The following is a 72,089-nucleotide window of genomic DNA, read 5'->3' on the forward strand; positions in this document are numbered from 1 at the left end:
GGTAATTTTGAATGAGTGCAACAAGCATCATTTCATACATCGTGAAGTAGACAAAATATATGACTTTGTTATCTTGAGACGATTATTCATCATTTTCATCAATAATCATATTATAATTTCACATTCACCGAATATTTCATCACTACTTTGGAATTAATGTAAAATATTATGTAATACAACGTAAGCAACAATTATAGAGGGTGTTTTTGTAAAAGATAAAAGTTTGGGGACTTTCAATTTTTAAAAGATCCCAAATAATGAGATTTGACTCAAATACTAGAAAAAACTAGTATTTGGAAATTTGAGATATTTGCCAAATAACGACAAAGAAATCTATGGTCAAATGGGCCCTAAGTGTTGGGATTTTATTTTTATTTTCATATACTTATTTTTTATCATAGATTTTGTATGATTTTAAAATAATTGTTCATGTCTTACTTCCACATTAATTACTTTATTTTTAAATATATTAGATTAGTAGATTGGGCACTTATCTATGAGAGGAGAAGATACATGTCACGATGATTTGACTTGTGGCTTTTGGATTGTGACAGAGGAATATTATTTTTAACAACTTACTTAGCTTGGGAATCCTATATTATTCTCATAAAATGATACTTAGCTTGTCCCATTCTTAAGTAGGTGCAGGCAGATTAATCCTATATTTCGTTAGAGCAACTTATAAAAATGACTATATTTATAGAATTATTAAAGTTAATAGCTATAAGTGTTAATATCCCTACTCTTTCGAAATAGGGCGAAACGTCACGGCAACTCGAAAATAAATTAATTGTTTCAATTTTAATAAAGTTGTAAAAATAAATGAGTTTTAAAAAGAATCGCCACCTAATTTTAGGAAAACTAGGAAACCAATTATTAATCTACGAAACCAATTCGATTCTATGTAAGGGGTTCAAGTTATTCTGAAGGGAAGGGGTTAGGCACCCTTCGGAATCCACAAATGTGGTTCCCGACTGAATTAATTTTTTTTTCAAATTGAGGAAGAATATATTAAACACATATAATAAACACACAATATACACAATAAAGCAATAATTATCGGCCTAAAGTTTGCCTAACGTCAATATTCACAAAATAATGAATGAAATATAATTCAAACTTTTTCGAATAATTTCAAGGAGAAGCACCTCCGGATACCTGTAAAGACACTTGATAAAAGAGTTAAGGCCAAATAAATATAACTAAAAATGAATAACTCAAATAATAATTTAAGAATAAAAATCCGTCTTATTGACATGGGAGGCCTTGAAAATCGACGGTTATTTCTTCATCGGCCCTTTTCAACATATAAAATATATAAACTAAACATCAACAAAACATAACAAACTTATCCCAAGAGAATATGGAAAACAACAACCAAACTAAAATAACATAATTAGAAATGGAAACAACAATAACGTAATATATAAAAATTAAAAATAACATTAAAATAAAATAATAACAAAACCTTGAAAAGTTAAGATAGCAAATAGTTGACTAACAATTTCAAAATAATAGTAACAATAAATAAATAAACATCGAATCGTAAAAAAATGCTAATATTAAAACTATAATAAACACAAATATTAATTGACTTTTAGAACTACATTAAACTAAAAACAAAACAAGCTACATATAATAAACAGAAAACATAAAAGAGCTGGAAATTAAATAAAACAAGGCTAAAAAAATTTTACCTGGTTCTGGACAGCGAACCGAAACTCCGAGTTTGAAAGAGACGACTCCACCTCCTCAACTCGAAAAACCACAAAAACACTTTAAAATTTTTGAACTATGGGAACTAAGAATTCTCAAAATTTTATGAGTATTCTTTAGTTTTACCCTCCAAATCCTCCTCTAAAATATTGAATGAAGTGGTTTATATAGAAACCCAAAAATCCTCAAAAAGGGTAAACTACCAATGTGGGACTATTGTAAAATTGAAAATTGTTTGAGTGACAATGTGGGAAAGGTAATTTTTTTTTTGTATTTGACTCTAAATGTGTGAATTTTAAAATCATCGGACCAAAATTTGCTATTAAATAAATAAAGCTCCAAAATCACGAATTTTTAAAATGTTAGGCCAAAATTGGGTGTCAACAGCTGTCCCTTTCGTTGTGTATGATTGATGAAAGAAATCGTGGACAACGAAAATTGACAAACCCAATTTTGACCGAACACATGACCTTTGTAGAGAATTGCGGTTGCATGTGGTGGAAGTTAATCCCAGACCTGTCTCCAAAAGGTTCCATGATGTGTTGCGTCCTTGTTGAAGTAGTTTGCACCTGTTTTTTTTTTTTTTTGATTTTTTCCTTCTCTTTTTTTTTTCATTTTTTTTAAAAAGAAATTCATCATTTCAAATGCTCTTGACAAAGACTGAGATAAAACTTGTCAGCTTAAAAATGCAATTTGAATGGGAGACAGTGTCTTCCACCGTGTCGACACTCAATTTCTCTCCTTGGCATTTAACGTCAGTTGACGTTGAGGGATAAATATTTCCTTTGAGATGCACGATTCTTTTTCTGGCAGTGCATGATTTCTTGCAGGGCATGAATATCTTTTTGCGACATGTAAACTTTTGCGAGGAATTGAATCTTCTCGCTATGCATAAGATTTTGCGAGGGATGAAATCTTCTCGCGATGCATGAATTTTCTGCGAGGTATGGAATCTTCTCGCGATGCATGAATTATCTGGGAGGTATGAAATCTTCTCGCAATGCAGGAATATTGACTCGCAATGCATGAATATTAACTCGCAATGCATGAATTAACTCTCGATGCATGAATTGACTCTCGATGCATGAATATGAACTCGCAATGCATGAATTTTCTGCGAGGTATGAAATCTACTCGCGATGCATGAATTTTCTGCGAGGTATGGAATCTTCTCGCGATGCATGAATTATCTGCGAGGTATGAAATCTTCTCGCGATGCAGGAATATTGACTCGCAATGCATGAATATTGACTCGCAATGCATGAATTAACTCTCGATGCATGAATTGACTCTCGATGCATGAATATGAACTCGCAATGCATGAATTTTCTGCGAGGCATGAAATCTTCTCGCGATGCATGCATTTTCTGCGAGGTATGGAATCTTCTCGCGATCCATGAATTATCTGCGAGGTATGAAATCTTCTCGCGATGCAGGAATATTAATTCGCAATGCATAAATTAACTCTCGATGCATGAATATGAACTCGCAATGCATGAATTTTCTGCGAGGCATGAAATCTTCTCGCGATTCATGAATTTTCTGCGAGGTATGGAATCTTCTCGCGATGCATGAATTATCGACTCGCAATGCATGAATATTAACTCGCAATGCATGAAATTAACTCTCGATGCATGAATTGACTCTCGATGCATGAATATGAACTCGCAATGCATGAATTTTCTGCGAGGCATAAAATCTTCTCGCGATGCATGAATTTTCTGCGAGGTATGGAATCTTCTCGCAATGCAGAAATATTGACTCGCAATGCATGAATATTAACTCGCAATGCATGAATATTAACTTGCGATGCATGAATATTAACTCGCAATGCATGAATATTAACAGTGATGCATGAATTGACTCTCGATGCATGAATATTAACTCGCAATACATGAATTAACTCTCGATGCATGAATATGAACTCGCAATGCATGAATTTTCTGCGAGGTATGGAATCTTCTCGCGATGCATGAATATTAACTCTCGATGCATGAATTAACTAGTGATGCATGAATTCCGCAAGGTATGAAATCTTCTTGCGATGCATACATTTCTGCGAGGTATGAGATCTTCTCGCGATGCATGAATATTAACTCTCGATGCATGAATATTAACTCTCGATGCATGATCTTCTGCGGGGCATGTATATCTTCCCGCGACGCATGATTTTTCGTGATGCATGATTTTTAACGAGGCCTGGATGGCTCGATAATGTTCCAATTGTAACGAGGTGGATGGCTCGATAATATTCCAACTGTAACGAGGTGGATGGCTCGATAATGTTCCACTATAACGAGGTGGATGTCTCGATAATGTTCCAACTGTAACGAGGTGGACGGCTCGATAATGTTCCAACTATAACGAGGTGGACGGCTCGATAATGTTCCAACTGTAACGAGGTGGACGGCTCGATAATGTTCCACTGTAACGAGGTGGATGTCTCGATAATGTTCCAACTGTAACGAGGTGGATGGCTCGATAATAGTCCAACTTCAAATGAATTTTTGAGATCCTCTCAAAAATTCTGTCCCAGTTTCCATTATGAAGAGAAATGGAAATCTTACTGGGTATATGACCGAGCCGTTGTGGCGCCTACGTATCCCATTGGAGTAGGAATCAGGTCAAACGTAGTTCCCCTCTTGTGGATGATGAGTGCTGCAAAGAATCTGAAAGATTATCAGTAGAAAATGCACAATATGAACATGATGGAATATGCAAATGGTATTCCTTGCTATATTCAAAGCCTAAAACAAGACATATCACATTTTGGGTATGGACAACCTAATGAAGTAAAATAGGCGTCTCACACATATAAGATTAACTTAATGACACCTTTTATAATGAACAACTCAAAAGACAATTTTTTTTTCAAAAATAAAAGAAATGTGAGGAGATAGTCAAATCTTCACTATGATTGGTACCAACAGTTAGGATTGTAGGTAAATCTCCCATTCTTTCTTTCCTTTTTTTTTTTAAGATTGAATTAAGGTAATTCCTACAGCTTCAAGTGGTATCTCAAATATACTTAAGGATTGACAAGATCCGTTCATCTTGTTTCAAACAAAGATTTTAAATTGTATCAATTCTCATGTTTCAAGTGCCCTCACGACAAAGGTTAGTCCTATTTCACACATATTTGAAACATTTTGTTATAGGACATTTTTCAGAGTGCACTCACACTCACAAGGATGTTCAATGCACACAACAGTGATACCATATGCTTGACCCTTATGTAAATCTCCACTAATGTGAGAATATTCGGAATGAGATCATGTAGGGCTTGTCATTGGCTTGTAACGTAGGCTTAGGGATGGATAGGATATTTATTTGAAGTAAAAGTGACTGAATTCCTCCTTGAGCGTCACACAGATTTTGTGCTGTTAATGATTGGTACGCCTTTGGCGTTAGATCCTCTTCATTGTTCTCCCAGCTTTCAAATTCTTTTGAATTCTCATTTTGAACGCTTTCCCCCTTCTTCTTTTTTTCATTTCTCATTTTTTGAGCTTTTCTCTTCTTCTCTTTTTTCTTCTTTTGAGTCCTTATCCCTTGGAGCTTTTCTTTTATTCCCTTCTTTATTATAATAATCTTTCCCTTTTTTTTGTCGGAGTATTTTCCTTCCCACCCTTCACTGATCTTGTAAAGGAATTTCTTTACCTCTCTTTATTTCTTCCACCTGTTTTTTTTTCTTTTTCTCTAGAGTCTTTGCTTCCTTGACTTTGGGAGACTCAATATCTTTGCTTTTTGAAATTTCAAACATTGATCTCCTTTTATAATTTGCACATTCTTTGTGCACTCAAGAAGGTTGGGCCAAGAGAGGATAGTGCTCGTAAGCACTCAAAAGGGTAGTGGTTAAGATGTAGTTGTCCAAATGAAAGTTTCAGGCTCAAATGGGAAAGCTAGGGATTAATGTAATTTGGTAGGCTTTGAAAGGCACAATCGGGTCAAAAAGGCCTACAATCCTTTCTCAAACCAAACATTACTCATGATTTCGCCTCGAAAAACATTCAGGTCAAGTTCTAGATCAACAGTGTAACACAATTGAACTTTGATCAAAATCTCACCACACAATGCACCTAAAACATAAGGTTAGTTTTATTCTTATCTTGATTGAATGCAAGAGAATTTTCAAGCATCACAAAAGTACAGATAAGAGGTACCACGAGAATCTGTAGTTTACCGCAAAGTCAGTCTTTTCCACATATCGAATACATTTACATGCTCTTAACCATATAGGTCCCGACCGAGTTGAAGACATGACTCTAACAGTATGTACAAATAATTTTTTTTTGAAAAATAATAATACCGAACCCAAGAAGGGTTGCCTACGTATCTCATTAACATGAGAATCAGGTACGCGTAGTTCGATCAGATATGACTTAGAAAATATGCACAAACTATCATTTTTTTTTTGAAAAAGATAATACCGAACCCAAGAAAGGTTGCCTACGTATCTCATTAACATGAGAATCAGGTATAGTAGTTCGTCCAGATATGAGTGGGAAAATATGCACAAACGATTTTCAATTTTTTTTAAATTTTTTTTGAGAAGATTATACCGAACCCAAGAAGGGTTGCCTACGTATCTCACCGAAATGAGAATTAGGTACGCGTAGTTCGACCAGATATGACTTGGAAAAATATGCACAAACTATTTTATAATTTCTTTTTCGTTTTTTTTTGGAGAAGATAATACCGAACCTAAAAAGGGTTGCCTACGTATCTCATTAAAATGAGAATCAGGTACGCGTAGTTCGACTAGATAAGGCATATAAGAATTTGAAGATTTAGACAACTCAAAGAAATTCCTAGATCTAGCGCCACTAAATTTGTAGTCATGAAGTTATTTTTTTTTCACCAATATATTTTATAGCCTCTTAATCGTCAATATTTATACTGTCTGTTGAATGTACCCTGTGAATTTATACAGTAACGATTTGTTGTACTCTTTTTGGATGTTTTCTTGAATCTTTGTCTCCTTCTAATTTTCACGAGATCCAGACATTGTTATGACCATCCCCGACAGATGTCGGGGATGGTATCCCTACAAAAATATGAGAAATATGTGAGAGGAGAACCGACATGCAAAATAATAATAAAAATAAGTGGATGCGACCTCATAGTCAAATACTCCCCTAATTTATTGTTTTGACTTGATATTAATGTCTTGTGAAATACAGGGACTTGAATTTCGTAAATCCTCTTGTCTCTTGCGGCTTCGGACAAATAATGATTTCTGAATTTGAACATAAATTAATTTTTTGCTGTAAAGAAGAACAACTCAAAATGTAAAAAGTGTTAGTTCATATACATAATGAATAATGTCAAATATCACACAAATAATGAATAAAACACATAAATACTGTTCTAATTAAAGACAAACTAAATATATCACATAGTATACAAACAATTATTGCGCGTCCTATACAAATATGTGATCCTTTTATGCCTAGGGTAGGCCTATCGATTTGAAGAATGTATACGTCATTTCAAAATATTTCATTGCCCCAAAACTCAAAATTATACAAACTTTATAAATAAAACTTAATGGGATACATAATAGGGGAAATGTATACAAAATAATTAGTCTCACACATGGGTACGACCCTAAACTATGCCTCCGCGAAATATCCTTCTGCTTTCTTGATTTGTTGTCATATCCGGGTGCTAAGATCTTCGAATAGGCTTGCAGCTGATGAAGCTCTTTCTTTAACCTAAACAAACTATAATCTAATATTAATCCTATGAGACAATAATTTTCTCAAACAACATATACATCCTTCAAATTTAAACACATAAGTACGAACGTCCATTTAGACCGTGGGCCGTTTTGGACTCAAGGTGGTCTTCTAATGGACCCAACACGCCTTGGGTATTGAGTCATCTTAGTTCAAATGCGCTATTTTTGGGATTTTGCTCGGCTCTACACTAGTTTACTAGGAGTGATTTGTATTTATAATGGAAAAGGTAATCCAAGCGGACTACTTGAGCTGGGACAGTTAACGATCGTTGACTATCAAGTAGCCAACTATACTCGTCAGGGTGTCCCGAAAAAATCTTTGGTTAATGAACAATTGCGAACCCGCATAATCGTCCTTTAGTGGAAATGAAATAAATTTCGTTTGACGGAAAATATTATGCCTATGAATGCAATGATAATATACCTACTACAAGATAAATAGTGAATAAATACAATATACAAATAATCAGCGTAATATAAAAATACAAGATGTAACATAATAATAAAGCAAAAATTTCCTCAATTTGAAAAAATAAATAAATTCGTATTGGTTAAAACCTCTAAAACTCCCCAGTGAAGTCATCATTCTGTTTACATCCCTACTCTTTCGAAATAGGGCGAAACGTCACGGCAACTCGAAAATAAATTAATTGTTTCAATTTTAATAAAGTTGTAAAAATAAACGAGTTTTAAAAAGAGTCGCCACCTAATTTTAGGGAAACTAGGAAACCAATTATTTATCTACGAAACCAATTCGATTCTAGGTAAGGGGTTCAAGTTATTTCGAAGGGAAGGTGTTAGGCACCCTTCGGAATCCACAAATATGGTTCCCGACTGAATTAATTTTTTTTTCAAATTGAGGAAGAATATAATAAACACATATAATAAACACACAATATACACAATAAAGCAATAATTATCGGCCTAAAGTTTGCCTAACGTCAATATTCACAAAATAATGAATGAAATATAATTCAAACTTTTTCGAATAATTTCAAGGAGAAGCACCTCCGGATACCTATAAAGACACTTGATAAAAGAGTTAAGGGCAAATAAATATAACTAAAAATGAATAACTCAAATAATAATTTAAGAATAAAAATCCGTCTTATTGACATGGGAGGCCTTGAAAATCGACGGTTATTTCTTTATCGGCCCTTTTCAACATATAAAATATATAAACTAAACATCAACAAAACATAACAAACTTATCCCAAGAGAATATGGAAAACAACAACCAAACTAAAATAACATAATTAGAAATGGAAACAACAATAACGTAATATATAAAAATTAAAAATAACATTAAAATAAAATAATAACAAAACCTTGAAAAGTTAAGATAGCAAATAGTTGACTAACAATTTCAAAATAATAGTAACAATAAATAAATAAACATCGAATCGTAAAAAAATGCTAATATTAAAACTATAATAAACACAAATATTAATTGACTTTTAGAACTACATTAAACTAAAAACAAAACAAGCTACATATAATAAACAGAAAACATAAAAGAGCTAAAAATTAAATAAAACAAGGCTAAAAATTTTTTACCTGGTTCTGGACAACGAATCGAAACTCCGAGTTTGAAAGAGACGACTCCACCTCCTCACCTCGAAAAACCACAAAAACACTTTAAAATTTTTTGAACTATGGGAACTAAAAATTCTCAAAATTTTATGAGTTTTCTTTAGTTTTCCCCTCCAAATCCTCCTCTAAAATATTGAATGAAGTGGGTTTATATAGAAACCCAAAAATCCTCAAAAAGGGTAAACTACCAATGTGGGACTATTGTAAAATTGAAAATTGTTTGAGTGACAATGTGGGAAAGGTAATATTTTTTTTGTATTTGACTCTAAATGTGTGAATTTTAAAATCATCGGACCAAAATTTACTATTAAATAAATAAAGCTCCAAAATCACGAATTTTTAAAATGTTAGGCCAAAATTGGGTGTCAACAATAAGTATGATATTTATAAAAAATGACTATAATTTAACTTTTTTTCTAGCTATATTATTTTTATGTTTTTTATTTTTCTATTTATATATTAATACAGTTTTAATTACAATGAACTAAATAATGAAACTGTATTAGTTGTACTAATTCAAATTAGTATCTTTATTTATAAAATTTAAAGTATTAATATATCAAGGATACAAATATTCATAAAAATTTATTGTATTAATATATTAAACAAGATAAAGTATAACAATTTAGCATGTGAACACGATAATTTATACATTGTTATTATGCAAAAAATGAATACACTAATATAGTATACACATGAATACATTGTTGTAAAACAAAAGATGAATATATTTGACAATAAAGAAACAAAAAAATGAAAAATAATAAAATGTGTAGGTAGCAAAAGTGTGCAAGTATTCGGTTGTACGAAAAAAAGAAAAAAAATCAACAAACCTCAATCTCTTTTTGGTCAAATTTTTGTTATAATACTTGAGAACTGGTGTTGATCATGTATTTATTTATAAAAAATAGTATTAATGTATTAAATTATACTTGTATTACCTAATTAACTTTTCAAATTCGATAGATTACTTATGTATCCAAGTATACTTGTATTTAGAAATCACCATTTCAACTTGTGTAGAACACAAGTGTGTATATATATATATATATATATATATATATATATATATATATATAAAACTATTATACTATATACAAATCTGACAATCACACAAACCTCAATCTCTTTTTGTCCGTGCTCTTCTTGAATTACTTTTTATTTTTTATAACTATAGTTATTGTAATGTAGAAACAAGTCAATCGAAAGCCTATAAAAATAGATGCAACATATATGTATACAAATATGATCTTCATAAAAACGAGGAGAAAATCAATTAAGTGATATTTGATGAAATTCAAATTACAAAACTTGCTTCTAAAATCATCAAAAAACACTTAAATTGAAAGAAAATTGGGATAAAGGAAGATTGATGAAAAGTAAAGTATTAGTGAGGATAAACATGGAGAACCAATCACATAAAACATGTCTAGACATAATAAAATAGGTATGTAATAATAACTTTCCTATTTAATATTAATAACTTTTGTAATTATTTATATATAAAATCAACTTTGCTATTTATTGTGTAATTATAATCCATATAACACAAAAAAAAATGAAATGTAGCTATTTATTTTAAATATATATTAATGTTTGTTATATTTTGTAGGTTTTCCTAATTATATTTGATTAGTTTTTTTTTTTAAAAAAAAATGCATACTAGATAGAAATGGATAATTGTTTTGTTTTTTTATTTAAAAAAAAAGGTTGAAAAACACAAAAGAGAAGTATTGATAATGTTTTTAAGATATGAATTGTTATCTTTTATCTTCAAATTATTGACAACCTTAAAAACACTCACTTACTTAACTGATTGAATATGAATACGCGTTCAATCTTGTAACAAGAGTGAAATACACTCCTGAATTCTTGTCAACTTTAAGGGTGTTTTCAACACTTTTTTTGATTTTTTATTAAGAGTTTCATGCTCCAAGTGTTTGAGGCCACTTGCTATATTATATTGTTGATTAAGGATGTATCTAAATTCAGTTAATTACGTAAAAAAAATATGTTTAAAGGTACGAAACTAATGATTTCCATTAAATTCAAATATATTTTTAATATTTCTCACGGTAACACAATGATGACTTTAATACACATTTTAACAAGGAAAAGTATACGCTGACCTAATTTGTTAACCTTAGTCTACTTACCATTGTTAGGCAAAAATTGAAGTAAAATGTCCTACACATTAATTATATTAGACAATTAAAGTCAACAAAAATTAAAGATATTGCTAGTAGCTAACTCTCAACTTGATCAAAGGTACGAAACAAAACAAAATAAAACATATTTTGTATGCCAGGAATCACCTTAATTGTTTTTTTTAAAATTTTTGGTTTAATCATCTGGTTTCGAAGCCTCCTACCTAAACTTCTCAGATACGTGCCACTTAGAATACATTACAAGAAAAAATGTTACCCCACCAAATATTTATTTACAGCATATAATTTCTAAAATAAAAGGATGTGATGCCATTCTTCAGAAGTTAAACTAGACTTGTACGCTTGACATGAAAAGTAGAGGCAAGCGGAGTTAAAGGCCGAGTCTCAACCAGCAAAGGGGGACAGCCATGCCAACAATCTGGTTGGCGGCATTTTCAAATGAAAAACATAAAAGATTATTTGGATCATTGTTTCAATGTATCTCAGCCTTTCTGCAAGTTCTAATTTAGAAGGCTGAAATTGACCATTAGAAAACAAAACAATGGCCAATAAAAAGAATTCTCCATTGAAGTTGATTTTAATGAGCATAAAACCAGGCATTTTCTGCAGACTGTCAGCCTGTTCAACTGACCGTATCATCTATGTCATTTCAGTTTGAGAGAAGGTTCATTCATGTTATTATTTGTTAACGGAAACGAAACAGATGATTCCAATTTCAACATATGACATAGATGAGACTTTTCTCAAAGTTCAATGACATCTTTGATCTTTTTTTCATTAAATATTGATTCAATTAATGACGTGATCGGATTATAATTGACCATTTATGTAAAAGTGGTTTTGTAAAGCTGAAATTGTTCTTAGTTAATAAATAACGACATGGATGAACTTTTTCTCAAATGGAAATAATGATATATATGAGACAATTTTTTAACAGATGAAATAAATAAATATTTTCTCAAAGTTAGATGATATATTTGAGCCCTTTTCCTTTTGAAAGAAAAATTATTATTGTACAGTATATTACATTTTTGAAATACCATTTTGGTAATTATAAAGATAGAGCAAGCGTACGATACACATATTATTTGCTAAGTGTGTTTTACAAATTAGGTATAACATCAATACTTAGTAAAAGGTACAAAAGTTTGGCTTTCAAAAGTCAAAATGAATTAGTTTTTTTAAGGGGGTTGAGCGGGGGGGGGGGGGGGTATTATTACTTATTACCTAATTGAAAAGTTAAAATGAGCATTGCTTCACTTGTTTTTATTCTACAATTCTCAGTTCTCTCTACTCAAACATGTCTAAACAAGAAAAATCAAATGTCCTTAGCATTTGCATGAAAATGCTAATTTGTTGTTTACTCTTATACGTGTGCACCGTTATCTTTCTCAATAACTATAATCTTTTATCTACTTCTCAAACAAGAACATAATCCAAAATTGTTGCACAAACCAACATTTGTCACCTTGTTTTTGGACTTTTAGGTAATGAAAGAGCATGGCATCATAGAAAACATTATGTTGAAGTATGGTGGAGACCAAATGTTACAAGAGGACATATTTTCTTGTTCCTCCTAGAGGTGATCTTCTCCCATGGTCCTTAAATTTACCTCCTTATCGAATATCCAATGATATTCGAAAACTTGTTAAGGAAACAAATCATGTTGATCCAAGAGTAACAAGAATGGTTCATGGGATTATGGAGGTGGTTAGACAGGCACATGACGGGGTAAGATGGGTAATTTTGGGGGACGATGATACGATATTTTTTGTTGATAATATTGTTGATATTCTTGCACAATATGATCATAAGAAGTATTATTATTTTTGAGGACATTCGGAATTTATATTGTCAAATTATTGGTATTCATTTAATCAAGGTTTTGGTGGAGCTGGAATTATGTTGAGTTATCCTTTGGCTAGAGAATTTGCTCACAATGTGATGTCTTCCTTAAAGAGATATGCTCATTTGAAGTCGTCTCATCGAACAACAATGGTTTGTATGGCTGACCTTGGAGTAAATCTTACACTTCTTCAGGGTATTCATCAGGTATGTTCATAATATATACGTGTTGTGATCTTTAACTTGGTCACAACAGATGTATACGTCGTCTAATATTGGGTCTGCATAAGCAGACACTAAAGTTTGTATAGAGTTGAATAAGTAGACACATACGTCATACTTAACAATTCACATTCTATATAACAGCATGCATGCATTAAATCACATAAGATGAACGTATCTAGTTAACTTGACGTCCTATGCATTATATATGATTTTGTGTGTGGGGGGGGGGGGGGATTTTGACTTATCTACCCTGATAATTGATTTATTTAACAAAAACAAATTATATGCATAAATCATTTATTGGGTGAGAAAAGTCTTATCAACTATTGTACAAATTATTTGAGTGTAGTTTGCTCTTTTCCCTAATTAATAAATTAATTTTATACCTTAGTAGATTGATCTCCGTGGTGACATATCAGGATTTCTATCGTATCATCCAAAATCTCTATTAACGTATATTCACCATTTTGACATGTTTGACCCAATATTTCCCTTTATGGATCGTGCACAATCAATATTCCACCTTCAAAATGCTGCAAAATATGATCAATCACGCATGTCACAACAAACCATATGCCACCATAGGTCTAAAAGTTGGACATTTTCAGTTTCTTGGGGATACTCAGTTCATATTTATGAGAAAATTATGCCTAGAAGTTGGATACAAAGTCCAATTGAAACATTTAAACCATGGCAAAATAGTCCTAATCCACCAGGTTATATGTTTGATGTTAGAAGTACTTCGCGGGATCCTTGTGAAGCTTCTCATGTTTTTTTCTTTAATTCCGTTGAAAGAACACCAAAAAATGAAATTGTTACAACATATACAAGAGCATAGCCTCGAGGGATTGGGACTTGTTTGTATGCTGGAAATCATTCTGCAGAGTATGTTTCTGAAATTCATGTTTACTCACCAACAATAAAACGTATCCAGGTAACATTTTCTACATCCATAATCTCTCATAAGTTTCTCTATGAGTTTAACTTATGTATACTGACAGTAGAAAACACAATAATTTTCTATTAGGTCTCCTAAAAGATAATTATAGGCAAATTCTATATAAGTTATGAATGCACTTATTGCAACTCGACTAATACACACGTGTAGTAAAGACAATTAAAATGAAGGCATAATACATAAACATGACTCTTAACTTGACTTCAACGGATAACTATGTTATCCAACTTTGAGTGTGCACATGTAGACAGTTACAGTGACATAAAATTGAATAAGTAGAAACGTGCGTACTACATGACATTATAATACACGTAGGACGCCATGTAGGATACAAATATGTTATGTAGGGTGTCATGTAGGATGAATGTGTTTATTTGTTCAATTTGTTGAATCCATCTCATTTTTTATTCAACTTTTGCTATTCAATTGGTATAAGCAATTGTTAAAAAGTAATAATAATTGGAGTTGAAAATGAAAGATTTGGTGGTTGGCAAATTGGTAAGATTTGCAACCATTCTTGACTTTGCTATATTTACATATGTCATTAGTGACATAAGCATTATTTTATCCTTCTATAAATAGAGTATTCTTGCTCATTTGTAGAACAAATCAAGTTAGAGAGAAAAACCATTTTGAGAGCAAAGTGAGGTATTCCGTAGACTATACAAGAAAATAGTTTGTGAAGAAAAATAGAGTGTGAGCGATATTTTAGTAAGACGAAAATCAAAAGAGTGTTGTTCCTTTTGAGTGTGTAGTAGTCACTTTGAGTATTGTATTCGTGACTACACAGTGTAAAATTCCTTACTAAAGTAATATCAGTTGCTCCTCTTGGCTCGTGGTTTTTTCCCTTATTCAGAAGGGTTTCCACGTAAAATTCTTGGTGTCGTTATTTTTTCATTTTATTTCCATTACTTTTACCAAATATACTTTTATGCTTGTCCGCGTTTTCCCAACACAATTTTACACAAATTTAAGCGTCTACTTGTACATACCCAAAGTTAAAGGTCATAATTGTCAATTGAAGTCAAGTTAAGAATCATGTTTATGTATTATGCCGAAAAAACCAAAGCACATTTTCCATCTTCTAAATCAACCAAATATTGAAATTCTACCACTCAACTTTTGTATTTTTATTTGGGACTTTTTGATCTTTTTTATGTCCTTTTCATATCGATAAATGTGAATGTTGCGACATAATTCATGAATAAGGATCAACTAAAGCTGATATCAAATATAGAAAGAGAGTGTAAGATAAATGAGTTAATAGCTTGATTGATTCATTAAGTTGTTGTCTAAGAATTTGTAAAATGATCCAACCCAAATGCATGGAGAAAGAAGAGGCTCTAATGGCTGTTTTAAATGATTCAATTAAGACAATAGTTGATGTAGTAGAGATATAAATTTTTAAAAATATGACAAGCGTCATTCATCTAAATATGCACTTAACGAACCTGATACAAATTTAGAAGGATATGTTGTCCTAAAATAATTAAGCGCGCTAATAAATCTATGCTCTTGAAAAATGAGCCTAGAATCGTAGTAAGTAAATAATTCCACTAAATCCATTTTGTTTAATTAAGCACAAAATTATGAGTAGTTAATAATCTCAAATCCGATGCAAAATGTAATAAGAAAATTTATTTTTGATAATAATAAAATGGTAATGCTAAATAGTCAGAAAATTCAATCATAATTTGATCAGAAATTTAAGAAGTCTATAATATCTTTTTTATTTAAAAATAAACTGATCTTTTTTCTATTTTTAACTAAAAAATATTAAAATTAAATATAAGATATTAAAAAAATAAAATAACATATTTATTTTACCATTAAGGTTAAATTCTGACCAAAAAAAATTCCATAATAAAAATTATCTATATATATAGTGATATAAAATCTTGTTAGTTATAGGGTTTAAAAAAATCAATAATTAATCAAACCATTGTGGCTAGTTAGTGGCCAATCACAACATTTACTTCTTTTTTTAAAAAAAAAATTCAAACTCCAACCACCAAGGATACAATCCACTAGTTACTTGTTTGGCATCTAAAGAGGGATTAAGAAAAATGTTGGAATCAATGAGGTAATGATTGTTGCAATCATTGATTAATTAGTGAAGACTTGGAAATGTGATTTTAAAATTAACTTAACCAACTAACTACTTTCTATTATGTCTTTATTTATTTGTTCTTTTTTTTAGTTAACATAATTATAAAAAAAATAATAGTTGCTATAATGAATTTATTATTTTATTCATATTAATTGGTAGAATTTTAAAAACAATTTGTTACTCATTAAAAATGTTTTACCTTTTCTAAAAATATTAACTCTCTGAATAAATTAAGAATATAATAGATAAAAAGAGAATATACTATATTTTCTTAATTTATCATATATAAGTAAAAAAGAAACATGCAAAAAGTCAAAATAGAAAAAAAAAAGTAAAAATGCACTGAGGGAGTAATTATAACTAATCATGTATCAGCTGGACTAATTAAATTATTACACTAGTACAATTCAGCTAACTAACTAATCAAAATAGCCTGTACTACTCCTCAAGCTGGAGGGTCAAGATCATTACACACTTCAAGCTTGTCAAGAGATGTGTATGTTGAATGCTAGTAAGTCCTTTGGTTAGCAATTTGGAGAGTACTTTTTACCCCGTTCACTATTTAATAATGTATTTTAAAAATATATGTGTCTACGTGGACATCATAAATATTGTGTCATTATAAATAGTAGTTTGTTTATGTTGACACAAATATATCTTCAAAATACACTATTCAACAGTGTAGGGATAAAAGGTCATCTATAAAATTTGATATCGTAACAATAATTTCAGTCAAAATTAGAGTATTTTTCAGATTTTTTCCCTAATTTATTGGAAGGATTAGTCATGTTGAAGCTATTCTCTATATATAGAAACATTATTTTATGAATTGGAGTTGCTAGATAACTTAGAGATGCAACTCCTAAAAATTCCTTGAGGTAAACTTAAAGAGATAGTAGACTTTGTCCAATTTAAAGATTATAGCACTTGAGTTGAGACTCCATGAAGCAACCTTTACATAGAATTATTAGAATATATTTATAAGAAAAAGTATAAGCTAACTTCATTTGTCACTCTTAAATTGTTTTAAAGTTGGACAAATTTTGAAATTAAATGTTCCACTAAATAATTATTTTCAAATATTTAAATTAATGATATTAAATTGGAATAGATATTACTAGTTGTAGCAAACTCTTGGCATTTAAGGCATGGATTAAAAAAAATATAATACTAGTCCTTTTCGCATCAACAATATTGTTAAAATGGTACATTATAACGCAAAATATCAACTCTATCATGTCACATAAATGATAAGTATATTAAGTATTTGTAAGTAGAACTAATTAATTAATCATAATAAAATAGTAGTAATTTGTTATAACATGTTAATTATTATAATTGATAATGTGCAAAAAATCATCATTACACTATCAATAATTAAGTTAAACCATGTCACGAATGGTTAGAAAAAATTGGGATTAAACATACAAAAGTTTGGCTTTAGAAAGTCAAACCACGTTTAAGTAAAATTAACAACAATATTTTAATTAGTCAAAGAATTTGTAGAAAGCAAAAGTGTCAAATTTTATTAGGACAGACAAATCATTGTTAACTTCCATATTCATTTGTTTTCTCCACTCAATATTTTGTTAAATAATATGCCTAAATTTGACAACTCCAATGTCCTTAGCATTTGCAAAACAGTCCTAATTTGTGACAACCATAATTCTAAATGCATAATTATTGGTTCATTACTTTTTGGTGACACTAATTTATTTGTATCTAAAGCATTCTAAGAGTTAAAGAGGTCTATTGTTTAGATCACAACTCATGTGAATTTAGGAGTTATTTTTATTTAAATTAATTATTTTAACTCCTTCAAATTAATAGAGTTAGAATTCTTAAATCATAAATTTTAAGTACGTGTTCTACCTGCAACAATGACTACAAAATTAATCACTCATTTATTGATACTCTATATATTAACCTACATATTGACCAATTTTTTGTTATTTGTATCGATTTAAAAAATATTCACAAATTTGATCAAAACAGAAATCGTCTCATTCTATATTAAAATTACCTTTAAGAATACGGAATATAATTACTAATTAAATGGGATTGAAATTATTAACACTACCTCCACTCACTTTTATTTGGAAAATAATGATTTATATAAATATTTTTCTGTCCGTCTATTATTACTTGTTCACTAAAAATAAATGTTCAATAAATATTTGTTTAATTTAGAAAAGCAAGAGATAATTTACACTTTTGTATTTAAGGAATAATGCACAAGTACCTCCTCAACCTATGCCTGAAATCTCAGAGACACACTTATACTATACTAAGGTCCTGTTACCCCTCTGAACTTATTTTATTAATAATTTTCTACCCTTTTGGGCCTACGTGGCACTATCTTATGGGTCCAACGTTGGTTGACCTATTTTTTAAGATAGTGCCACGTAGGTCGAAAAGGTGTAAAAAATTACTTATAAAATAAGTTCAGTGAGGTAATAGGACCTTAGTATAGAATAAGTGTGTCTCTGAGATTTCAGACATAGGTTGAGGAGATCCTTGTACATTTTCCGTTTATTTTATCCTTGTTACTAAATATCATTTAATATCTAATATATTTCTCAAAACATTAAATTTAATATATTCAAATGGTAATATTTTAATGCTACATGATTTTTGGTATTAGGTCTTGAAATTTTGTACGATATAAGTAATTACTGCGAGCAATGTAAGGTATGGAGAGGAAAAACTATTGTCTTTTCTAAATTTCTTGATATGGTAAAAGGGATAAATAAAAATAAAAATATATATTTAAAATAGTAGACAAGTAAAAATAAAGGGAGAAAATAATTGCTTTGAGTAAATTGGCACACTTTCAATCAAAACAATTAATTTATTTGAAGGATTAGTCATTTTGAAGCTATTCTCTATATATAAAAACATTATTTTATGAATTACATTTGCTAGATAACTTAGAGATGCAATTCCTAAAAATTCCTTGTGGTAAACTTAAAGAGATAGTAGACTTTATTTAATTTAAAGATTATAGCACATGAGTTGAGACTCCATGAAGCAACCTTTACATAGAAAATCTTGATAAGAAAAAGTATAAGCTGACTTCATTTGTCACTCTTAAATTATTTTAAAGTTAGACAAATTTTTAAAGTTTAATGTTCCACGAAATAATTATTTTCAAATATTTAAATTAATAAAATTAAATAGAAAGAGATATTAATCACTACTTTGCATTGTAGCAAACTCTTGACATTTAAGACATGGATCAAAAACATATTATTCATCTGTCTAATAATATTTATTCACTATTAACTTTATACTCTTTTTAAGAAACTATAAATATGAGGGTAATTTTACTATATCACCCTTTGAATATAATAAATATAATGTCTTGAAAATTTTTAATAGGGAAATAACTATAATTAATGATAATGGTAAATTAGATATTAAGTGTAAAATTATCCATTGATTTCATAAGGTGGACAACTATTATTGGACATCCCAAAATAGTATAACGGACAACTATTATTGAACAGAGAAAGTATAATACTAGTCCTTTTTGCCTCAACTAATTTGTTAAAATGATACATCACAACGCAAAATACTAATACTATCTGGTCACATAAAAGATAATTATATTTAGTATTTATAAGTGGAACTACTTAATTAATTATCATAATAAAATAACAGTAACTTGTTATAACAAGTTACTTATTATATTTGATGATGTGCAAAAAATGATCATTACACTGTCAATAATTAAGTTAAACCATGTCACAAATGCTAAGAAAATTGGGGTTAAACATATAAAAGTTTGGCTTTAGAAAGTCAAACCATGTTTAAATAAAATTAACAACAATATTTTAATTAGTCAAGGAATTTGTAGAAAGCAAAAGTGTCAAATTTTGTTAGGACATACAAATCATTGTTAACTTCCAAATGAAAAAGAGTTTTCTATTGTGTGTGTTGGGGGGGGGGGGTATGGGTGGGGGAGGGATGGACTCATCCCTTAAGACCTTGTAAAGGGAAAACAACTCATAGTATAAGAATCAAATGATCATTGATTCATTTGTTTCAATTCTATAGTTCTCTCTACTCAATATTGTGTCAAACAATATGTCTAAATTTGACAACTCCAATGTCCTTAGCATTTGCAAAACAGTCCTAATTTGTGGTCTAGTGTTATATGTGACAACCATCATTGTGTTCAATGACTCTAGTTGTCCATCATCTGATCTTTTGTCTTCATTAAAATTCACAACTTTACCTTCTTATGATTCTCAAACAAATGTTGCACAATCCAAAAGTTCCACTAACATTAGTCACCTTCTATTTGGTCTTTTAGGGTCAGAAAAAGCATGGCATCATAGAAAATCATATATTGAATCATGGTGGAGACCAAATATTACAAATGGATATCTTTTACTAGATGTCCCTCCTAAAGGTGATCTTCTTCCATGGTCTTCAAATTCACCTCCTTACAAAATATCAGATGATGTTCCAAAACTTGTTAATGAGACCAAACATGTCGATGCAACGGTTCTAAGGTTGGTTCATGGGATAATGGAGGTGTTTAGAGAGGAATATGAAGGTGTAAGATGGCTAGTTATGGGAGATGATGATTCAATATTTTTCTTGGATAATATGGTTGATATTCTTGCACAATATGATCATACTAAATATTATTATTTTGGTGGACATTCTGAATTTATATTATCAAATTATTGGTACTCATTTAATCAAGGTTTTGGTGGTGCTGGATTTATATTGAGTTATCCTTTGGCTAAAGCATTGGCAAGAGATATGATGTCTTGTTTAAAGAGATATGCTCATTTGAATGCTGCTGATAGAACAACTATGACTTGCATTGCTGATATTGGTGTCAATCTATCTCCTCTTTTAGGTGTTCATCAGGTAAAATCATTTGTCAAATGTGAAAATAAATATTTAAAAAATACGCTTTTTAATTAGTTTTTGTAAATTTGATATGCAGATTGATTTACGTGGTGATCTATCAGGATTTCTATCATCACATCCAAAGTCTCTATTAATGTCACTTCATCATTTTGACATGGTTGATCCAATTTTTCCCTCTATGGATCGTGCACAATCAGGATATCATCTCCTAAATGCTGCAAATTATGATCAATCAAGAATGTTACAACAAACAATTTGTCACAAAAGGTCTACTAGTTGGACATTTTCAATTTCATGGGGATACTCAGCACATATTTATGAGAAAATTATGCCTAGAAGTTGGTTACAAAATCCAATTGAAACATTCAAGACATGGGCTAGAAGTCCTAAGCCACCACATTACATGTTTGATACTAGAACACCTTCGTGGGATCCTTGTGAAGCTCCTCATGTTTTTTTCTTTAAGTCCGTTGAAAAAACGCCAAAAAATGAAATTCTTACAACATATACAAGAGCATGGCCTCGAGGGATTGGAAATTGTTCATTTACTGGAAATTATTCTGCTGAATATGTATCAGAAATTCATGTTTATTCACCATCAACAAAACGTATTGAGGTAATTTTTTTTTTTTTTACATTTTCTAACTAATTTCTATAGAAAGATTAATTAAGAGTTACTCAACACGCATATAGTAAAATAATGAAGGAATAAGTAAACATTTTTTTATTATATGTTCTAAAATTGACCAACTCTGATCCCATATGGCATCATCTAAGTTTTATATATATTTTTTTGTAAACAATAATATGATGAGTTTTTTTTATTAAGTCAATGGCTTGTAAATTAATCTTTTGAATAATTCCTAAGTGAATAGCTATAAGTTGAAGAAAACTTTTAACTTGCAATTAATTTAGATTAAACATTAATTATTATTTTTTGTGATTTTTTTTTTTTTTTTGTTGAAGTTGTTGATTTTTCTCATATAAAAAATTAGCTAAGATGTATTTCCTTTCGTATGTGCTTCTACTTTTTCTTTATTTTTTTGTTTTGTAAAATTCAAAAATTAATTACATTAAAAAGGTGGAATTAGGTATACCCTACATATATATATTTAATTCATAAAATAAGGAGTTTGTATATCATGTTAAGAACTAATTAAGTTTTCTTTTTGTTGGTTTTAGTGCTTCTTTCGTGCATAAACAACATGTAGCATTAATTGAAAGTCAACCAATCACAATGTAACGTGCTATTAATGAAAATGAAATATGAAATAACAATTTTATTTTAATTTTTTTCTTTTCAGATCGATAGATGTGAATGTTGTGACGTAATTCATGAGGAGGGATCGAATAAAGCTGATATCAAGTATAGAGAATGTAAGGAAGATGAGATAATAGCCTGATAAATTCATCAAGTTGTTAAATACGCATTTATGCCGATATTTTTTTTTTGTTAATTAACTATAGTGATAATTGTTGTGTACTTAATTCAAAATTGCATAAAAAAATGTGTAACACACATAAATTTGTAGCATACTCCATGATTTATGAGGAATTTCAAGAGAATTCTATTTTGATTTACATTGAAAGGAACACGTCACACAGTATTTAATAATTAAAGTACTTGTCAAACTTGGAATATATACGAAAAAAACTAAGCCTTTATTTTCCATAAACAAATAAAGTATTGATAAAAGAATGTATCAAAGTAAAATATATGTCATCCCGTTTTTCTATGGAGACAATAACCATGTAGCTGGTGTTGTGGTACAGTCATCAAAATTCAAAACTAGGGCATTAAATAGAGGGATCGGACTGAACTTATGACGTGCTAAAATGAAATGAGTTAATAAATGAAGAATTATTGGTTACAAATATTTAAAAATTTAAATTGAAATAAATTAAAAGTCAGGTCATAATTCAATAAGCTTAATTCTTTCTAAGTTTTTTAAATATTTTTTTTATAATTTGTTTGAGTATCTAATGAAAATATCAATTGATATAAAGTTTCGTATGTGTCAATTCAAACAGTATATTCATCCAGTTTAATTAAAAAAGGAATTTTCTATAGATAAATATAATTTTGACGATAATTATAAATATCAACCATAATTTGCCTATATACTCATAGCAAAGTGTTTCAGAGAGATAAAATATCAAGTTAGAGATATATATATTAAAAGAGAGAATCGAAGATACTTACATCTAAAAGGAAACATAAATACGTAGATCACATATATACAATCTCATATATATATATATATATATATATATATATATATATATATATATATATATATATATATATATATATATATATATATATATATATCTCAAATTTCACTCACTGTTGTTCTCTCTTTTCCAAACTTGCACACATATATACGCATTGGCTTTGAAACTGAAACATAGATACATATACAATGTATCACTTCTAAAATAAATAAAAACTAGGGCATTAAATAGAGGGATCGGATTGAAATTATGACGTGTTAAGATGAAATGAGTTAATAAATGAAGAATTATTGATTACATATTGAATTGAAATAAGCTAAAAGTCAGGTCATAACTCAACACGCTCAACTCTTTCTAAGTTTTTTAAATATTTTTTTTATTTTTTTATAATTTGTTTGGGTGTCTAATAAAAAAATCAATTGATATAAAGTTTCGCATGTGTCAATTTGAACTGCATATTCGTCCAGTTTAATTAAAAAATGAATTTTCTATAAATAAACATAGTTTTAACGATAATTATGAGTAGCAACCATAATTTACCTAAATACAATTCAAAGCAACATATTTCAGAGAGATAGAATATCGGGTTAGAGAGATTATATTAAAAGAGAGAACCGAAGATACAACTTATATCTCAAAGGAAATATAGATACGTAGATCATATATATACAATCTCATATATATATATATATATATATATATATATATATCTATCTCAAATCCCACTCGCTTTTGTCCTCTCGTTTCCAAATTTGCACACATATACACGCATTGGCTTTGAAACTGAAACATAGATACACATACAATGTATCACTTCTAAAATAAATACACAAACACTACAATCTTTGAATATTGTATAACCCGTAAAATAAATATAATTTTTTTGTAATAATAATTATATTAGTTATTATTTTCCAGTACGCCTATACAATTAATTGTACATGTATCATGTATCAATCAAGAAAAAGAGAAAATCCAAAATGAAAAAGAATTTACTACAACCTAGTAAATATAAATATTGAACCCAATTAGCCTCAAGCGAACACGTGTATGATAACCTTTTTAGTACACAACGTATAACAATTTTTCATATCGAAGATTCGATTCAATTTTTATAGCTCATAAAAAAAAGTTTCTTAGAAAGATTAAAGAAGATTCCATAAAACAAGAGAATTGTTGTCTTTTCATCCGGGTAACGCTAAATAGTTAATAAAAATTGGTCAGAAATTTAAAAAGTCTATAACATATTTTTGTATAGGCTTGTCACCTTAGCCTTTTTGGCAAACATATTTGATTACATAATTCATTTCTGTTACATAGGAAATATAAATCGTATCAGATAAATAGGCAAGTGTTATGCAACAGACTCGACTAAAAAGACATTGAAAAAAGAATGTAAAGCTCACTAAGCAAGTGCTATACAACATACTCGACTCAAAAGATATTGAGAAGGGATCAATCTCGAATTATTCATACGAATGACTATCCTCGCGAATGATCCATCCCCAAGCACCCCTTCATTTTCTGTGGCTATATATATGAACAAAAAAATTCTTCTATTCCAATATATACCAACAATTTTGTTTTTGTATGCCACGTTTATTTTACAACCAACTATATATATTTTCTTTGAATTTAATTTTTTTTTCTTCACTTGAAATTGTACAGTTTTTTTATTTCAAGCTTTGCTTCTATTTTTCATTGATTAAAAAATGAAGATCCCAAGTGGTTGTTCATAAAAGAAAATGAATACATTCTTTTGAACATATTCATTAATTTGAGTTATTTAAGATATGAAAATTTGGTTGAAAAATGAGAAAATTAATAATCAACCTTAACGTGGTATCACTACAATAAACATAACTTTTAGCTGTATTGAAATTGACATTAATAAAGAGTGCTAAAGTCTTTACCGGCATTAGTTAACTGTCATTAAAACCAATGTCGCTAAAGGCTTTAGGGACATATACAAAGAGTGAGAATTGCCATTAAATATATATATTTACCGACAATTAAGAATTAAATACCGCTAATGATCATTTTTACTGACTCGATCAAGCTATTATCTCATCTTCCTTGCACTCCCTATACTTGATCTCGGCTTTATTGGATCCATCCTTGTGAACAATGTCACAACATTCACATCTATCAATCTGGAGGGAAAAAAAAGATAAAAAATTTTTTAAAAAATAAAACAATAATTATAGAGGTGATTTTTGTAACTCGAGAATTTTATATTTTCCTTTTAAATCGGGGAATATGATTTATTTTTTTAATCCTTACCCTAAAAAAAACAAGTCATCTTTTATGTCATGGAACCTATACTTTGTATATAAAAACATACTATGTATAAACATTTTGTATACACTCGTATACAGTATACAAGATTGATATACTATATATAATGTTATATGATGTAAATGTTTTCGATTCCCCACCCCACCCACAACCAAATAAAATCTCACCCAAACAGGATAGGTTTCAACCTAAGAGCATTCACAAATGATAAAGAAATTAAAAATTAATGTAATTTTGTTAATAAGATCTCATTAGGTGTAAATATAACCAAGGATTTGAAAATACAGCTAATGAATTAAATAACCTGTTAAGAGTAGAATCATATTTATTTTTATGAAACGAGTTTTTTCCTACTCATGAATTACATAATTATCTTTCTTGTCACAAAATTATCAAGCAATGCTTAGAATCATGATCTATACTACTTTAGATTATTAAGAGTTTATTTGCCTAGTTTTTAGGGATAATACACAAGTACCCCTCAAGCTATGCCTGAAATCGCAGAGACACACTTATACTATACTAAGGTCCTATTACCCCCTGAACTTATTTTATAAGTAATTTTCTACCCCTTTTTAGCCTACGTGACACTAGTTTGAAAAAAAAAGTCAACCTTCGTTGGGCCCACAAGATAGTGCCACGTAGGTCGAAAAGGGGTAAAAAATTATTAATAAAATAAGTTCAGGGGGTAATAGGACCTTAGTATAGTATAAGTGTGTTTCTGAGATTTCGGACATAGGTTGAGGGGGTACTTGGGCATTATCCCTAGTTTTTAAGATAAATTTTACTATATCAACTTAATATTTTGAAATTAAAATTTAGATATTTAAAAAATATGCGAAAATTATTATAAATTGTAATTCTTCCCATGTTAGTAAACAAACAACAACTTTAAAAATATTGATCAAATTCCACATAATTTAAATATCAAGAAACAAAAAGTGTCATATAAATTAAAAAGACAAAAGAGAGTTAGTAGTTTGGACGGCCAAAAATATTAGCTAACATATTATAAGATAGATAAACTTATTACGTTTGGAGCCAATCTTTTGTCTTAATTATGAAAGTCATAATTTATCATATAATAAGTTTTCTTTTTTTAAAAAGAACTAGTTAAATGATGTTGATGCAATTCCAAATCTTTAATTACTCAAAATTAAAGTCCTTATCAAACTAATTAAATTAATAAGCTATTTTTTATTTGGCATAACCTATTTTTAAAAACAAACACAAACTAATAGTACTATATATATGTTGAGGATATATAGGAAAAGGAAAATTATAAAAAATGAAAAACATTATTATATTATTACCTGAATACGTTTTGTTGATGGTGAATAAACATGAATTTCTGATACATACTCAGCAGAATAATTTCCAGTAAATGAACAATTTCCAATCCCTCGAGGCCATGCTCTTGAATATGTTGTAACAATTTCATTTTTTGGTGTTTTTTCAACGGACTTAAAGAAAAAAATATGAGGAGCTTCACAAGGATCCCGCGAAGTACTTCTAACATCAAACATATAACGTGGTGGATTAGGACTATTTTGCCATGGTTTAAATGTTTCAATTGGTCTTTGTATCCAACTTCTAGGCATAATTTTCTCATAAATATGAACTGAGTATCCCCATGAAACTGAAAATGTCCAACTTTTAGACCTATGGTGGCATATAGTTTGCTGTAACATGCGTGATTGATCATATTTTGCTGCATTTTGAAGGTGGAATATTGATTGTGCACGATCCATAAAGGGAAATATTGGGTCAACCATGTCAAAATGGTGAAGAGACATTAGTAAAGATTTTGGATGAGATGATAGAAACCCTGATAAATCACCACGTAGATCAATCTGCAAGTTAATAGACAAGTATTAATAAAGAAAAAGTAAAAATACCTTTTTAGTCATTTAGCTATTACAATGTCATTTTTTTATGGCCGAACTCATAAAAAATCTCTGAACTTGTTGGGGTTTTCTCTTCAGGTATCTCAACTACATCATTTTCCTATTGAATCATTGAATCATCCATAATTTGTTCCTTTTAAACATTGTTGGCTGATTTTGAACAGTTTTTCTATTGTAAATGTTTTCAATTGTATTCGTATTGTAATGATTTTGATTTGAAGGAATGAAGATAAAACGTGTTAGTCTCATTTGTTTTTCAAATTTGTTCAAAAGACTTGAAGTAAAAACACAATTATTCTCGAACATTTTCACTAATTGGACTAATGAATTCTGATACAACGTATCATCAATCCCCCTCATAAAATCCGGCTCCACATAAGTCCGGTGTTTGAAAGGATCAAATTATGGGTGATTCAATAGGAAAATAACATAATTGAGGTACCTGATGGGAAAAATCCAACAAATTTAGGGATCTGTTTATATATTTGGTCTTTGCCACCAGGTAGCATATTATATTGTTAGTATCCGTGATAAATCTCATTATTTACCCTAAGAGGGGTCAACTCATGCTTTTCTATCTTAATGTATGATATTCCACTTGTATATATTATATGGTTAACTTAATTACCTGATGAATGCCTTGAAGAGGAGATAGATTGACACCAATATCAGCAATACAAGTCATTGTTGTTCTATCAGCAGCATTCAAGTAAGCATATCTCTTTAAGCAAGACATCATATCTCTTGCCAATGCTTTAGCCAAAGGATAACTCAATATAAATCCAGCACCACCAAAACCTTGATTAAATGAGTACCAATAATTTGATAATATAAATTCAGAATGTCCTCCAAAATAATAATATTTCGTATGATCATAATGTGCAAGAATATCAACCATATTATCAACGAAAAATATTGAATCATCGTCTCCCATAACTAGCCATCGTACACCTTCATGTCCCTCTCTAAACACCTCCATTATCCCATGAACCAACCTTAGAACCGTTGCATCGACATGTTTGGTCTCATTAACAAGTTTTGGAACATCATCTGATATTCTGTAAGGAGGTGAATTTGAAGACCATGGAAGAAGATCACCTTTAGGAGGAACATCTAGTAAAAGATATCCATTTGTAATATTTGGTCTCCACCATGATTCTATATATGATTTTCTATGATGCCATGCTTTTTCTGACCCTAAAAGACCAAATAAAAGGTGACTAATGTTAGTGGAACTTTTGGATTGTGCAACATTTGGTTGAGGACTAAAAGGTGTCCATTTCAATCTAAAAGAAGAGAAGAGTTCAGAAGATGGACAATTAGAGTCACCAAAAAAGATAATAAAGCCTAAGTATAGAACTAAACCAAGAATTAAAATTGTTTTGGAAATGCTAATCAGTTTAGATTTGTCACACGTAGACATGTTTGAGAGAATACTAGGTGGAGAAGAAGGAGGGGAAATAGTGAATATATATAATCATGTGGTTCTATAGCATGAGTTATGCGTTATATATATTGGCAAGTTTTCAATAAAAAGCAACTCTAACTTAGTTCATAATTTGACCAGGGTTGTGATTGAGATGGTTGAGATCCCTCGACTCTTTATCAGATGTCTCAAGTTCAATTCTTGGTAATGGAAATATCATAGTGGTAGTGTCATAAATATGGGCATGGTTGTGGTTGCTCTAAAAATATCGGATTCAGTGATATTCGAACATGGGCTCAAGTCTCAATAACACTAAAATAACTTTAAGCACCTACCTAAGAGTCAATGGACTATCCAGATTTTATCTATCTATCTATCTATCTATCTATATATATATATATATATATATATATATATATATATATATATATATATTTCTAGACGAGATTAATGGGTGTTGAACATGCGGAGGACTCTATGGGTCTACCATGCTTACCATATATATTCGAATTTAAAATTTAATCGGACTGTAAAGTGAATATGTGAAGAGGTAATTTACACAATCATTTTCTTTTGGAACCTAATATATAGTTTGTCTTAATGTATTTGTCTTATTGGCTTTCGATGAACTCTATGAGCTAAACATATAAAACAAACTTTAGTATCTCTAGTACCAACTCTATAAAATTTAGGAAAGATACCTTTTTGTTTAAAAATTTAACATTATATCTAACGACTTGTATTTTATTTTTTAATTTTTGGAACCTACGCATTGGGTGAATTTTACGAGCTCGGTTGAAAAGCTGTTGACAAGAAAATCAATATGTATTGTTTATTATGAGATATCACTTATTGCATCAATTCAATTATCTTTATAAATCATTATCAACTTTGAAAATATTATTCATTTTGTTTTTTTAACATGATAAAATAATATTGATAAGTAAAATATTTACTTTAATCCGAAAAAAAGAAAATAAGATTAACAAATGGGATAAGGCATATGTATCTCCTAGACTGTGATCAAAATCTCATAGACACGTCTTAACTAAACTTAGAACCTATTAACCCGTCATTTTTTGTAATTTTATACACCTTTTGACTTACATGGCATAGTCTCTGACTCCAGCAGTTGAGACGCGCGGAAGACATTTAGATGTCACTAAACCAAAAAGGTGTTCAAAATTACCAAAAAAAAAAATTGGTCCGAAAGGGGTGGGAGGAGTAATAGGACCTTAATTTAGTTAATATGTGTTTCTAAAATTTCGATAATTAAATCTTCGTCACATTATTTTCTAATTAAGGTTGCTTCATATAAGCAAGTCAACGTTTTTTCTTTAAGTTGGAAATTTCTTGGAAGTGAATTTTGTTAACTCCTTTAATAAGACTGTCTATCGTGCAACACAAGATAACAATTAATACAGAATCAAATTTATGATCAGATCGTGCACTTGCAGGGCCATTTAGGATGGTGTTTTCAATAGGATTTTCTCTATATCTATGCTTGAATTGAGATCTCTGATTAAGAATAAAATAATTATACCACTGCACACACAACTTACATTGATGCTCGAGTATTACTTAATAATGTACTAACTTTTAATTTCGTATGTATGAAACATTAATTTAGCTAGTAATTGTGATAAAGGTACAGACACTAAGGATCTATTTAGTCATCGATATTGCAAACTGAATTTTATTTGACTATATAATTTGTCTATTTTGTCTGAAATTTTAAAAATCAAATATCCTACAAACTTGCTTAGGGCCAAAAAGTTATGGCAAAATCTTTTTAAACTTTATAACTTTATCCAAAAAATTTTTATTTTATAAAACAATTCATCTATTTAGGAGCCCCCACTAATACCTACTATCCTTTTTGGTCATCTAAAAAAATTGTTTATAAAATATGAAAAGATTATATTAAAAATAATTAATTACTAACGTTATTATTTTTTTTTTATTAATTTTCACTGATGGATCATCATAATTAATTGCAACATAAGCATTGAGGTGAGTGTTGTAGTAGCTAATAATTATGTTATTAGTAGATTTTATTAAAATATCGTGTCATAATTTTAGAATATGTATTATCAAGTTCATTACAAAAATAATAATTTTGTGCCAAATTTATGAATATTTTTTTAATATATTTTTTAAAACTTATTGGTATAAGTCACGTTTTATGTTTTTCAACAAAGAAAAAAGAAAAAAGGAGTTTAGGATATGTTTCCAAAAACTATGACCAAAACATATTTTAAAACGTTAATCCAGACTTCACTCAAATGTGATTTCTAAAATAGTTGAAAATCTATAACCAAACATGAAAATTCTCTTTTTCAAGCTCTATTTTCTAAGATTTGAAAATTCAACTTTTGTTAGCTCACATAGGCATCAGAAAATGCATATGTAGCGTAAGTGACAACCAAAAAAAGATGTTAAGCTAGCTTATTAAAGGAGCAAAAATTAATTAAGCTAACTAAACATGGCCTTAAAAGTTGAAATTCCTTCAAATAATCTGTGATTAATTTCTTTTTAGATTTTCTCTCACATTTTTTGTCAAGTTTGGCTAGGAATAGTTGGACCTAATTTTGGGTGTCACCATGCATGGATACATAGAGGTGACAAATTAGCCCACAAAATATAACTAGTACAACCCCTTCAAATTATAAGCAAGACATTAGCTCAAATAATTTTTGGACAAATTAATTATTGGGCAATTTTTAAAATGACTATAGTTTGGGCTTTAATCAAAGATCTATAGCTTGAGTGATTACGAATTATAACTACATGTTAGAAAGAGGCAAAGACGAGCAAAACTAGGAGATGGAGGAGAGAGGACAGTAAAATTTGGGTAAGAGAGGAGAGAGGTAAGCGAGATTGAATACATGTTGTATTCATTTTATTAGGTTGTATCACAAATATAATTGAAACAACTGATTTGTATCAAAGATAAATATAATTGTATAAAAAATTATTGTATTTAGCTTCATATAGGAGGAGAGGAAAAAGGCAAGCGAGATCGAGAGAGGGAGAAGAGAGGATGAATACATGTTGTGTTCGTTATACCACAAATGCATTTATTACAGAATACAAATACAGTTGATACAAAATATAAATATTACATATTGAATATAATTGTATCAATTTTATTAACGTACACCATTTGTATCGACAAATACAATTGGCAGAATACAAATTATTACTCCCTCTATCCACAATTGTTTGGCAGGTATGCTAAAAAATAGATATCCAAGATTAATTGTCAGTTTAAACAATCAAGAAATAATTAGTCATTTTTTTCCAATTCTACTGTTAATAATTACTCAATTTCTTCAATTGAAAAGTTATGTAGACTTTTGATATTCTTGCTACATAGTAGGGTTATACTAGTCAAATTAAATCTTGTATTAAATTTTCTTTAAGGGAAGTGCATGAACTCACCCTAACAAACAATTACGGATAGAGAGAGTATAATACAACTAATACTGGTTATGTATATAATTGATATATCTTATACATAATACAAAAACAATTGTCTTGTTATGTAGAATGGCTTTTTAGCTGCAATTGCTTGGGCTGAAGAGAGAAAGGGGGGGCAATGGGAAGAGAAAGGTAATGGAGAGAGGAGAGAAAAATTGCTATAAAACCCTACTTGTAGTTATTATTTTAAACTGAAGTGATTTATTATAAATACATATGTAACTTTTCAATCAATGTATTTTAATGACACCTTTGAACAGAAATGCCAACAAAGATTGTAACATATTATCAAAAGCAAACCACGCGCAACAGTAACTTTAATTGTTAGGTCAAAAGTTCAAAATGGACACATTCTTGCAAAATCACCCCTACGCCAGACTCGATGATTAGAATTGAAAAACAAATCCATCAAAAGCAACAATGAAGCACAAAGTCATGCTGAGCTTGAACTTCAGAAAAGGGTGTGTTTGGTACGGAGGAAAATATTCTCCTACTTACCAAACACACCCCAAGTCTCTTCATTTTAACAAATCATGAATGCATATCACCAATTCCAAGCGCGAAAAAAAGATGCATTCGATTTACAAATATCTTTGTAATCCCACAGTTGGTACTTACAGAAGTACCAAAAATGACAGAAAATATAAAGCAAAAGTATCCCAACCCGATAAAGAACAACATAAAATCTTCAAATTATCAAACAAACATATAAATACTTGAGAGGTCTAAGAAAGATGCTAGATCTATAACCTCTACTTATGCAAAATTATTTCCCGCTAACCTATCTCCATGTAACGTTTAAATGGTCTAGCAATCAGAAATCGACTTTCTGAAATTCAAAACCAAGTAAATGCACCTATGCCTCATGAGCCTTTTGGCTAGGAGCTTCGTCATGAGCCTTTTGAATTCCGATTAAACGAGCATAATCAACCCACCTGTAAAAAACCAATTTTCCAGTTTTTGTTGTGTGATTAATCAGTTGAAGAAATTGGGCAAATTGAAGGACAGATGTTTCAGAAAGAAGTGAAGGATCTTACAATAGTGAACCCAAGAATGTGTTGCCTGTTCGCACAGCAAAGCACATTGCACTCAACATCAACTTGTGTTTGTGTAGCATGGGCTCCAAGATCCGTTGTTCAATTACACCAGCAACAACTTGATATCTGAGAAAGAAGAAATGTGCTCATAAATTTAGTTGCAGAAAGGACGGGTACAGATTTTAATGTCTAAGCATCTATACTGGTATTTACACACAGATAACTTTGCAACATAGATCTCTCCGACTACATAAGACATGAATACCACTCATATTAAGATAGTTCTCAGATTATGCAGCCATATTTAGACCCTTAAGTCCCCAAAAGAAAAAGTAAACCCTTCCGGGATAACAGGCTAGGAGTTAGTTGAAAGCCAAATGGCTGCACTAGAACACCAATCTGTATTCATTGAAACTATGAGCAATACTCTTCGCACACAAGATAACACCAGAAAAGTCATACTCCACTTCTAGATGGAAAAGAAATATATTTCTCTAGATACGAAGTTAAAAAAGTAAACGGGTACTTTGTATGATAATTTACAATATTGTGACCAGTGACAAATTCTTTTCAGAAAGATGCTTATCTTGGAAGAATCTCTTTTGGACTAATATGCTTATCTTGGAGGAATATCTTTTGGAAATATAATATTTAACAATGTGGAGCGAGGCATAACTGGGGTAAAGCTACTAGTGTGCTTCTAGGACATGAAAAACTATAATATGAGGGCAAATCATAAAAGATGAAGATCTCAAAATAGTGGAAACACATGTATATACTCATCTAATCACACTCACCGAAGGTTGCTGGAAACTGCCATATAAACACCATAAGCTACACTGGTTGATACAACAGGCAAATTCTCCACTTCTTCAGCAGCAGAACTATTAACAGCCTTCTTAGCATTTAGTACTGCATTTGTCACCAATGTGCCAACCTGGTTATAAAGAAATTAATTCATTTAGGTACACCCATTAGGACCTTTTCTTTCCTTGTGAAAGAATTTTCCCAAGAAAGAAGACATTATTCAACAAAAGGCAAGCAAAGAAAAAAGTAGTGATATTTGTTGTACAGAGTGAAGTTGAAAAAATTTACAAATATAGAAGCCACGACTCTCTTTTGCATATTAATGAAAGAGGACATGCCAAAAACAATAATCACGGGACAGTAGGTGATTCAAGCCCTCAAAAAAAACTCATTTCCCTTCCAGAGACTTCCAAAATAACCTAGGGTTAATGTGATTATATTAGGACAAAAGGACAAAAGTTCTAACCCAGGCTGCAGTGAGATCCGTTTGTGCACAACAACAAACCTCAGCATAAGGAATGGAGCACAGATTGCATGTCATATTAATGAGTTCATACACTCTTCAAAATTTCCATCCATTCCATGACTATACCCAAACCCCGACAAATAGTGTCGCCTCTTACACTTGCATAAATTAGCAAATTTTCCGCTTTCATTAAATTTTAACTATTTCTTAGAGCAATTTTTCCTTGAGCAAACCAGCTCAAAATAAAACTCCATTATGTTTCAAGTATTTTTCAATTATTAAGCTGAGTTTAATGGTGCAATGGGCTGTATAAAACATGGTCTTTCTTAATTTAGATGACTTAAAGCTTCATATGATGGATCAATTGGACTTTGGTGAAATCTTATAATAGCAATTCACTAGCCATAAAGGAAAACCCAGTGTCTTTGAGGTCCAATAAGAAATAAGTACATTGTAGACGTAGAGCAGGTACAAAATGTAGGTTTTTTCAGGGCATGAAGAGATGGCCAACCAAAAGTTGGGACGTTGGACAACAATTAAGCAGTTAATTTTGAGAGAACAAAACATGCCAAAAGGTGTTGGTGTGTGGTACATGCTGCGGTTAGATGATATGAACCTTTTGTGTGCTACATGAATCATGAAGTGTCAGAAACAACCTCTCAAGGGAGATTTTGCTGTTAGCAGTGCTACTTATGTGGTGAGAAGACTGCAAGTGCTAGCCACCTCTCTCTACAGTGTCCTATAGAAGCTTTTCCTCAACTTTGAAAATCTTCTCAGAGTTATGCTTAACAGCTTAAGACTACATAACAGATGTTGAAATGACAGGAAAAGAAGGATTCAAGGAAAGACAAAAGGGTGGAACACAGTCACCGCAAATGCATATGATGGACAATATGGAAGCAAAGTACCATGAGATAATTTCAAGACAGTTTATTTCATTCAAAAGATTAAAAGCTCAATTGTATACTTTTGTTTTACTTTGGTGTAGAAGGAACTAGTAGAAGAATCAGAACAAATTTTAGACCTCATAGAATCCCTAGAAGACTAGAGATGTGATGTACTTTGCTCGATGTGTAAAGCTACAGCACATCCTTAGTGCTGGAGCATTAAAATCACTAACCATTTAAAAAATGATAAACCTCGACAGACTCTTTCAATTTTTAACAAGGAAACCTCAACAAAAACTTAACTAACAAGGAAAACACAAAGAAGTATTAGTAACAGAGACATCTAGAATGAAATATGAAGAGGTGAATATTACCAGGGAAGAGGCAGTTCCAACAGCAAAAAGTTTAGACCCATTGCGCTGCAAATTTTATCAAACGAAAACCAGGCATTCAGTCAATAATTCATTTTTGAAGTTTTTTAGCTCCCCAGAATGAGGCATGAAAACAGAAGAATTACATACCGCTATTGCACCTATTCTTTGCAACAATGAGTATGATGTCCCAGGCAGGGCCATCTGCATATAGTATAGGTAGTCAGATTTAATTGTTTAGCCTTACTTAATGTACAACCAAGCGTTTATGACCCAAACAAAATTTGGCATGATAACATTAGTGACCTGAAAGGCATTATCTGGGCAGTTGTAAAAGAACTTGGCAATTCGTCCAGCATTAACAGCAGCCATTCGCGGTCGGAGAGAAACAGTTGGAGCAGGAAGATAGACGAGCATGAAATCTGCTATTACGGCCATCACCTAAGCAGAACAAACACAAAATATCAATGATAAACTGTGTGACCGAATGCAATGTTTGGTCCACACTTGATTACCTTAGTTATGGACAAGCTTAACCAACACAATAAAAGAAGTGATCCCACGGTTTATGCTATTTGCTGATGATATTTTGTTAATTGAAGAAACTAGCAAGGGGGTTTAAAGCTTGAACTATGGAGAAGCACTTCAGAGAGTAAGGATTTTTAGATAAGTAGAAGAGAGACAATGCACGCGTTGCAGGTTTAATCAGCTTGAAAAGAGAGAAGTTGAGGTGAAACTAGAAGGAATTGTGGTGCAAAATGCAAAAAAAATATGCTGTCTAGGCTCGGTTTTTCAAGAGAATGGAATGGAATCAAACGGTTGTACTGGAGAAGTACTACCAGAGTTTTATGTGATAGAAGGACAGCTACAAACTAAAAGGCAAGTTCTGTAGAATAGACTGGTAATGCTATATGGTAATGAATGTTGGGCCGCTCTAAAGTCCATGTTTGGACATGTTTTATGTCAACCAACCGCTGTGTATCGCTCGTAGGTGTGAAACTAAGATAAAGGAAGATGTTAGAAGGGAAAGATAGACCTAACACTATATGGAAGGAAATTGTCTCGAAAGACCTACAAATCCTTGGTATCAATGCAAACTTAGCGAAAGATAGGACACAAATACAATGCAAGAGAGAGATCCATATAGGTGATATCTACTAGTTGAGGATAGGTTTTAGACTTGTTAGAGAACATTCAATTCTATTATTATTACTACTATGTATGTGTGTTTAACTAATTTTTCACTTTTATTTTATTTATTTAGTATGATGATAATATGAAATATATAGCTGACACAAACTTGCTTGGAAACAAGGAGTAGTTGCTCTACCAAAAAGTAAAAGTTGCACAGAAGGGAATGGATATCATGATTCATGAAACTCAACCACATTGAGGAAGCTAACCATCTTTAGAAGTACATGTATGGACAAGATGATACACATTTCTGGATAAGCATGTAATCTTAAAACCAAACCATCTCATTTACCAAGGATTAAAAATACCTTTGAGAGAATTACTGATGATTATCCATGAAAATATCGTTCACTAGGGATAAACAGCACCGCGGTGGGAACCACCAATGACTTTCCATTTAAAATCTGAGTTTCTCATTGACCAAGGATAAACGACATCTAGTAGAGAATTATCAACAAAGACAGACACATAGATAAAACAATAGTATGTTATGAGAAGAGCAATGTACCACGTCGGCGACAACAATTTCTAGCTCATTAAAAAAGTTTTCCCTGCGACGCTCATACTCAGCAGCAGTCTGGAAAAAAGCAGATAAAATAAAAGATAAATATCCATACTATTTTAACAGTATCAAAGAAACAGAGCAGGTGAAAAATGAGTCACCAATTAAAAGCACAGAGATATAATGTCAAATTTCATATATAGATAGATATAGGAGACCCATGAAAAAGATCTGCAACAACGAGTAACACGATGCTATTATTTTCTTTTGTTTGTAAAGTACAGGCAGAACAGCCTATAATGCAGGACCTTTAAGATATTTGGGGAAGAGTCCCTAGTTAATTGGGTGGTTGAAACATTTGCAATCACTTCCTCTATATAACATGATTTAAAATTATAACATTGTTGACTATATATTTTTATTTTTTTACGACCACGGTGTCCAGGCCTGCTTTCACGCAGCTCGACTAATTCCACGGGATAGCTGCCACCTCCACCAACAACAGGTACTAGATAGCTCTATCCACCAAAACTAGGACAGATGAGAAGAATCACCTAGTGTTTTTATCTCAACTCTTCATTAACCGCTACGCTACAACCTTGGTGATTGTTGACTCAAGTTCTTATCAATCCATACATCCACAGATATAAAGATGGATATGTATGGATCCATTGTGATGTTACAAAGCATAGTAATAGTGATCAAAAAGTAGACTTATCCTAAAAGGAAAGTAATATGTTGGGAATAAAGGTTGATAAATTATACAGAGTGGAATGGACATGAATCCAATGAAGAAATGTAGTAGTTGGAGTTTGACAAGCGACCAAGAAAGAAAGAGGATTCAGCCAATGAGGATTGCCTTCTAACAGTACAAAAAACATAATCGGAAGAAATGACTTTGGAATTTTGCACTTCCTAAAGCAAAGATGAAACAATTACATGCTTGCACAAGAAAAAGAGTCATTTATGAACTGAAAATTATTCACCATGAGCAACAAGTTTTTCATAGTTACTCTGAATGCCTCTCTGACTAGTCATCACAGGAAATTTAATCAGTTAGGTCTATGTCAATATAATTCTTGTGCAAATTTCAATGCATTCTTTTTTCCTGAAAAGTGGTTGATCTCACATCGGGAAATCCAACTTTGGCCAAATACGAATCAACGAAACAACCTCAGAAATACTCCACTGAAATATCCCACCCCAACCCCACCTACCCTCAAAACTGCAACTGGATGAGGGATCACTGCAACCTGAAAGCACTGCTGTCCAACTTGCAAACCCAAATATAACCGCTTTACAGCAGAAAGAAAGGATAGATTTAATCTACTACTCTCATAAAATGTCTTCTTACCTGATCAACAAACAGACAGGTATTTGGAACAAGGCTGTTGTGACAAAGCAATTGTGGGCTATAGCAATGACGGACTGCCTCTAGATCAGATGGATCCATAACTTCTGTATCAAGCACCAAACAATGGAATCTGCTCCTATCTCAGCTCCAGCAGAGTGGAGGCTTTAGCATTAAAAGCTGTATCACTATCGCATGATCTCACCTCAGTATCAAAGAGTTCCCTGGAAGAGTATGATTCTGCAGCCTAATTTGCACCCAAGGTTTTAGTTCAATCTTTGGCTTGCTGCTCAATGGGAGATTGTCTATAGTGTATAGGCTGCTGAAGTTTGGAATTCAAGTGCCTCACACTTGTGTCTTTTGTGGTCTTTCCGATGAATTGTTTGAGCATTTGTTTTTCACTGTTATTATGTGAAGGAACTATGGTCCAGATTGTTAGCCTGGCTAGGTCATCACAGACCTATTTGTGACTGGTCATCTGAGTTCAATGGATAAACAAAGCAGCTAAAAGAATCTAGGCAATGGCTATTGTTACCTGTGTGTTTGGCATGCTGGTTTAATTGGTTTGGTGAGACAGGAATGTGATCAGATTCCAGGGGGAGGAATATCTTCAGCAGACTGATTATGCAAGGAAATTGTACTGCATATAAACACCAGAGGCAGAAGCATCTCCAGCTTCCAAAGACCTTTACTTACTTCATATTCATACCCTTAGGTCTTGTAATTAGAGAAGTTGTTGTATTGTCTTTTTATTCACTATGTAAGATTGTTTCTCGTGTTTTGTAGCTGTAGCATGTATAGAATTTTTGTAATCGATAGGAGTGTAGATAGCTATCATCTACTTGTTTGTATTGAACACTATTGGATGAATAGAGTGCATTGTTCACCAAAAAAAGACAGATATTCAACCAAGCATAACATATATAAAATAAAAGCTAGAAACCCCAATATTTTATTATAACTAAAGAGAAACATTATATATTCTTATTGGCAGAGTGACCACAGAATACTTTAAGGATTTCAAAGGATTCTTAGAAATGATCAACAATTGTTTAAAGAAGCCAGATTAAAAAGATAAATAGACTTCCCCTTGTTCAATTATTTTTTAGAGGTTGCACGATAATAGAACAAAGCACTCTTAACACTGAATCATCTTGATCTCCTACACGATTAGCTAATTCTATATTGTCACTCACCCAAAAAATTCTTGAGTCCTCAATATGAGTAGAATTTCACCTGCACTCATCCCAATCATGGTTTAACTCAAGTCTTAATACTAAAACACCAGCAAAAATCCAAGTCATTTTAACACAAAACAATGGAAGGAAAAAAAGGCTAATTAAAAAAGGAGAAAAACAGAAGTCTTCAAAGTACAAATTTCTTTCTTATAACCCAAGTGTGCTTCCAGAAGAATGAATCCTAAAACTGAAATAGTACAAATTAACACAGAATTTGAGCTCGATGTCGATGAATCGCCCATGCTATTCATTTATTATGAGCTGGCATTCATATTGTCTGAACAGACGATTCCATAACCTACTAGTATAAGCTCATCTACTGATAATTCTTAGCGACGGTTTGTTGATCTACCCCAACACCTCACAGCAAAGAGAGATTAGCCACATGCCAATCCTCCCAAAACTTCGACTTTTACTGCCTATATCTCTACCCTCTTACAGCACTCTTAATTTTCCAAAAAAATGTCTAGTTCTTCCATATTAGATATTCGAGGTCATTGGAATTCTCCATATCCAAAATAATATGCCTCCCTCCCACTCATCCAGGAAGACAATACAAATGCGTCAAAAAGGACTATCAAATTATTTCATCCATCCCATAGTTAAATCAATTTTGACCAACCAAAGTTTAAATGACTTGAATTAATTCAACTTCTAATAAAAGATGGATACTTATTAACTAGAGTAAAAACTACATTTTTCTCCATTTCCAAATGATAACATCAGTACATCTAGAAAGAAAAAAAATTAACCATCTATCACTTACTTTGAATTTTGAAAAGAAAACAAGACTAATATAAAGAAAGTGCTATAGTTGTTAGATCCGGACACTTGAGGAGTAACCTACCACCCAGAAATGTATGCCTACCACTAAAGAACCAACTTTCAAATGTGTTAGAAGTACAGGATGATGACAAATATCTTGGGGAAAATGAAACAAAGAAAGCATTGAACTTTAATGTGGAAAGTGATAGTTTCCATCAATTTTATGTGCTAAAAATGCCAATTTAGAGAAGCTACAATTCTAGTCCCCACCTTTGTGAAAATACCGACGCCGCACTCCATCCCAACCTTGGCAAGGAAGAGATCATCTGCCAATAGCCGCTCCTTAAACCCTCCAAAACGAAGCAACCATGCCATTAATGGTGATTTCTCCAGCTCAAAATATCTCAATACTATGGATCCAGGTATTCTCCCATCCTCAATAGCCGCCTTCAAATCCTTCGGCAAACTATCCAACGACCTACCTGCAAAGAATTTAGATCAGTAATCATACTGAATATATTGTTGTAGATCATAAATGCATAATACTACAGAAGATTTTAAGTCAATATGAAGTAGAAATCATCATATATTGCTTTCTCTACCTGCCTCCGTCAACGCCATCAAAGCCTCCTTCTTATTCCTTTTCTGATCACCACTCTCCTCATTCCCCCCATCACCACCACCACCACCTCCACCGTTACCACCTCCATTTCCACCGTTAAAATTATCATCACTATCTCCACCGCCACCTCCAACAGCAGCGAAGGATAACATAAGAAATGTGCGGCGACCTGAGGTGAAATTATGGCTGGAATTCATGGAAAGTGAAAGGGAAGCAACACGCGCCGCGTTAGTGTTGACGGCGTTATTAGAAATAGAAACGGAGGTACGTAAGGACGGAGATGGTTGTAAAGCGAGTGCACCGCCATATCGTGTCGTCACCGGATGGAAGTTGACGGCAGCGGCAGCGGCGGCGAATTGCATATTTGCTTGCCCTTCTTCTCACTGTTAGTTTAACAGTTATATATATATATGTTTTGTTGGAACAGAGGAAAAAGCTGTTTGAATGAAGTTGCAGAAACAAAAGGGGAGATGTGTGTAATGTGTAGGTTTTGCTGATCGATAAATTCAAATGTAAGCCTACGCGCACACTAAATATACGTGCAATACACGTTTATCAAATTTCTTATTTTGATTATTGAAATTTTAACTTATTCAATTTTACGTTAAATAAGATAATATTTTTTATATTCGAGACTTAAATTAACCAACGTTGATTAAAAGAATCTATGTCTACCGTTATGATTTGATTGTGATTTGGTATAATTTTTGCCAAAAATATTCAAATTTCCTTTTCAAAAGTAAGAATGATTCTTTCTTTTTAGCATATCACCAATTATGCTATATAATTCAATTTGGCTCTTCGTGACTAATAGAAAAGGTGGGGAGTTTTTTTGTTTTCCATTGGATCGGGTGAGTATGGTGAAAAGTTATTGTGTGAAATTTTTAAATGTCACGTATATCTTTAAAAGGGAAATTTTATTTTTTGCTTATTAAATATTAATTTTTAAGTTAAAAAACATATATAACGAGCTATTTATTAAAAATAAATGATATGTCTTAATTTGAGAGCACGATTTCAATGTCTATCTATTATTATTATTGATTTGTTCCAAATATCATATAACATTATCACGTATGTATGCTAGTATTTTTTAGTTGAATAATTTATATACTAGCTAGGTGCAACTCACATTGTGCCCCTTCTCTTTTCCTCAATAAAAGAGAATGAAAAAGAGAACAGAGTATATGATATTTAAATTAATAAATCTCAAAATAGATTATGATAATAAAACACAATAAATAAAGATTAGTAGAATCAAGCAATGTAATGGTTTGTCATACCTAACTATAATAAAAAGTAAATCAAAAGGTTACTCTTTATTATTATCATTCATTAGTCTTCCTCAAGATGACCGATATTCAATTATCACACTTATAATTAAATTTATATTCATATATTATCATATAATATAAAATTGTTAAGAAATATTAAAAAAAATACTTTAAATAATCTATGCCGAATTTTTAAATAGGGACTAACTTTTCTTTTCTTTTTTTTTTTTGGTAGAAAGGATATATTATATATATAGTTAGAACAATACACGATCACTATTATAGCTAATGATTACAGATAAGTTCCCAAAACTAGCTAACTTATTACATAATGACCTAAATATTTGCTTAGTAGCTAGAACTCCTTCTTGATCTGCTTTGAGAAACTCTATTGTAGCTTCAGGTGGAGTATGTAGAATATGTGATTGAGGGATCGTTGTTAGCTGAGAACCTATCTTGCACAAAAAGTCTGCTACTTTGTTTCCCTGCCTGAAGTTATGGCGGACCACTGGATTCCCAAACCTCCTCAACATTAATCTGCAAGACATGTCAATTGAAGAATATAATGAGTTTGGTTCTTTTAAGTAATCGAGGAGATTGGTGGAGTCTGTTTCGACTTCCAAGGGGTGGAGATTCAGTATATCTACTATCTTTAAGCCTTCAAGGAGGGCTTCAAGCTCAGTCATAATATGAGTGTGACTGCTAGCTTTTTTATAGAATTCAGCCTTCCAATTTCCATAAAAATCTTGGACGACTCCAACAATACCGCTACCCTTATGTTTCATCATGACGGAGCCATCAATAATTAACTCAAAATATCCAAAAGGGGGAACAAAACACTGAATCGGGGTTGGAAGGAGATGAAGTGTAATGAAAATATTCTAAAGTTTTGTTATTGACTAGGGAATGTGAAAGAAATTTAGATTTACCATTATGGATGTTGTGGTTTCTGTTAGTCCAAATGTGTCAAATGGCGTGAGGGAGAAGATCAGTTCATTCGTAAGGTATGTCATTACAAGGGTAAGACAGGAGATTGAGTTTATGTAGCCAGTGTTTTCGGGTGTCCCAACCAATATTATTGATATTTATACCCATATCCAACCTAAATTTCTTGGCTATATAGCATTCGATGAAAATGTGACTAATGGTTTCATTTCCAAGGTGACAAACTTGACATACCGAGTCTGGTACAATGTTGATGTAGTGAAGGTATATTCTGGTTGGCAATCGTCCATGCGTACAGAGCCACAAGAAGAATTTTATTTTTTCAAGAGTTCTCAAGTTCCAAATCCAATAGAAAGGAAAGGAAAGGATTTAGAAGAGTGAGTAGCAAGAAATTGTCTTACCGAATGGGTAGAAAAGATACCGCTGGTGACATGAATCCAATATGGGATGTTGGGGTGTCCAATTTCGTTAGTGAGACTAATTTTTGAGGCCTTAGCAAGGAAGTCAGGAGGTATTTCAAATGAGAGTTTCGACCAATCCCAAGAAGTGTCCGTCCAAAAGTTAAAAAGTTTGAGATGATCTTCTCCTTTCATTAAAGGACCATGTAACAGGTTTCTAAGAGGAGGAGTATCGAAAATCCAGCGATGATGCCAGAGATTGATGGATAGTCAAGACTAAGGGAACCAACCTGTACTGGAAGAACAAAAGTTGTTTCCCTAAAGAATGTTCTTCCAAATGAAAGATTGGGAATTGGCGTAGGTTTTATGTTTATTTTTTAGGTAAGAGTTTTTGCCCAAAGGGAATTTCTGTTAGAGAGAAGTCTTCATGCAAGGCTTGTGATAAGGATTTTTTTCTTAGTTTCAGCTTTTTGCAGTCCGAGACCACCATTTTCTTTTGCAGATATGATTTTATCCCATGCAACATAGTGAAGCTTTCGTTTATGGATAGAGGACCCCCAAATAAAATCGCTCTGTATTTTATCTATAGTGTGACAGATCTTTTTTGAAAGTAGAAAATATTGCATGGTATAGGTTGGGATGGTGTTGAGGGTAGTTTTAGCTAGTGTAACATAACCAGTTGTCGTCATGAAATTAGTTTTCCAACTGGAGAGCTTTTTCTTCATGTTATCAATAATGAATTGGAAATCCTTGGGTTTAGGCTTTTCGGAAAGAATAGGTAAGCCAAGGTATTTCCCAAGAGTTATACTTAACAGATTTTTGACAAGATCTTGCACATTATCTTCGCAGTAATGGGAGTAAATGGCCTTAGACTTGGTGTGATTTATTTTTTGGCTAGAAAGAACATAAAAGTCATTCATGCATATGGAAATAGTTTGTAAGGATTTGGAAGTTCCTTTTGTAATCAAAGTTAGGTCATCTGCAAAAAAAAATAAATGGGAGAAAAAGGGTTCTTGAGTTGATAGTTGGATCGGATCCCACAGGAGAAGATCCACCTGGTAGTGGATATAGGTGGAAAGGAGTTCCATACACATTATGAAGATGTATGGGGACATAGGATCCCCTTGACTTATTCCATTAAGGGAGAGAAGTAAGGGGTTTGGTTACCGTTAACTAAGTCAGCGATATTCAAGGTGGTAATACAGCTCATAATGAGTTTGCAGATTTTTGGAGGAAACTTGAAGTAAAGTAAAGCTCGATCGACAAAGGATCATTCAAGTCGGTCAAAGGCCTTCTCAAGGTCAATTTTGAGCATGACCATACCCTTTTTGCTTTTAGTATTATGAAGCTCATTTAGGAGTTCTTGGACTAATATAGCATTGTCTTTGGCCCTCCGACCCTTAAGAAAACTAGTTTGACAAGGCCCAATAAGGTTTTGAAGGTATGGTTTGATATGGTATGCAATAATTTTGGTAATAACCTAATAGATGGTGTTGCAAAGTCCAATAGGGTGATAGTCTTTTAGATGGTTTGCATTGTTAAATTTTGGAATGAGGCAAAGGAAAGTATTATTCAAGGAAGGAGGAATGGTTTGATTATCGAAGATAGCATGACAATACTCAAGAATTGATACACCCACTGTGTTTCATTGGGATTGAAAGAAATGTGGGTGTAGATCATCAGGTCCTGGAGCTTTAAAGGGTTTGAGGGAAAAAAGAGCTTGAGTGACTTCAAAATCACTAAGGGTCAGTCAAAATCGGAGAGATCAAGTTTATGGAATCTAGGAGTAGCTGTATGAATGCTAATCCAATTAGAGAAGGAGTGAGCAGTAGTAAAGCAGGAAGTGTAGTAGGCAAGAGCATGATCAATAATTTTTTTTAGGATCAGTAATCCAGTTATCACTATCATCCTTAAAGTAAGCAATACGATTTCGTCGTCTGTGATTCACTACGGAGAGATGAAAAACTTAGTATTTGCATCCCCATCTTTAAGTCAACTAATACGGGATCTAAGTTTCCAATAGTCTTCTTCTAACTTAAGAATATCATTGAAATCCTTCCTAAGATTACACTCAATATGTCGCAAAAAGGGACTGTGAGGGAAATTAGAGAAGTTTTGAATGCCTTCAAGATAGGCGAGGATTTTTTTTTTTAAAAAAATATCCCCAAAGTTTTTTTTTTTGCTCCAATCAGAAGTGTTAGCAGTAAAACAAGGAAGAGCTTCTTGGTAGGGTTTATTTTTCCAACAATTTTCTACTAAAGTATTGAGTGAGGATGGTCTAACCAAAACTTCTCAAATTTAAAAAGGACTACTGTTCTTTAACCTGTAAGAGATTTTAAGACTGATAGAGCAAAGGGTTATGATCCGAGTGAGTCTTGGGGAGATGAGTCATTTGAGCATTAGGCCACAGGTCAAGCTAACTATTATTATTAAAATATCTATCCATCCACTCAAGAATCAAAGATTTATATTTTTCATGTGGTTAGACCAAGTGTAGCGGGCGCCTTTGAAACCTATGTCTATGAGATTACAGTGATTAATACAAGATCAAAAGTGGGAGCTTTTGTGAGCATTAAAAGATCTACCACCTCATTTGTCATGTTGTCTGAGAATTTCATTAAAATCTCCCGTTACAAGTCAAGGACAATTATAACTGTTAGCAATGAACTTAAGGTTGTTCCCACGATTAATATGTTGGGAGTGGTAAGTGCTCGCATGAATAGTAGAGAACCAATAAGTATATTGTTAAGGAATTACCTGTATCATGGCATGGAGTTCGTGAGGGGTTTGACGTTTCCTAGTGACAGTGATAATGTTGGAATGCCAGAGAAGCACAATTCCACCAGAGCTGCCATGTGCTGGGTTTTCCCAGTAGCCATCAAAACCATATTCACTGACCATACTGTGATGGTTACACAATTTGGTCTCTAAAAGAGCCACCATGCAAGGGTTATGACTTCGAACGAGCTCTTTGAAGTTTCTCTTAAAATTATCATTATTAACTCCACTGGTGTTCCAAACAATAATGCTAGTCGGTTGAGTCATGGGAAAGCAGAAAAATGGTGGAACATCAACATTTCCCGACATGTGGTTTGGAAAGATTCTCAAGGTCGGGCTCAATACTACTGCATACTTAGCTAGTGCACTGTTTATTGCTGGCCTGAGATCAAAAGAGAACTTCGTTAGATTGAGTGGACAATTGTGTATGTACTTTTTGTCCTCTTCTTTTGGAAAAATCATAAGGGCTGCACTTTTGAAGCTTGATATTTCGGTGAACGAACTTATCCTTCCAAGTGGAGGGGCTCTTGCCTCTTCTGGATCTAGAGGAATTTGAGTGGATTGGCTCCCTGGGACTGGTATGGGGAAAGTTGGTTGTGGAGTCTGGACTGGCATCCAAGGAAAGATCAGTGGGTTGTTGTGAATGAGCTCTTGCGGAGTGAAGAAAGGGGTTTGACCTAGGTTGCTCAAGTTTGGATATGGACTGAGATGGTGAGGGAGGTTCCACAAAGTCTGCATTGTTTGGATGAAGGCAGGAATTACTGCTGGTGCTAGAGGGTCGAGTACATTTGCTGCCCATCGTTGATTCACAAAAAAATCCATAGCTACTTTCATACCCTCCGATATGAGTTGCGCCAGGAAATTCTGGTTTTGGAGGATTACCAGAGTTTCCATCCCGTTGATATCCATGGAAAAGATGATTGCTTGTCCCTGTAGGCTCATCTCTACCCAAGATTGGGGTTGATGCGAGGGGTGGATTGATTGAGTCGCAAAAACCAATGGAGATTGAGGAGGATGAGGGTAGTTGTTCATGTCGTTTCGAGGTGGGACTGAGGATTGAGTTATCGGAGATAAGCGAATTATCTGGCGGTTGGGAGGAAGGTGTTTGAACATCTTTGAAAAATGAAAGGCTATGAATAATGTGATGGTTAGGAGATTGAGAATGGGGTTGTGATAATTGAAGATCTTTATAGGCAGACATACAATGTTGATATTTTGATAGCTAGGTTTAATATCATTTCAGTAGCAGTGGATTTAAGCTGTTTTGAGGAAAAGGTGGGCCAGTGTGGAAAGAGGTATTACAATGTTATGATGTTGTGTAACCACGTGGCTTAGTGCGGACGAATTTTTGAGTAATTGAAGCGAGGAAGGACAGAAGTTGAAGTTAATGTATTTAGTGGGACCATAAAGCTTGTCATAGTCTTTAGTGGTTAAAAAGTTAGTATCATTCAGAGCATTGAAACTATTAACGCGATAAGAGAGTTGTTCCTGAAAAATTTTGAGTAACTTACTGGAATTATCCGCATAAATATTGACATTTATATATACCTGATGAATTTGTAGTTTGATGATCTGGTTTCGCCTTAAGAAAAATCTTTCCTCGTTCGCTCCGCCTCCAATGGTTAAATTTAACTGTTTGCCACTCATTTGATTTCTGATTTAGAGTATTGAACTCTTGTACAGTGTCCTTCAGGGAATCTTTATGCAAGTTAACATTGTGGTAAATATAGAATTTTTGTGTATGACCAAGTCTACCACAGTTCGTGTATAAAATACCCTCGCCCTCGTAGGTGATAACTTATTTATGCTGTCCAATGTGTATAAAACTCTGAACTGGTTCCTCCATTGGAATTTGGATGCATAGCCGCGCATATCTACCACGCAGGGTGGAGCTGGTGCAGGCATCGACCTTGAGTAACTTACCGATGGAATTTCCAATTCGTTTTAGTAGAAGTCCATCATAAAATTCTGTGGGTAAATGAGGGAGTCTTAGCCACACTGCAGAGTAATTTGGGATAGCTTTATCTGGAACGAAATTAGGCTCCCAACGCTAAATAGACAGGAAGTGGCCATTGATGAACCAAGGGTCGCCTTGAAAGGCTTGGTTCATATTTTCCTCCTTCGTAAATTTGACTAAGGGACTAGCTTCTCTTAAATGGTCTAGAAATTAGAATAGAGGTGGAAGGTAATATACGTAGATTTAAACATATTTAGAAAAAAATATAAATATAGATATTAAAAATTGAGTTTGAAATATTACATTAAATTTAAATTTTTTAATTACTAAATCAATCTCTAATTTTATATTAAAAAGTTTAAAATCAATATATACACATAAAAATATTCTATATATATATTGTATTTCTTTTTATCAAGAAATTAGGTAGAAAGGGAAAAGTAACAATTATCTCCTTTAGTAGTGTATATATATCTCATCATTTAATAAATAATATTGTGCGTGTTCACCTTTTTCTGTTAACGAATTTATATTAGCTGAACTTAATTTTTTTCATTCTAAAATTGGTTACGTAATTTTGAAAATATCACGTGACTTCAAAAAATTATTTTCAACCATTTTATTCATCCCTCCTGACCTGATCCAAATGGCGGGAAATTGATTCTCTCTTTTACTCGGTCATAAAATGCGTTCGGGTTAGTTCTAAATTTTTTAAAAACTGATTTTTTTTCTTAGTAAGCCGAATATGAGTGAATTAATTTTTTAAATTATTTAATCAGATATAAAATTATTATTTTTTGAATTCAATTCGTTAAAAAATATGACGGTAAATATGCATTATATATAAGATAATGTGGATATATATAAACCATTTGTTATACAATAATTTGATAATATAACACTAAGTGTTAACAAAAAATATATGTTACGAATAATGTACTCACACATTTAATTAAAGTTTGACGATATATTTATTAGAGTTTGGTCATATAAATAAAAAATAATGTATACACACATTTGATTAAAGTTATAGATATTTACAAACAATAGTTATGGTGGAGTAGTAAGTATTTTTTTATTTAGTGGCGTATGCAAGATATTTTGTAAGTGGGTGTCGATATTTAATAATAAATAAATAAGAAATAATTGATATAAAAACGTCATATTAATATAGAAATTATTTAAAACATACCGATAAAATACAAATTAAGTAAACTACTACAACTCTCCTCAAATTTTCATATTTTGAAATGTATTCATAACAACCTCGATAGAGATAGTAACTAAATATATCTTTCTCTATATAAGGCATCAAAACATCATTCAAAAAATTATTATCCATTCAATTTCGTAAATCGATCTTGATTTTAAAAGCTTTTAAGATACTTTATTCATTGAATAGATCTGAATTACAAGTTTAAATAAATTGAATAACTCTAAACAATTTCACAAAATTAAATCTATGAAAGATCGATGATAGAGTACTCAAAAAATCCCAACTAAAACTATGAAAATGAAAGATAAAAAGAAAAATAACTTACAATTAAGAGAAAACTACAATAACATCAAGCTTGGAACAACAGTTTCACGTACTGTGCAGACCAATGGGCCAAGGAGCTGTTCAAATAGTATCATTTTTAATATTTGTTCCTTCATCCTTAATCTACAAGTCGTGGACTCAAATTTATTTGAATATGAAATTATTTTTATTAAGACACGTTAAAAAATTATTTAAATTAACTTTAAAAAATAGATTAATCAAAAAAATAAAATTGAATAAAATAATTATTAAGTTAAAAAAACAGGACAAGTCCTACTTTTGATTTTTAACTTTCTTAAGTCATTTTAATTTTAATTTAACTTGGTCAGATACTCTCAAAAATTAAACATATCTTAAATCAGATCTGATGAACTTCTAAATCAATCTAAATAGATTCTAATTTCAAAGAAAAAGACTTTTTTTTGCTTAAAGAAAAAAAAGGACTTTTAAGGCTCTAAAATAAGTTATTCCGTAACTAATTATATCAAGATTATTATTTTATTCTTAATATAAATAAAAAGATAGTACAATCATGAAATAACTAATTTTGAAATAAATTACTCTATAATTATTCACCCAAACAATATTTTTAATTTTTTTTAAAAAAATTAATTATCTCGTATCCTTGTAAAAAGAATAAAACTTTGTGTTGTCCGCCGCGTGAATCACACAGTGACAGACGCGCGTTGGTATGTTGGGTCTTTGTCTTGGGAGGATCGCAACATTAGTCATTTAGTGGGAAAGTAGAATATGGTTGGTGTATTACTAGACAAAATACTATTACACTTTATCTTATTCGCTTCCCTTTCCTTTTCGCTTTACAATTTCTTTTATTTTTAGTTTTTTATTCGACGTTCAGAGTTCAATTTAAGTCGCTTGTCATAAAGTTTTTTTATTGGTGACGCATTAACGCTCCTACCAAAAATTTCTTTATATATAAAATTTTATCACTTTTTCCTTTTTCATAGACCATAATAAAAGGCGAAATTAAAATTTAAATTTTATAAATTCTAAAATTTGAAACAATTACATCAAGTATTAATATATTATTTTGAGCAAAAACTCTGAATATTCTCTAATCTTATGCCCTTGCTTTTGAAAAAATTGAGAGGTGGAGTAGTTAGTGCAAACCTAGTGTCATGCTAGAAAATACTTTTTTTTGGTAGTTATTGATAGTTTGGTAGGAAATATTATAAAAACAATATTATTAATTTTGAAATTATTTAATTTATTGTTTGATAGTGTTTTCAATTTATGTATCTATTTTAGTAGGGCAACTTTCACATATAGCAAATAAAAAATTCATATTTGTATGCTATAGCAAAGTTTGCATAATTGCGTTCCGTATCAAACATAGAAATGGTATAATTCGCTATGCATATACAGTTGAAGAAAATTGTATAAAACGAAGTATATAAAACAAGAAAGAGAAAGACACTTGGGCGGAGAACTGTATAAAAACGAAGTGTATAAAACGAATTGTATTATTAGAAGTGTATAGAATGATTATATACAATTTGAATTTGTATAAAATGAAAAAGAAAGAAAGACAAAAGAGACTTTACAAGGAATATACAATTGAATCGAATTGTATAAAACGAGAAAGAGAGAAATTAGATACAATTTGAAAATTGTATAAAACGAGAAAGAGAGAAAGGCAAAAGAAACTGGGCAAGGGAGTATTTTTAGTATATAATTATAAGTGTATAGGACGAAAATATATGTACTTGCATGTGTATATACAATTTTCTCACGCTTTATACAAACAGAAACGCAATTTATACATTTCGCTTCTGTTTGTATAAGTGAGAAAGGCGAGGGTGGCGAGCGAGATTTGGGAGAGTGGCGAGCGAATCTGGAAGAGGGGAGAGAGGGGAACAAAAATATATGTATTTATACAATTTTCTCTGTTTTATTCAATTAGAAACAATTTTTATACACTTGTATTTGTATAAAAAGTGAGGAAGCGAGCAAGAGATTGGAGGAGAGTGGCGAGCAAGATATTTGGGAGAGAGGTGCCTGACAATTTTTTGCAAACGTTTGCTATGGAGCACAATTAAATTAAACCCTATCTACTCCATTTATTTTAGGTTATTAGTTTGTTATTATATATAATTTTCTCATTTTAGTATTATTCTTATTTATATGATATATAATATAGAAAAAACTTAACAATACATGATTCTATTTCTATTTTAGTTCATTATGATGGGTATGTATTGTTCCTATCCTAGTACACTTTAATTTATTTATTTAAGACAACAAATCAAATAATTGATTAAAATAATCATATTGATATAACTAATCCAACATTACTAAAATATCATATTTAGTATCATTTTTTATTTTGTTACGCATCGTATCAAATAACCAATAATAATTGGGGGCCTAGTATAAAATTTTAATTAGAGACTTCAAATCTAAATTAAAATTTGGATGAGGTATATTGGGGAGGATATTACCGATGGTAGATGGTAGAAAATAGTATATGATAGTATCCCAAATTATTGTTTCTATTGTAAACACCAAGGTCATAAGGAGTGTGATTGCATTATTAAACAAAGAGATGAAGATAGTGAAAAAAAAAGACATGGATGAAAATAAGAATAAAAAAGACTATACTAACAATGGGCAAAGAGATTTGCAAGAATTTGATAACATGGAAGCAGGTATTAGGGAAAAGAATTGGCAGCAACAAGGTTATCAAGGTGATAAGGTACAACAAAATCAGCAACAAGAATGACAGGTACAGAGGAGAAGAAATAATCAACAACAGACTGGACAGAATACCAACAGAGTTATAGTTCAACAGCAGCAGGAACAAACAGGTAGAACAACTATTTCTACAAAAAAACACTTACATTGATTTAGATGTGCAGGAAGTGATAACAGAAGGAGAGGAAAGGGAGGAACACACTGTTCATATACAGGATCAAAGAACTCAAAGTAATGTTACTGAAAATAAAAAGCAAGACAAAGTCAGATCTAAGAGTCAAGGAATACAAAGAGATGAAATAGAGATTGACAAAGACAAAAGAAGTCACCAACAAATTATTGCACATATACCAGGTATTGACTCAATGCTCCCAATTCTCACTCCCTTAAATACTGATATTAATCCTGTAGGTGTAGCTGATGGAGGTATGAAAGGGGGAAAGGAGATATCTACTCATAGACAACAAGGGGTAACCACAGGGAGGGGGGATTTGACTGAATATAGGAATCTGGATGAATTTGATTCTGACATAAATCAATCTTTAATTCCTATTAATCCTGATACTGGTCAACAAACTGATAGATTTAATAATAAATCAGGTAGTAGGATGAGTAAAAAAAAAGAGATAATATTAAAAAGAAACAACAACAGTTGTGTGCTGCTGTGAAAAATAAAGAAACTACTGGACATGATGATTATGAGGCTATTAATTCTGAGGATGAATGGGATATTGATAACCAATCCTTGTATGATTCTGAGGAAGAAGGACCTCAAATTAATCAACCTCAGGATAAAGATTTAATTCCGAAGAACCAGAATGTCTGGTCCCAAGAAATTCATGACATGGCTGATAAGCATGGTTTGTCTCCTAGAGGTAGGAAACAAGACAAACAAGCTTCTCAACATCAGCCCAGTACCTCTGAAACCTCTAGTAGGCCCATGACTAGATCTAAATCTAAAGGTTTTTAATGCTTAGAGCTATTTGTTGGAATGCTAGGAGTATTAATACCCAAAGTTCCTTGGAAAGACTTCAAACTTTTAGAAAAATGCATCAACTGGATTTTTTATTGTTATTCTTAAACCTTTTGCTGATAATAACCAGTTAAAATCTGTGAGGATGCATTTGCAAATGGATCATGCTGTCAGTAACCTTAATGGTAAAATTTGGTTATTTTGGTTTAAGAATATAACTGTCAAAATTTTAGAAATTCATGATCAACACATTACTGGGGAAATTGAGTCTGCAAACCTTAATAAAAAATTTCTTTTGACTTGCATCTATGCTAAATGTAAAGTTTACCTTAGGAGACCTTTGTGAGATAGAATACTTCATTTTTCTAATATGAATATTCCTTGGTGTACTATTGGTGATTTTAATGTCATAACTTCTATTGAAGAAAAATCTGGAGGTATTCCTTATAACATTAATAAAAGTTTTGAATTAATTAATGTGATAGAAGCTTGTGGTTTGATGGATCTAGGCTATACTGGGATTCCATTCACTTGGTGTAATCAAAGGGATGCTAATGCTAGAGTTTGGAAGAGATTAGATAGAACTATGGTTAATGATAATTGGCTTGAGCATATGCCTTAAAATACTATTGAACATCTTTCTTCTATTGGTTCTGATCATTGTCCTCTTTTGTTAGAAATGATTAAGAAAGATAATCAGCATATTAAGTACTTTAAGTTTTTAAATTGTTGGGTAGATAACCCAAGCTTTATGCATACTGTTAAAAATTGTTGGGGTATTAAGGTCAATGGTACTCCTTTTTGGCAATTACATCAAAAATTGAAGAGGTTAACTAAAACTCTTAGTGCCTGGTCTAAAAATGAATATGGTGATATTTTTGCTAAAGTTAAAGATTTTGAGGAAAGTATTAAGAAAGCTGAAGAGGATCTTCTGATACATAATAATGATAGGCGTAGAAAGGATTTACATAATTTGAATGCTCAATATATTAGATATTTGAAATTGGAAGACTCTATTCTAAAGTAAAAAACCCAACTACAGTGGTTTAAGGATGAGGTTCTAATACAAAATATTTTCATGCTTCAATGAGAGGAAGGAGAAGAAGACTTTTAATTCATAAAATTTGTACTAGTAATGATAATTGGATTGAAGGTGATGATCAAATTGCCAAGGCTGCTTGTGATTACTATCAAGATATTTTTACTGGTAAAAATAGTTTTATTGATGAAAGGAATCTTCATTATATTCCTTCTTTAGTTACCCCTGAGCAAAATCGAATGTTGCATGCTTTGCCTAATATGGAAAAACTTAAGTATGTTGTGTTTGCTATGAATCCTAATTCTGCCCCTGGCCCTAATGATATTGGAGGTAAATTTTATCAAGCTTGCTGGAATATTATTAAAGAGGATTTATTAGCTGTTGTTCATTATTTTTTCTGTGGTCATGAGATGCCTAAATTCATGTCACATGCTTGTTTAGTTTTGATCCCTAAAACAGATCAACCTAACATATTTAATGATGTTAGACCTATCAGTTTAAGTAATTTCACTAATAAAATCATTTCTAAATTATTAAGTATGAGATTGACAAATATCCTTCCCTCTTTAATTTCAAAAAATCAATCTGATTTTGTAAAAGAAATATATATTACTGAAAATATTATGCTTGCTCAGGAAATTATTCATGACATTAAGAAGCCTCATATAGGTAATAATGTTGTTATCAAATTGGATATTACAAAGGCTTATGATAGGGTGTCTTGGTCTTATACTTGTTTAGTTTTGAGAAGATTTGATTTTGGGGAGATTTTCATAGACTTAATATGGAGAATCACGAGTAACAATTTGTATTCTATTATTATAAATGGTCATAGACATGGTTTTTTCATTCTACTAGAGGGCTTAAACAAGGGGATCCTTTATCTCCAACTTTGTTTATTTTAGGAGCTGAAGTCTTGACTAGAATGCTTAATAACTTATTTAATAATCCTGGTTATAAAGGTTTTTACATGAAGCCTAAAGGACCTCAAATTAATCATTTAAGTTTTGCTGATGATGTGATTATTTTTACTTCAACTAATAAAGATTCTTTTCAAATTGTTATGAATATTCTTACTAATTATGATCAAACCTCTCAACAGCTTATTAATAAATATAAGAGCTATTTTATGGTTCCTGAAAAAACTCCCCAAGATATCATTTCTAATATGCATGAGATTACTGATTTTTAAAAAAGGACAGTCCTATTATGTATCTAGGTTGTCCTTTATATGTTGGGAGACAAAAAATTATATATTACTCCCATTTAGTTCAACAGATTGCTACGAAGATTACAGGTTGGAAGACTAAAATTCTCAATTTTGGGGGAAAGATAACTTTGATCAAGCATGTGTTACATTCTATTCCTATTCATGTTATGACTGCTATATCTCCTCCCAATACTATTATCAAATATATTAATTCCCTAATTTCATACTTCTTCTGGGGAAAAGATCATGATAATAAGAAATATAATTGGGCATCTATGGAAACTTTGAGTATACCTCAGGCAGAAGGGGGAATAGGGATTAGAAGACTTACTGATTTATGTACTGCTTTGCAATACAAACCGTGGTGGCTTTTTAGATCCAAAAACTCCATTTGGAAGCAATTTCTTCAAGCTAAATATTGTCAAAGAACTATTCCAGTTGGAAGAAAGTTTGAGAATGGCCAATCATTGATGTGGAGATATCTGATGAAGAATAAACATAAAGTGGAAGAGCATATTAAGTGGCAAATAACTTCAGGAAGTTGTTCAATTTGGTGGGATGATTGGTTAGGTATTGGAGCTTTAGCTAAGTGTAATACTACTATCAATAGTTTTAATAATGACACAGTGAATGAGTTTCTGATCAATGGCCAATGGAATGAGAGTAAGTTGAGACAGGAAGTGCATCCTTTATTAATTCCTATGATCCTGAACACTAGATTTCAATATCAAAATGATCATAAGGACATAATAATCTGGAAACCTACTAATTCTGGTAATTTCATATGTGCGTCAGCCTGTGATATTTTCAGACATAGAGGGAATGATGATGTGATTAATAAGTTCATTTGGCACAAAAATGTGCTTTTCAAAATGTCCTTTTTATCATGGAGAGCCTTAAGACTAAAACTTCCTACTAATGAGATTCTGGCAAACTTTGGAGTAGAACCTGTTAAATGTTTTTGCTGCAGAAATCAAGGATGGGATGATGTAGATCATATATTCATTCAAGGACCATTTGCAAATCATATATGGAAGTATTTTGCCAATTCTTTGGGCATAAATATTCAGCAAGCTTCTTTGAAAAATAGGATTATTCAATTGTGTAACAACAAAGGAAAAAATGATACACATAGAGCTATTATAAAAATCTTCCTATAGTGATATGCTGGAATCTGTGGAATATATGTGCTGCTAAATATGAGAGAAAAACTTCAAGCACTTACAAAGTAAAATATTTCATTCAAAAGGAAGTTCTAAAGTTTCTATACTCTGTTTATCCTAATTTACAATGGACGGGGAAATAGACAGATCAAGTTGAAATTCTAGAAAAATGTAAGCACATGATTAAAGTCAATATAGTTTCTTGGAAACCACCTCCTAATGATAAATATAAGTAGAACACAGATGGTAGTGCATTAACTAATTCCAGAAGGATTGGAGGGGGTGGAATTCTTAGAAATGAACAAGGTGGAATCATATATGCATTTGCAGTTCCTCCTGGAAAAGGTTCCAATAATCAGGCAGAAATTCAAGCAGCATCTTATGGTCTGAATAAATGCATTCAACATAGGTATAAAAATATTATGCTAGAAGTTGACTCAGAACTACTGATTAAATGGTTATTACTAAATGATAAGCCTCCTTGGAGAATTCAAAGGTTAGTGCATGAACTTCAAACTCTTACTTATCAATGTAATTCTTTTTATTGTGTGCATGTTTACAGAGAGGCCAACTGTACAACAGACATTTTATCCAAACAGAGTCATACTCAGGACATTGTACAACACTATTATACTTGTAATCAACTCCCCCATGATGCCAAAGGAAGCTATATACTGGAGAAAATGGGAGTTCAAAATTTCAAACACAGGAAGATGAGGAAGATTAAACAACCTCCTTGACTGTTTCATTTAATTCCTATAACATTTAATGTATTGTATAGGTATAGAATTATGTATCTTGTATGGTACATTTTGTTACAGGCAAACATAAGGCATGGCAAGGAAGTAGAAGTTACAGAATCAGCAAAGTAATGAAAGAAAATACATCAAAAATAGCAAATGAAGATGCTCAAATTCAGCAAAGGAAATATATAAGTCCAGCAAGAAATATCAAATATTCATAGACTATAGATTTTGTATAGTTATTTGAATAGACAATAATTGTAAAGGAAGAGTCTCCTTATTTATGTTTTCTTAGAAATTTTAGTATTTCTATAGATTACATCATTGTAAGAGGTTTAGTTGATTAATCTTAGTAGGTAAGTCAACTTCATACTCACCATAGGATAGAAGGTAAGGTTTATGTCCCCCTTCTTGTAAATTTTGTTTCTATTAATGATAAGGCCTGGGAGTGTTGCTCAGCTCCTGACCCACCACAAGGGTCGTTTTGGTAAAAAAAAAATTCTAAGTTTTGTGAAGTTACACATGTATGACCATCCAATAAGTATATATTTAGTTGAAGCTAATTTGAACGGATTAACATGTTATATTTTCATAGATTAAAAATTAAAATAACACTAAAATTTGTGAACTAATATAGCATTACATGTAAGCATTGTACACATGATTACAAATGATCACCCATATCGCGCTAACTCAACTTCTGAATGTAGGTACTTGACAAGGCAGATGGGAGCAATATTGAAGGCGTGTTCAGGATGCAAAACAAGGTGAGAGATATAATAACGAAGGAGAGAACTAGACAGGGAAGCATAGAGAACCCCACCCTTTTTGAGCTCCTCTTATGTATACAACACCAATGCTAGTTGTAGACAAGTTAAGAACTATTTTTATTACAACAATCTCAAATTATAGTGACGGACAAAACGACCATACCACGACTAGTATGATGAGGAATGCCCCTCAACACTATAATGAACTAGTTTAAAAGGAAATAATAATAGTTATTAATTGAGCGATCATCCTAAAAATTAACCCAACTCACTTGATAAGGAAGCCTATTGGAAGGCTTGAGATCTAAATAACAAATGCAGACAACCTTCTTTTTCTAGATGCTATTCTTTACTTCTAATTAATTTATTTCTCTATTTTTTTAAATAAACAAAAATCTTTTTTCTTTCTTAGTTCAACAACTTTTTTGGGGAAGTGATTCTCAGTTGAGAGTGTTATTTAAGACTTGTGATTCTCTAAACAGTTGATCTAGTTAGGCAAGCCTAATGGTTGAGTTAGGTTAACTCCCAAATTAATTCAAGGCTCATTTGCACTTTAAAAGCCCATTTTGTGTTTGGTCTTTAATTTTGTTCTCTGTGATAAATGTAATTTTTTTCTTTATAAGAAATAAGTTTATATTTTTATGTCATAATATTTTACAAGATATGTATAAACATGATTTAGTTTCTAAAGAATTTATGTTCCACTAGACATAAGTTTGATTGCTAAAGGAAAAAAAAATTAAAGATCAATTCATTTGAAGGACAAAAATTAAAAGATAACTTACAAAAACTTCACTAGTTTAGGAGCAAGTTACTTAGATATACGCTAGTTTGCAATTTTACGAACCTTACCGGATTTGGTATGTCCATGTCCAAATACATATATCTCGAGATACATGGAGTCAAAATTAAGTATAATTTGCTATTTATAAACTGTATCCGAGTAAATTTGCATGTATTTGTGATACATAGACGAATCTCGCTCACCACTCTCTTATGTATTTAGTATCCCATATACATGGAATCACCCCAGATATATAAAGATACATGTATTAAGCATAATTCACATGTATTTTGGATACATAAACAATTGCTTGCTTCTTCATGTTCTAGCTCGATTCTATCCCTATTTCAATGTGTCTAGCTAGGTGTACAAAACATGTATCTAGGTGTATGTGACTTGAAATCTGGTATGAAATTATTGATTAGTGATATAAAATACAATTAGTTCAAACTATAAAAATTAATAAGTATGATATTCCTAATTAGGTAGTTCTCCAAATTAAAAACCAAATATATTTGAAAGACAAAATGTGTAATTTTGTGAAATAAATGGACTGTTATTTAGGGTCAACAGCCCAACCCATTCGTAGAGAAGGCCCAAAAGTTTGCTAATCCACGAATCAAATTTTGAAGTTCATTGATAATTGTTGCCTAAGAAAGTTAACATGTAAGTACAAGTCCTACGTAAAATTGACATTTTCTTAAGTGAAAATTAAATAAGTGAAGGTCTTTTATTTAATAGTTACCACTTTTAAGTATATTTTTAATTTATTATTATTTTTATTAACTTTTAGCAATACTTAATTAAAACAATTTTAAAATAACTTTAATACATGTTTAATACAACACTAATTCATAATGCAAGCTTCAGTTCAAAAATTTTCTTAAAACTTACATATGTCATACAAATGAATTATAACTATTTTTAATACACATTTAATACTTTTTTTCTCACCACTTATAATTTTTATATAAATATAAATGAATTATACATAACATTTTAACACCATCGTGTAATGATATATACAGAAAATTTCATAATATTCATACATAATACTAGACATGCGTTAATACTTAATTAGAAGACAAAAACATGATCTGAATTTTTATAGTAAACTAATCAACTTCTAAAACAAAATGCTAAAAAGGATTTTATTCCTTATTCTTTATCATAAGGCCTAACATTTTTACAAGTCTTCATGTTGTGATCTTGTTACCATAGTTTATGTTGAGTGGATCTCTTTTAAGAAATAATTATTTATTTCAAATATACTCTCTAATTCGTAAATTACATAAAACTTATATCAATAATTAATTAGACAAGTAATCTAATCGTAAGAAATGGAGAGACATAATAAACTGCCAAATAAATTATATTTAAACTAAAAATATATTACACTCATTTTAAAGTTGAATTAGAAGTGAATTAAACATGAATTCAAAATGAAGCAAACGAAAGAGCACTATGTGATTTGTAACCTGAATAAAACTTACATCAATGATGAATTAAACAAGTAATTCAATCATAACAAATCAAATCAATGAACTGCAAAATGAATTAACTTGTGTTAAAAGTGCATCACTCAAATATTAAAGTTGTATTAGAAGAGAGAATCATGCATGAATAAAAAAATGTAACTAATGGAACACCATACAATGAACTATAAAGTTAATTAACTTTATATCAATAATGAATTAAATAAGTAATCTTATAGTAACAAATAGTAAACTACAATATGAATTAAATTTGCGTTAAAAGTGTATTACACAATATTAAAGTTGAACTAGAAGAGAAAATTAACAACGAAAAACGTAACTAACGAAAGACAAGACGATAATTTATAGACTGAATTAAACTTGTATCATTCATGAATAAATTATGTATTATAAGTGTCTTATGAATTGCTTTGGTTTGTATCTCTAAGAACATGAGTGATGTTTGCAATATGTATTGTGTCTATGTTATAAATGTATTAAAGTGTTTTCTTAAATTATTTTGGTTGATATCACTATTAAAAAAAACGGAAAAGGGCCTAAAATACCCTTAAAGTATTGGAAATGGTACAAAATTACCCTTCATCCACCTATTGGCTCCACAATACCTTTCCCACCCACCTATTGGGTCCAAAATACCCTTATCATCCACCTTTTGGTTCAAAATTGACCACTTATTTAACTGTTTTATATTCAAACAATTTAAATATTTTTTTAAATATGTGGCGCTCAACTATTTGTTAGAATTTAACTTATTAATATAATTTATAAATCAATCCACTAGCCACCTATTACTAATTAAACCCCTCTAAATAAATAAATCCGTCACATTATTAATGCAACAACAGATTAGCTAGTGCCAATTGAGATTTTTAAAAATTTGAGGCAAAAATATCTATAGAAGTAAATTATCATACATTCAAGTGTCTAAATACGAATTACCGATAAATTTAAAAGTCTGACTATGTTCATCTTAATTATTCTTACGTCTCAATTATGTGATGTTACTTCATAGGGAACTTTTTTTATAAAATAATATATTAAAGGTTTTAAAACAAATCATAAATATTTATAAAATTATATTTTTAAAAAAGTGCATGAATTAATTCGGGATGTATTACCTTTTTTCCTTTAATCATAAATTTCTAATTCAATCTTGAAAGAAAGTGTCCTCCTAAATAAGCGGCTCAACCTAAATTTAATTGGGGCTTCGATTCGGACTCGAATAATTTTGGATGTCATTTCAAGAATCTATAATTTCATCGTAGGCCGTGGGTTGGTTTATAAATTATATTAATAAATTAAATTATAACCAATAGTTGAAGGCCAAATATTTTTAAAAATATTTAAAGAGTTTAATTTTAAAACAATTAAAAAAGTGGTTAATTTTGAACCCAAAGATGGATTACAAGGGTATTTTGGAGTCAATAGGTGGATGAAAAGGGCATTTTGGTGCCAATAGGTGGATGAAGTGTAATTTTGTACCATTTTCAATACTTCAAGGATATAATTGTGATATAGTTCCACAAACTCCACTTTTTTTCGAGTTTCAATATATTTTTTCTCCAAAATCAAACTTAATTAAACTCTCTTAAAATTGAGATATAAACTCCAAACGACATTTTTAGTTATTTGTAAGAACTATCTATCCAAATTGATCACAAATCCATAAAATTCTAAATTTAAAGCTTTATAATGACCATCAATGGTGAACTCTTGTTTCTGTTATTTTAGAGATCTGAAATTTCTGCTTTAAAAACGTGATTTTGTACAAATTTTTGATCTTTTTATTCCTTTTTTTTAATTTTATTTTTGAATGAAAATAGTGACATGGGCAAAAACTGATTGAGGATGATTTTTAGATGAAAAGCTCAAAGAAGAAGAAGAAAAAAATTAGAAGAAGATAAAAAACGCAAAAGAACGAGAAGAAGAAGTAGAAGAGTAAAAAATGAAAAAGAAAAAAGAAGCATGGGAATAAAAAGACAAAATGAGACGAAGAAGCAGAACAATGAAAATAAGAAAAGAAAATAGGGTTGAGAAAAGAGGTGCTGTACAATTTTCTTAATCCTAAAAAAATGTTACATTTAGTTAAAAAAATTATATTGACATAAATAATAAATATTTTTATAATATAACATATTTATATGATTTACCCTTCTTAATTTATATTGTTTATCATATGTTAGACCTCAAAATATTGGCACTATATAGCCAATTATTAAGTAAAGAAGTCTATATTATCGATTTAATGATTGAAAAATATGAATCTTTATTTTTAGAAGAAGTCTATTACTTGAATATGTTGTCTGCAATCCCACTAACCTTTTAAGTTTGTATACGCATTAATTTGATTAAGTAAACACATATTGATGATTAGTGGAGATTTACTAATTGGTTATGTAATGTCAATATTTTATGGGAACTTTCACATATAGTTACTTAAAAGTAGCCTAATTACTCTTCATAACTATAGTTTGATAATTACAAGCCGTAGTTACATGTTATAGGGAGAAGAGAGACGAGCAAGACTGGGAGAGAGGCCAAAAAATGGGAGAGAGTTGAATTGTATATGTATATATGTTAGATAATTTTTATTATACATATGTATTTGTATATATAGCAAGCGAGATTTGGAGATGGAGGAGAGAGGCGAGCGAGGAGATGGAGGATAGAGACAAGTGAGATTGGGAGAGAGACAAGCGAAAGAGAGAGAGAGAGTGGGTGAGAAGTGAATTGTATATGTATATAAGTTAAATAATTGTATATTATACATATGCATTTGTATATATGACAAACGAGATTGGGAGACAGAGGAGAGATGCGAGCAAGCTTGGGAGAGGTAGGAGAGAGGCGAGCGAGAGAGGGAAGAAAGTGGGAGAGATGTGAATTGTATATGTATATCGATTAGATAATTGTATATTATATATATATATATATATTTGTATATTCTGGCGAATTATACATATACAAATGTGACTAATTATACACTCTCGAAGTCAACCCACATAATTATTGTATAATGTTAGTTGTGAGTGGTAATTATAAAAACTATAACTATGATAAGTAATTAAGTAGTATAAGTTATCTTAACCACGTAATTTCACCATATTTTATCTCTTAAGAGCACAACCTTATTTATTCTTGAAGAATCCTGCCTATTTACAATTTTAAATATATAACTATTTATCATACTCTCTTTGTCCCGAATTGCTTTTTCATTTTTCCTTCTATAGTTGTCCCTAATTACGTGTCTATTTTAACGAATCAAGAAAGGATATTCTTTTTACTTATTATATCCTCAATTAAATGACTAATTACTTTGATAAATGTAAACTTTTCGTCCACTTCATAATTAATAGGGGTAAAATGATAAACTCATTATGTAATTAATTTTTATCTCTATATGTGTACCAATTCAAAAGTGGACTAGTAGTAAGGGACACAATAAGTATCAATCTAATATTAAGAAAATATGTATATGTTGCTGAATTTGATCGACCCTCTCCGGAGCCAAAAGGGCCAAAAAATTTATGAAAAATTTCAAAAAGGTACATCATTTTTTTTAACCAAAAGGGTGAAATCACTCCTGGCGGAGTGCTGTTCTTTTGACAAAATTGATGTCGTTACTCCGTTATCTTTTTAACATCTCTGCATTTTTCTTTTAATTTTTTTAAAAAAATTGAAATTGCTGTTTTATCATCGATTTTCTTTAAAACTGTAATTTTTATTTTTATTTTAAAAAAATTCAGTAATTTTTTTTATTAAATCGCTATTTCTTAACAAAATTTTTTAAAAAGCTTTTTCAAGAAAATCCATTACAATTTTTTGTAAAAAAATAATTTTTGATTGAAACACTACTGTAGCAGCAATTTTAATTTTAATTTTTTTTCAAAGAAAAATGTTACAGGGGTAGGGTTGTCATTTTTTTTTTTGACAAAATCACATTTTAAAGAAAAAAAATTGGACAAAATCATTGCTGGGGCAAAAATCTGTATGTTTTCGACGGAGTAATGGCATCAATTTTGTTAGAATAAAATCGCTCTGTCAGAACGATTTTGCCCTTCTGATTTAAAAAAATTGATGTGCCATTTTGAAATTTTTGACAACATTTTTTGCCCTGCTCCAAACTCCGTCTTGTATACATTTGTTGAGTGTAGTTGAAATTTGTATACATACAATGTATACAACAAAGTATTAGTCCTTTGACATTTTTGTTGTTGAACTTTGCATGCACATGTTGTTGTAGGCAACAAAATTTGCGTCGAGAAAATAATAATCAAGAACAGAAAAATATTGCAAAAATAGTATTGATTTGATTTCAAATTATGAGCTTTACAAACTCTAAGAATCATTTGATTCGTCTTTTAGAATGTAATTCAAGGGCTCTTGAGCTAGAACTTGACTACTTTGAATTCAAGACATTTGAGCTTGTTCTTGAATTTTGATGAACTTGAACTTGACTCGTACTTTGGATTCAAGGGCTTTTGGACATGTTTTTAAATTTTGATGAACTTGAATTTGACTAGTACTTTGGATTTAAGGGCTTATGGGTGTGTTCTTAAATCTTGATCTTGACTTGTAGTTGAATCTTTGAGCTTGATCTTGATTTGTGGATTTGATGAACTTGATAAACTTGATCTTGAATGTACTTGAGTTCAAGGGTCTTTGAACTGGATCTTGACATATACTTGAAGTCATGGGTCTTGCTTTTGTTCTTGAATCTTGTGATCTTGATCTTGATTTGTGGATTTAATGAACTTGATAAACTTGATTTGACCTGTACTTGAATTCATGGGCCTTTGAGCTTGTTCTTGAATCTAGAGTCGCGAGGTTTTTTGAGCTTGTTCATAGGGCTTGATCTTGACTTGTATTTGAATTCAAGGGTTTTTGAGCTTGTTATTGAATCTAGAGTCTTGAGGTTTTGAGCTTGTTCATACGGCTTGAACTTGACTTGTATTTGAATTCACTAGCTCAAGTATGAGCAACACTATTTATTGTCGTGGAATAGAGGAGTTGTGATAAGAATAAACTTCTCTCCGGCCAATCAAATTTAAGTGGCATGACATATTAGACTTTAGCGAAGTGGGTCTTTCATTTTATAGCCCAAATTAATGAACTTTTGACTTTAATTAAATATATATTTATCGAATTTAAAATTTTAACTCAATTATATCAATCCATAGTATTTATTTGGACTAATATATCTTGAATTTAATATAATTCGAATCATTTTAAAAAGAGAAAATGGCCAAAAGCCCCCCAATCTATAGTCGGATTCCTAACTACACACTCATACTTTACGGGGGTTCTATCACCCCCCTAAATTTTGTAAAACTGAAACCTCCCTGAACGCTTAGCTGGCAAAGTGAGTGTATCTCACTCACTTTGAGAGAGTGAGCAGCCATAGACCTGGTTATGACTTTTTAAGGATATGCTTATTTCATTTTGAACAGTTCAGGGGGTGATAGGACACCGATAAAGTTTAAGTGTGTAGTTGAAAATCGGAATGTACGTCGAGGGGGCATTTGACCATTTTTTCTTTTTGATAAATATATACATTTATTGATTAATTTAGGGTTGTAAACATATTTAACTTTAGATTGGTATAAAAGATATCTTCTTGTCATTTTAATATGATGTGTACGTTATTTATATAAAAAATCAGCTTGTTACATACAACATATTCAACTTCACCATATTAATATGTATACAAACCAAAAGGTGTGTATAATACATATATGCAAATTCGACAACAATTAAACTAACAACTAACTGTATGCAATAAATTTGCATGTATATATACAATATGTATATATACAATATATGTATACAAACTTTAGATTTTAATGTGTTGAACATAATGTTTTGAATGAGAAGTCTTCACAATTAAAATCATTAGCTCAATTTTTGACAATTGTTTTTGAAGAACTTTGTTACTTATCAACTTTATAGTAGAACTCACCAAAATCATTTAAAGAAAATATCAAATCGTGTATCCTTAATTGTAGAAAAATTATAGAATTTTATGAAACAATTTGAAAATATTGATATAATTAATCAAAAATTGAAGTCTTTTATTAGTCCATGGGTTGTTGTTTGTTACTTTTATTAGTCGGAAGAGTAATAAATGACCATTTTGTGCCGACTTTTTCATAAGAAGGGGGTCGAGTTAACATTTCAACTTTATGCTTTTTGATTTTTTTTTATCTAAAAAGTATGAGTTATTGAATTTTAAATAACTTATGTATACATTTAAGTGAAATTCTAAGCATAGCGATAGAATTTAATTCAAAACTATTATTTTCTATTAACATCGTGTGAAGAAATTCTAGCTTGGTCTCATTCATATACACAGTAAACTATTTTTCATGAAATTTTTTATTTATAACAATGTATAGTAACATTTCACATTGAATAAATATTGTTAAGCAAATTGTGTCATTCTATTTTTAGTACATTAATATTGTCGTTAACAGGGTCGCTAGTTATAATGACAATTACGAATAATTCAAACTTATTGACAATCTTGTGCTATATTGTAAATGGATTTATAATATTTTAATTAACATTAAAATCTTTAATATTTATTTTGAAATTTTCTTGTAGAACGAGAAGAGGTGAAAATACTTATATTTATTTCTTTTATTGAATCAGTGGATCTATAATATCAGTTACGTTTCTCTTGAGTGAATAAAAGAAAAGGAAAGCCATCAACTATTCCCTGATGTCCAATATTAAACAATCCTAATTTCTTATTTATTGCTAAGAATTAAAGGAAAAGTTGACTTTTAAATTGACACAAAAATAATTGTTGATATAGCGAGTTTATCATTTTATCCTTGAAGTGGATGAATTAAAAATTTAAGATTTTTAAAAAGTTTTACATTTTGTAAAGTAATTAATTGAGGGTAAAATAGATAAATTTTAATAATCTTTTTTTGATTTGTCAAAATGAACAAATAATTAGGGTCAACGATACAAAGAAAAATAGAAAAGTAATTAAAGACAGAGGGGAGGGAGTAATATTTTTAAAAAGCTAAGCATATATATTTATATATATCAAAATATTTTTTGATCTTGTGATCTTCAACAGATTGAAAGTTAATTTTAAAATTGACAAAAACGAACAAAATGTTTTATTAATATTTCGAAATGAACTAACAAAAGACAAATAATTAAAAGATATAGTATAACTTTTTTGGTTAAAACAAACTTATGATAAATTTATTAATACTAAAAAAATTGGGATCTTCAAATTTGGGGTTTAAGGCGAATGCCTCATTTTTAAAGTCATTGAGCCGTCCCTAGTACTACTATGAATGGTAACTATGTATTTAATATGGAGAAATTTCACAAACTACCACTAAATATAACTTAATTAAGCTCTATAGATATAGTTTGCTAATTAATTCAATTCATAGTTGCATGTCAGAGAGAGAAGAGAGAAAAGTGAGATTGAGAAAGGGAGGAGAAAGGCGAGAGAGAGAGGGCATAGAGTGGAGAGAGGTGAATTGAGTTTGTATATATAGTAGAAAATTGTATATATATTACTGTTGAGGAGCGAGATTGAGAGAAGGAGGAGAGAGGCAAGCGAGAGAAGACAGAGAGAACTTTGTCCAAGGTAACCATCAAACTTTGAGAATTGACATTGTCTCTGTATTTTTACATTTCTTGATTCTTATATTGGGGGTTCCTTGCTTATCTAACTGTAGAATCGCTTTTGCTTGTGCTGGTAGTTCATTATTGTGGTTAAAATGAATGGAATTTGTACATGCAAAATTAACAACCATGTTAGTTAAATAATATGCAAACTTATTCCCTATTCTGAATGTATGCAATACTGTTACATCCTTGTTCTCCATTGCACGGGACTATGTTAGCTAGTTAACTATTATATGTTTATTTGTTTGTGTAATTTCTCCATTTAATATGGATTATCTAGGTAAAAAGGTCTTTAGACAATCTTCTAAGAAATTTTAAGAATCTTTCAAAATTATATTTTGAGACCTTACACATTTACAAAGATGCATAATGCATCGGTTACTAACACATGAATTAGTAATGAAGGATTTAGCAATGCAGAGATTAATTTTTATCAAACGTTTTGTTCATTATTTCTCACCTATTCTTATATCTAGTTTAAACACAAAAAAGTTTATTTCTTATTATACCCTTAAGTTATTATGAAATTTTATATTTCATTTAATCAGTCAACTTAAATACTAATATATATATATAATATTATTAATTTTGAGTTGTAATATGCCACTTAGAACCGTCAATATGAGTTAGGCTCGTCGGTCCATCCAGACTTAAATTGTGAATTGATAAGGTTGGACTACGATTTTAAGCCCATTTAAAAAATGAGTATTTTAGCCCGATTTGAATAAGCCTGTCAATTTGTGGAGCTTGATAAATATGGATAGGGCCGACCCGTGGGCCAAATAAAAAATAATTAAAAATAAAAATAAGATAGTTTATTAAAAATAACACGAGTTTACACTCAAAATCTGTTTAAAGTTTGAAATATTACAATTCAAATACAAATTATTTTTTAAAAAAATGTACTACATAAAACAAAAAATTTCTAAATGTTTTAGGAAATCACTACATAGGTATTTAAATTATAATTATGTTAATATTTCTATTTATCTATTTATGTTTTTACTTGAAATCAAACTTAATAAATATTCTATCGATAATTTTATTTGTGTATTTGATTAACAGGTAGTAACACTAACCCCATGTAATCTTATCGATATTTATGACAATATTTTTAAATTATAATTTAATTTACAAAATTAGAAAAAAAATATAATTTTAAGAAAAGTGCGCTGACCTGGTAAAACCTGTAGCCTACACACTTGTGGGTTGAGCCGATCATTTTCTGACCTCCCATAAAAATGGGTTAGCCCGGCTTGACCCATCAAATTGCAAAGCCTTTATGGATTAGCCTGGATGAGGTGGGCTAGCCTTTATGGATTAGCCTGGATGAGGTGGGCTAGCCTTTATGGATTAGCCTGGATGAGGTGGGCTAGCCTTTATAGATTAGCCTGGATGAGGTGGGCTAGCCTATATTGACAGCTCTAATGTCAGTCTAGGCTTGTTCATGGTTCGATTTGGATCGGTTATTGGTAAAACCAAAACCAAACCAAAATTAATCTGTTTTTAAATTGCTAAAACCAAACAAATCAAATTAATAAAAGGGAAAAGGGTCTGATATACCCCTCAACTTTGTCATTTAGAGCTGATATACCCCTTGTTATAAAAGTGACTCATATATGCCCTTACCGTTATACGAACGGCTCACATATACCCTTGCCGTTACAAAATGGCTCACATATACCCTTTATTTAATGGAAATTAAAAAAATTAGTTTTAAATTTATATTTGTTACTTCTAATTTTTTAAATTTTTTTTATTTAGGGGTATATATGATTCTTTTATCAAAGTTCAAGGTATATTTTAATCTTTTTCATACATAAATTATTTTTTGACTTCTTTTATTATAATTATTTTAGTTTCTTATTCTTATTTTGTTTTTTCTTTCATTCCTTAGTTTAAAGAAAAAAATTTAATCTATTTTTTTGTGTGTATTGTAATTTAATTTCGTATTCGAAGAAAAAATTTGGTCAACTATAATAAGTTTTACAAGAATATTAGTGAAACATAAATGAATTTGATTATCAAAATAATAATTATAAATTAGTCATTAAAACAAAAAAAAGTCAAAAAAAATATGTTTGACAAGGATTAAATTTACTCATATGAGATTATATTTTTTAGAAAAAAAATAAAAATTTAGATTAAAATTATTTTTTTTTCATTTCTGTTAGAGGAAAAGGGTATATGTGGGCCATTTGTTTACAAGTAGGGGTATATATGAGCCACTTTTATAATGAGGGGTATATCATCTCTAAATGACAAAGTTAAGGGGTATATCAGACCCTTTTCTCTTGATAAAATAACTGTATGTTTGGTTCGCTTTGGTTCAATTTTTTTTGGTTGTATTGGTTTGAAAGTGTAACGACCTGTTTAGTCGTTTTGAGCAGCAGATTTTATTCTGGAAAAACAGGCTGAGGCGACGGACCCAACGACGGACCGTCATGGGCACGACGGACCGTCGCAGGGTCTTGTTTCAAAACACTTAGAAAAATTGAAAATTGGGTACTGAAAATCGACTCTCTGAACTTCGTAACGAAATGGCAGGACGGACCGTCACAGGTGTGACGGACCGTCACAGACCCTTGGTGGAAATTTGGGTCTCTGAACTTTGCGACGACCTGCAGGACGGACCGTCGCAGGCACGACGGCCCGTCACAGGTTGCGCAAATCCCAGTCCGGGTCGGATTTCTTGATACGTTTTAAGGGACGTTTTTGACTATTCTTGCCTTAATTATAAAGTTAGTGGGTTAATGTTAATAAGTCTAATTACTTGGGGGTTAAAAGAGGTAACATTAAGTTAATTAGTGG

The 72,089-nt window shown here is 31.1% G+C and overlaps 4 protein-coding genes and 3 long non-coding RNA genes across 7 annotated transcripts in view; 2 read left to right on the plus strand and 5 right to left on the minus strand.

Moving 5' to 3' along the window:
* Positions 1-7,059: 7,059 nt before the first annotated feature.
* On the minus strand, positions 7,060-9,183 carry LOC112940357 (uncharacterized). Its single transcript, XR_003244368.2, has 2 exons — positions 9,014-9,183; positions 7,060-7,439 (listed from the first exon to the last, which is right to left on the minus strand). It is a non-coding gene; the product is annotated as an uncharacterized lncRNA (long non-coding RNA).
* An 11,169-nt stretch (positions 9,184-20,352) lies between these two features.
* On the plus strand, positions 20,353-22,826 carry LOC101259024 (uncharacterized). Its single transcript, XM_010314967.3, has 3 exons — positions 20,353-21,242; positions 21,322-21,861; positions 22,550-22,826. Exons 1-3 carry the CDS (start codon positions 20,445-20,447, stop codon positions 22,646-22,648), a joined length of 1,437 nt encoding a protein of 478 aa, XP_010313269.1. The 5' UTR covers positions 20,353-20,444; the 3' UTR covers positions 22,649-22,826.
* Positions 22,827-25,534: 2,708 nt separating this feature from the next.
* Positions 25,535-28,664, minus strand: LOC101259312 (uncharacterized). The gene is made up of 3 exons (XM_004251313.1): positions 28,314-28,664; positions 27,092-27,631; positions 25,535-25,633 (listed from the first exon to the last, which is right to left on the minus strand). The coding sequence occupies exons 1-3, from the start codon at positions 28,662-28,664 to the stop codon at positions 25,535-25,537; spliced, it is 990 nt and encodes a 329-aa protein (XP_004251361.1).
* Positions 28,665-33,145: 4,481 nt separating this feature from the next.
* On the minus strand, positions 33,146-42,440 carry LOC101245023 (protein RETICULATA-RELATED 4, chloroplastic). The gene is made up of 9 exons (XM_004250877.5): positions 41,815-42,440; positions 41,483-41,694; positions 37,865-37,933; positions 36,469-36,603; positions 36,313-36,366; positions 36,166-36,210; positions 34,429-34,568; positions 33,632-33,757; positions 33,146-33,529 (listed from the first exon to the last, which is right to left on the minus strand). The coding sequence occupies exons 1-9, from the start codon at positions 42,194-42,196 to the stop codon at positions 33,451-33,453; spliced, it is 1,242 nt and encodes a 413-aa protein (XP_004250925.1). The 5' UTR covers positions 42,197-42,440; the 3' UTR covers positions 33,146-33,450.
* Positions 39,589-39,875, minus strand: LOC138339701 (uncharacterized). The gene is made up of 2 exons (XR_011212548.1): positions 39,745-39,875; positions 39,589-39,669 (listed from the first exon to the last, which is right to left on the minus strand). It is a non-coding gene; the product is annotated as an uncharacterized lncRNA (long non-coding RNA).
* An 857-nt stretch (positions 42,441-43,297) lies between the features above and the next one.
* On the minus strand, positions 43,298-48,707 carry LOC101245322 (uncharacterized). Its single transcript, XM_004250878.5, has 2 exons — positions 47,209-48,707; positions 43,298-43,645 (listed from the first exon to the last, which is right to left on the minus strand). The coding sequence occupies exons 1-2, from the start codon at positions 48,340-48,342 to the stop codon at positions 43,604-43,606; spliced, it is 1,176 nt and encodes a 391-aa protein (XP_004250926.1). The 5' UTR covers positions 48,343-48,707; the 3' UTR covers positions 43,298-43,603.
* A 20,273-nt stretch (positions 48,708-68,980) lies between these two features.
* LOC138339575 (uncharacterized) overlaps positions 68,981-72,089 on the plus strand; it is a 4,403-nt gene continuing 1,294 nt past the window's right edge. Inside the window, exon 1 of the long non-coding RNA XR_011212420.1 lies at positions 68,981-69,237. This is a non-coding gene — a long non-coding RNA (uncharacterized lncRNA). The remainder of the gene's footprint in view (positions 69,238-72,089) is intronic.

Source organism: Solanum lycopersicum, chromosome 11 (genome assembly GCF_036512215.1).
Source record: "Solanum lycopersicum chromosome 11, SLM_r2.1".
Classification (NCBI taxonomy): Eukaryota; Viridiplantae; Streptophyta; class Magnoliopsida; order Solanales; family Solanaceae; genus Solanum; species Solanum lycopersicum.

Coding starts and splice junctions, on each gene's coding strand:
- LOC101259312 (XM_004251313.1), bottom strand. CDS start 28,664: ATGGAGGTGTTTAGAGAGGGACATGAAGGTGTACGATGGCTAGTTATG. Junction 27,632..28,313: donor CTCTTCAAGGCATTCATCAG/GTAATTAAGTTA, acceptor ATTAACTTGCAG/ATTGATCTACGTGGTGATTT. Junction 25,634..27,091: donor CATCAACAAAACGTATTCAG/GTAATAATATAA, acceptor TTTTCCCTCCAG/ATTGATAGATGTGAATGTTG.
- LOC101245322 (XM_004250878.5), bottom strand. CDS start 48,342: ATGTTCAAACACCTTCCTCCCAACCGCCAGATAATTCGCTTATCTCCG. Junction 43,646..47,208: donor AACTCCATGCCATGATACAG/GTAATTCCTTAA, acceptor CATGTCTTGCAG/ATTAATGTTGAGGAGGTTTG.
- LOC101245023 (XM_004250877.5), bottom strand. CDS start 42,196: ATGCAATTCGCCGCCGCTGCCGCTGCCGTCAACTTCCATCCGGTGACG. Junction 41,695..41,814: donor GATGGCGTTGACGGAGGCAG/GTAGAGAAAGCA, acceptor AATTCTTTGCAG/GTAGGTCGTTGGATAGTTTG. Junction 33,530..33,631: donor ACATTCTTGGGTTCACTATT/GTAAGATCCTTC, acceptor GGTTTTTTACAG/GTGGGTTGATTATGCTCGTT.
- LOC101259024 (XM_010314967.3), top strand. CDS start 20,445: ATGTCTAAATTTGACAACTCCAATGTCCTTAGCATTTGCAAAACAGTC. Junction 21,243..21,321: donor CTCTTTTAGGTGTTCATCAG/GTAAAATCATTT, acceptor TTTGATATGCAG/ATTGATTTACGTGGTGATCT. Junction 21,862..22,549: donor CATCAACAAAACGTATTGAG/GTAATTTTTTTT, acceptor TTTTCTTTTCAG/ATCGATAGATGTGAATGTTG.